Below are 72,089 nucleotides of genomic sequence, written 5' to 3' on the forward strand. Positions count from 1 at the left end.
AAAAAAGATTACAAATCCACTCATATTATTTGTTCCATGTTGATTAATGCCCTCAGTTTTACCCCAGTTTGGTTGCCCATGGAACAGATCCCATGGGACTCTCTACCTGGCCTCAGTGGGTTCTGTCTCCGTTGCACATTACACACCTGCAAAGGGAGAGATACTTCTTACAGCACCTGCCACAAAACTATTTTTGTTGCCGTTGGGTTGCTATGGCATTCTCTTTAATATAAATATGCCTCTAGGCCTGGGATATCATCTCTTCTCTGGAGAGTTGGGGCAGGGAGATGAGGGTGAACATGAATAGGGACTAGGCAGGGGGCAGGTGGTTAACTCAGAGAAGCTAGTAGATAGAGTTGTGGTGAAGCGGGTGGAGAGGATAATGATTCCTAGAAATACTGTAGCATCTTGGAGCTCCCTGCATGCTGACCCATTTCTTTCCTATTCCCCAAGCACACGTGAGGAGAGGCAGCCTGAACATCATTCTGAAAGAAAAGAGAAGAGAAGGACTGGCCTTGTTTTCCTCATGCCCTTGTGTTTCCAACCTCACTCCCTGCAACCCCTGCCATATTCTTTTGAAGACAGAGGTGGGTGAGCTGCAGACAACAAGAGCAGAGCTCCAATCTCCTTCCAGATGCTTAAGGGGCTTGATGCCAGAAGGAATGGGGGAGGCACCATATGCTTGGCACAGACTCCTCAGCTCACTTTGTTCTCAACGAGTTGCTTCCTTGTGTATGAATGTCTGTGTGTCTCTCAGAGGCCCTGAAGAATGAGATCAGTCAGAGGGCAAGGTGAGCCAAAAACCTTTCTGTGGATGTTCAGGGAGCCCCAGAGCATCAGAGCCTTCCCAACCATCTGCAATCTTGACCTCTCCCCATGCTGGCTACACCCAAGTGAAGAGGGAAGCTGAAACAAGGAAAGGGGTTGATGTGATCCCATTTATAGGGAATGAAAGCAGAAACTTAGGCAGAAATGGAGCCAGAACAGACAGGGTGTTATGTGAGTTTGGTCACTATGCCCTGCTGAAAGAGAGCTTTGTAAGTTCCTCCACTAGATGCCATGAGGGGTAATATGGATAAATTTTTGTTTTGTTTTGTTTTCTGTGAAATTCCAGAACAGAAGCCAGTTGGTTAAAGATTGAGAAAGATAGATATTGACTCATTAAAGGGAAGTATATTCTCACATTGAAATTAGAATCTGTTTCCTCAGGAAATAGTGAGAAATCTGTCACTCAAGTATTCAAGCCCACTGGGGATTGCCAACTAGAGAGGATGTGAAAGGAAGCTGGCATCAAGGGTGACCTACCCAGGATGACCAAGGGGAGTCCCTTCCATGCTGAAATTGAATCCTCTGACTCCAGACCTTGGAGGTCTTAACTCAGGTGAAGTGACTCCACATCTCACCTCTGGCCCATTAGTTAGTTGGTAAGCATTTACAGAGAATTATCAAGTGCCTTGAAAAGACACAAATAAACCCCTGGCTTCAAAAAGCATATAATGAAGCTGGGGGAAATGATAATCTCATAGGAAATCATTAGAAGGCAGCAGCAATGGCTCATGAGCATGGTACAAACCATTCCACAAAAAAGCCGCAGTGCTATGGCTGTGGGCAAGAAAGAGTTAGAGAGGACACATCTTCATAACTAGTCCAAGAGTACCAGGGCTCAGCTGTGAACTACAGTAGCCCAGGAAGCAGTGAGGGACATCAGCAATATGGTCAAGAAAAGTCAGCATGAAGCATGTCTGGTAAAGGGCATTCGTCTGAGCAGCTGACCTGAGCTACAATTTGAGAAGTCTCTGTATGAGAGAGTTAGCTTGGTAATGACTCCCAGGATGGGAATGCAGGGAACATTGCTCTCCAGATGAACTTCTTGGCCCCTGAAGAGAGAGATACAACTTGGTGGTATCCCTTCTGGGAAAAAAAGGCAGTAAAGCAAATGATCTCTTCTGCCCCTCCGGCCCAGGAATATTTCAGCAGACGTTTGGAGATTACCATTTTTTTTTTTTATCTTGGACTGTAATTATCTGCTCAAGAGTGTTTACTTTGTTTTGTACTGCTATAACAGCATACCTGAAACTGGATCATTAACAACAACAACAAAAAAAAAACAGAGGTATACTCCTTACAGTTACAGGGCTGAGAAGTCCAAAGTTGAGGAATCCCCAAGTGTCAAGGCCTTTTCACTGTTTCAACCCATGGCAGAAGATGGAAAGACAAGAGAGTATTATGTGTAGAGAAGAGAGGGGATTGGAGAGGCAGGGAAAAGGTAAACCAAACTCATCCCTTTTTCAGAAATCCATTTTTACCTTAATGACATTAATCCATTCATGAGAGTGGATCCCTGATAATCTAATCCAAATTGAAAGTCTCATCCCCCAATACTGTCCAATTGAAGATTAAGTTCAACCAGGAACTTTAGGAGACACATTCAAATTATAAAGGTGTCTGACCTCTCTAACTAGATCATGAGTTCCTTCAGAGGAGAACTCATTTTTTACCTACTGTCTCCCAACTGCCCTGACCAACACCAGACACACACACACACACACACACACACACACACACACACTCACATAACACATACACAAGCATGAACACACACATATATATATACATACACACACATACATACATATGTATTCATATTTGTTAATCTATTGATGCATAGGAAAATAAATTAATACATGTTTCTAGAAACATTTTTCAAGGAGAGTGAGAGAGAGAGTAGGAGTCTAAGTCCTTGAAATCTGGCCAGTGGCTGGCTTAATAGAGCAATAGCCCAAAAGCACATTATGAAAAGCATGGGCTCAGGACCATAAATATTTCTGAGAATAGAAAAACTGAAGGAGGCTGCAGTTTTTCTCAGTGGAATATGGGAAAGTCCCTGACAAAAAACTCAACACCTACAAATAAACTGATGAATGCTATTTCACTATCACCGTAAGCCTTCACCCCACAGCACATGCTCATATGCGTGACTAAGCACACACACACCTTCCCAAAATGCCCTCCCATCCCTCACCACAGGCTTTCTCCAGCCTGCCTCCCCTTCTAGAGGAGCAGAGGAGGCATTTTTGGACTCTGCAAAGGGACCTGACAGGTTTTTCCCTTTGTGCCATTCACTGTTCCTCCACCCAGTAGGATTAGTTTCCTGGTTGTCAAGCTCTGCTGTTTCTTTCCCAAGCAGTTGATTCAGCCTCACTCTGCTTTGAGAACCTTCCCCCATAGAATTTCAAGGGCCAGAGTAGACATGTGACATCTCCAAGGGAGCAAAATAAAAAATAGGGACATGGCCTCCATATCAAGCTATTGCCTAGACTAGTTTACAGATGACTTCTTGGGTCCCAGGACTTTCTGAATGTCATCTACATTTTCCCCAGCACAGATATTCCACTTAGAAAGGTGGGGAGACAGGCTGAGTCTCAGAGATATCTAAGGAAAGAGCATAGTGAACAGTTCTGGATTCTTCTTACATTCCTCTCAGAGGGGCCCACTGTCTATACCATCTTGGTACCTCAACTTTACAGGATTTACAGGAATTTACCTCAGATTTACAGGAAACCAGTTGGAAATCCACAGGCAGGGGCAAAATTTTGTGTGTACACTCTGTGTACACTTCTCTGTGTACACTTCAGGTCCTCTGTACTTATTTGAAGAAGGAAGGTGGAAATAAGAGAGGGAGGCCAGGAAGAAATTACAAAGAAAAAGAACCACTTTTTTTTTTTTTTTTTTTTTTATGGCTAAGATGGCTGAGTTCATTTCTGGCTTTCACCTGTAAACTGGCTCCAACTTTGCTAAGCCTTGTTTTCCTTATCTGGACAACAAAAAATGGAGCAAGCCCCTGTCTCTCAGGGCAAATATAAGTGAACCAAATAAGTGTTCACTCCATGCAAATGTGGTTATCATGCTGCAGAGCAATGCTGTAACTTCACGGAGGGTTTCTGGCTAAGTTCCCTGACTCCACCAGTCTAAACTCTTAGCAGCAAAGCATGACGAGACCTGTTTGTGCAAACCCTTGCCAACAGTGTGGCACCCAGTTCTTGATCTTTAACAATCTGTTGTGTGAAAAACGGCATCTCAAAGAAGTCTTAATTTGCATTTCTCTTACTGTCAGTAAGAATGAACATCTATTCCCATTTAAGAGCTATTTGTACTTCTTTTCCTGTGAATTATCTCTTCATATCCTTGGCCCATTTTTCTTTTTGAGCTTTTGCCTTATTTTTTAGAGCTATTATGCATTAGCGAAATTGACCTTTGTGATCACAGTTCCAAATATTTTTCCCAGTTTTTGTTGTTCGGTTTTGTTTATGGTGGGGCTTTGCCATGTAGAATTTTTAAAAATCCTGTGTAATAAAACTTATCAAGCCGTTGTTTCCTTATTTGATTGTTTATTTACTATCACAATTATCAAGTCCTTTCCTACTCTGAGACTATAAATAATTCTCCTGTGTTTTATTTTTCCTATAATTATATGGCATTGTGATTTTAACCTTTAATGTTTTGATCTATTTGAAATATATCTGAGTTTAAGATGCCTATTAATATGCTAGTTACAGATTCAACAGTAATTTTCTCAGATGGTTACATTATTGTTCCAACACCATTTGCAGAATGACCCACTAATTTAAGAATGTCTACAAAAGTATATCCACACTACTCTAAATTTTCTTATATATCCTGTTCTCCTTTTAGACTATATTATATCCCATTGATGAGATTATGTATTCATGCACAAGCACCACTGTTTTATTTACTATAACTTTTAAGATATAATATAGCCCTCACTACTACTGAAACACATCTGTTTTGGAATTTTCTGAGCTACCCCTTCTTCTTTCTTTTCCTACATAAATTTTAGGATCAATTTGCCTAATTTCAAAGCATGCTATTTTGTTACTTATTTGGGAATAAAATTTAAATTATAGATTAGTTAAGAAGAATTGAAATATTCATCTTGACTTGTATCCATTAGAAAATATGTACAAGGGTGAGTAGGCTTATGTGCCTTGGCTTGACCACATATGGGTTTGAGGACCAGCAGTCTGGAGGTAGGCAGTATGAGCTGCTTTGGCAACTTAAGAATACCATCTGGCATTTAAGTGACTTCTGTCTTTTTTCTCTGCCATTCCTGGAACTAGCTTCCATCCTTTAAACTATCTTAACTAAAGGGTGCCTCAAGGTGGCTGGGCTGTAGTCAGTATGTCCCTATTCCAGGAAAAAAGACAGTGAAAGAAAAAATGGACACTTGCCAGTCATCTGCCCTTCCCCTTTCAAGGAGTTTCCATGGAAGTCCACTCATCAAGTACCACTAGCATGTTGAAAATGTAGTCTTTCCAGAGAGCTAAAAAAAAAAAAAAAAAAAAAATGTAGTCTTTTCAGCTGGGCACATTGCCACGCCAAATAAAATTAGATTTCTGTTTCTAAGTATAGAGGAGAAAATTGAAGAAGTACCTGCAGATCCTGCCCCTCTGTCCCAAAATACAAGGAATCTTTTCTGTTGTCCAAGTGCATGCTCTCTTTACAGCTCTCTCACCTGTGTGTCCTCAACACTACAGCCCTGAAACAGCAAAATCACACCTCTCTAAACAAATGAAAAATGGTCACTTTTTATTATTCACAGCCACTCAGCAACATTTAGCAGTAGACGACTCTCCTTTTCAAATCTTTTTATTGTTTATCTATAGGTCATTCTTAACCTTCTTTTACCTTGTCCCATTCTCCTTTGCTCAGACATTTGGTTGCTGTGCTTATTCATTCTTGCTATAGTTTGGATCTTGAATGTCCCCCAAGGCTCATGTGTTAGAGGTTTGGTCCCCAGGGTGGTACTGAAACCTGCAGGAAGTGGGACCTGGTAAGAAGTCCTTGGGTCATTGTGGATGCTTCTTCTAGGGGAATTGTGGGAGCCTGGTCTCTTCCTCCTGCTCCAGCTCAAGATGTAACTGTTTTGCTCCTAAAATGCACTCTGCCATGATGTGTCACTATCCACCACCCTCACCAGAACTGAGCTGATACAGGCACCATATGTTTGAACCCCCAAAGCTGGAAGCTAAATAAACATTTTCTCTTTATAGATAAATTGCCTAAGATATTTCATTGTAGTAATAGGAATCTGACTAATACAACTCTTTATTGAGTTCGTGCATCCCCATGACTGTATGTATAAGGGAGGCATATATGCACACCCATACCAATACTTCCCCAATTTAAATGTCCAGACCAGCACACCTGCTTGGAATAAAGCTGAAATCTTTTATCTGGTGCACTGAGTACATGTGAAGCCACAGAGCACCTCGCAAAATGGTTGAATCACTCTCCAAACAGCTTGTCAGTTTCATTTAAAGTGAAACACACACTCAACCCTATGGCTCAGAAATCCTGTACCTTTTAAGGAGTTTTCTTGGAAGTCCACTCATCAAGTACCTAAAGAAATGAAGACATGCATACCTATAAAATCAGTACATGACTGTTTATAGCAGCTTTATCCATAATTGCCCAAAATCTGGGAGGGGAAAAAAATCCCAACTATATAACAGAGGAACAGATAAACACATCATGGTACATCCATACAATGAAGTGCTCCTTATCAATGAAAAGAAATGAAATTATTGATGCCTGCAACATGTATACATTTCAAATGCATTATGCTAACTTAATGAAAGAAGCTACAATCAAAGGACCACATATTTAGCTGAGAAAAAGTGGCACATGCCTGTAATCTCAGTTACTTAGGAGCCTGTGGCAAAAAAGTCACAAGTTCAAGACCAGTCTGCCTCAATAAATAAATAAATAGATAGGTCCGTAGCTTAGTGGTACAGCATTTGTCTGTCTTGGTACTGCCAAAAAATTTATTTCATCTATACAATTTCATTTGTCAGAAACTCTGGAAAACATAAAACTACGGATAAAGGAAAGGAAAAGAGTAATTTCCAGAGGCTGAAGGTGGGACAAGGAGAATAACTGTAAAGTTGTATGAGAAAACTGGGGGAATTGAAATACTCTGTATTTTGATTGTGGTGGTGGTTATGCATACATTGATATATACATTTGGCAAAAATTACAGATCTACACACTTGAAAAAGTAAATTTTACTACAAAAATCATACCTAAAATGTTTTCATGGGCTCCACATTTAATGTATCTTTTGGGGGAAGTGAACACAAAATTCAGTCTAGCATTTTATTAAATGGAGTTACTTTAGGAGGGGGGAAAAACACCTTGGCAACACCCTGATGACTTTTTTCTCATCCCTTACCACAAGTCTGGGTGGCTCCTCCCATTCTCCCATTCTGATCTGACCATTTCTGTTGTTTTTGTTTGATTTTTTCCTTGATTGGTTGTTTTGTATGCTTGTTTGGTGATAAATGTTGAATCTAGGACCCTGTACATGCTATAATCACATTTTATAGTCTCAAAATCCTCTAGGGGCTTTCTTGCACACTGTGTCAAGTCTAAGAACTTTCATCTCCCCCCGAAGCCTGCCTTTCTGAGATTGATATCCCACCATTGCAAATCTTGCTCGTGCCAGCCCGGGTGCCTCAGAGGTTCTATGCACCTGATCATCCCCTATACAAAGATGTGGTTTGCAGGTTGTTTAGCCCTCTACACAAACATCATCTCAATGAGATGTCTAGGTAGCCACTCTTGATTTCCTACTATATTTAAATGCTTTTCTGAATCTCATTATTTCCTAAGAAATGATTCACCCACCATTGTCTCTCTTCCCTACCATTATCAAGTTCATCTATGGCAAGCATAACTAAATATCTAAATGATTGAGCAACTTTGAGAGACAGCATTGCTTCTAACAATTTAAAATGCTGTGCTTCTGAGTTAACTCTCCATGAGCCTCATTGTTTACCCCCACTTACACTGACACCTCCGTAACTATCCCACTATTCTTCAATTACATCTTCAATGACAACCTTTGAAAGGCATATCCCTGGTTCTTTTCCTGATCCCCACCTCACTTCCCAACATCCACTCATTTAATTGCATGTGGCTGAAGGCACTGGGCTCCTTCATGCTTTAGCTACTCTCTAAGCCAGATCCATTCTCCCCAAAGCTTGCCTACCCATCTTCACTCCTGCTCTCAGTTTTCAAGGCTATTTGGAGGAAAACAACAAAGGTTAAATAGGAAGTTTCCATGCAGAAAACAGAGATCAGCCTCAAGTCCCTCAAATCTGTGTTCTTAGCACCACCTCAGAGCAGGGGCTAGTTGGTATGGGTTTACTTACAAGTAGCTGTGCTCATTCTGCAGCATCCAAGGACCAGGTACTAGGATTCACAGAAATTCTCCATTCTCCAACGAGGGGTGGACACATTTTCCAGGACTGTCCTCCTCAACCATATCAGTAGGTCCCCATAGTATTGAGCATCATGTGACATGCCTGTGAGTCCCGGAGAGAAAATATACCCTAATAATTCTCCACTGACTTACTTCTTTATTATTTCAGCAAATATTTAGATTCCACTTCTTGTGGCCAGCTTCATGCCAGGGTAAAAGAAGAGAACACTCACAAGCATTGAAACAACACAGCCGAATTGAGCAGCCCTCGCCAATGTTTCCAACTAAGTGCACCAGTCGTCCGTTATCCCACAGAGCCCAATCTCTCTTGTATGAATCTGTAGACACAATCTCACCTACTGTAGCCTAGGCCCATTTCCCCTGCTTCCAAAGAGGTCTAAAACAGCCGGCCATTTCCCCCTTTCTTTGTCCTGCTCAAGCCTGAATGTGGAACTCCTCAACTCCCTCTCATATTCGTGAAGATCAAAAATCGTGAGAAGAAACAAAGCTGAAGTAAAATGTTACTGTAATGTAAGCTGAACACAAATTATGAAGAGCAGGATGGTTCTCCCATCTCCATCTCACACTGGCCCCCTCTTCTCCCAATGCAGGCACCCTGCTTCCCTGTCACTGTATTGGCCATCAGAGCCCTGCCAGAAATTCCCTTTGCACCCATTGATTTGGGGCCAAACAGAAAATGAGGCAGAGGATGCCTTCTGGTTTGGCCCTCAGCTATATCATGGCCTGCCCTTCTTTGTCCCTCTCTATCCATGAGTCTGTGGTGCCCTGGGGAGATGGATCAGCAGGTGTCCAAACTCACTGTTCATTTAATGCACTGAATAAAACATTACTCACAGATTAACGGAGCAGTTTTAAGTGAACAACCATTTTCATCTGTTTTAAATTTTCATGGGTACCTTTCTGAAGAACAAGTACATTGTTAATAATTGAGGGGGAATGAGACCTTGTTAATCTTTCTGTATTTTAATAAGGTCCTACTGTGCCCCAGCCATTTATTTTTAAAACAGCTTCATTTTTTCCCTGAAGTTGTTTCCTTTGAGGAGAGTATTGGTGGGGCCGGCGGTATGGGGCTTTGAGTCTAGGTGGGCACTGGGAAATGGTCTTTGAGTTTCAGGAGAAAATCATGGCGGTCATTCAGAGGTCAGGACCCACAACAGAGGGCCCAGCACGTCCAGCCTTAGCTGGAGCCAGGAGAGGGGCTGCTGCAGAGAAGTGGTTGGATAATCTAATTGATAGAGAATGGAGAAGGAGGTGGAAAGGTAGACATGAGTGAACAGTAAAAGGGCCAAAGGAACCTACAGGAATCAGAAGGCTGGACTTTGATTACCTACCTCAGCATGTTGAGTGAGTTCCCATATACTTTTAAGTTCTGACACTCTCTGAGTCATACTACCAAATAAGTACAACCAAACCAGTGAGTAAATTTAAGACAGCTTAACCCTCTGCACGCATCATCTCACTGAAGCCTCACAACAAGCATTTCAGTACTAATTTACCCTGTATTAACGATAGCAGAAAAATGAGGCAAACAGATAAAGCCACTTGCTTAAGGTTGTACAGGTAATTAGCAATATATGGAGGATGGGAATGCAGGCCTGCTTGGATTCCAAATCTTTGCACCTAACCACCAGGCAATGCTGAGAGGATGAGCTGTCCAAAATCTACATTGGCCTACTTTTCTGATTCTGGTGTCTGGCTGTCCCCAGGCAATAATTTCCTTAGTTCATCCTGGGGTCTAGAAAAATCACAGCCACACCTATTCTGCCTGCCTGCTGTACACAGCTCCTGCCCTCACTGTGGCAGGTGTCTGCCCCATCACTAGCCAGCCCACTCCCATTGACACTTGGCCATGTGTACTTCATTACTACCAAGCAATAGATAAGGTTCTGGTCAGTTTGCAGGGCCAACAAGTATCCTGGAGCTGCTGGACTTGGGGCTGAGGTGGTGAATGTTGACAGTAGAACAAAGAGGGATTGGTTCAGACAGCACAGCTTCAGCCTGCATTGAAAGCCACTCAAGTGAGTGAATTCACGCAACAAGCTGTTAAAGCCTGCTGTGTAGAGACTTAAAACAGCTCTACATTAAAGTCTTACTCCACTGGAAAAATCAACTCTTCGTATTTATAGGCAGGAAAGCAACCACCCTACTTGCTGGACAAGGTTAACTGGAAGCTTCCTGAAATGAGGAGGAATACGAGGCAGGATAAAACAGGTCACAAAAAGCACAAGATTGTCCAAGTCCAGGATGTAGGGGTTGCACCCTTATACTATGAACAGAAAATCAACTCAAGGCTTATTTTAGGGGCTTTGCTCATGTGTGATTTGTTACATGTTATTTGTAGAAATGTGGAGTACTGGGGAGTATGTTTCCCAGAAATGTCCTTATCAACCAAATACAAATTTCTCTTTGTCCCAAATGTCTAGAATTTCATTATTAAGAATTTGTTCTTGCACAAATATACCAGCAGCAAAGGAAGTCACCATGGTTAAATTCTATCCTCAACCCACAGCTTTACCCGTAGTATGGTTGTCTCTGTACTTTCTGTACTCTCTTCCATCTGCTTAGGAAAGCAGAAGTGATCTGACAACTAAAAAATAAATGCATCTTGCAAACATCTCTAAAATAAATGCAAATGCAGCCCACACAAAATCCAGGAGAATGTACAAGCTGTCAACACTGGTACAGTAACTGGGTGACTCTGGGTGAATAACTTCAAATATCTTACTTCCAACATCCACATCATTCTTTTGAAAGAGTTATTTTTTTAATTTGCTCTAATCAGTTATACATAATAGCAGAATGCTCTTCAATTCATTGTACACAAAATGAAGCACAATTATTTCACTTCTCTGGTTATACATGAAGTAGGTTCACACCATTTGTGCAATGATACATGTACCTAGGGTAATGATGTCTGTTTCATTCCACCATCTTTCCTATCCCCATGACTTCTCCTTTCTCCCCTCATACCATAGCCTCTTCCCATCATTATGGATTAGCATCCATTTATCAGAGAAAACATTTTGCCTTTGGTATTTTGGGGATTAACTTACTTAGCATAATATTCTCCAACTCCATCCATTTACCTGCAAATGCCATAATTTCATTCTCTTTTTTTGAGTAATATTCCATTGTGTATATATACCACATTTTTTTATCCATTCATCTGTTGAAAAGCATCTAGGCTGTTACACAGTTTAGCTATAGTGAATTGAGCTGCTATGAACATGGATGTGGCTGTGTCACTCTATTATGCTGATTTTAAGTCCTTTGGGTATAGACCGAGGAGAGGGATAGCTTGGTCAAGTGGTGATTCCATTCCAAGTTTTCCAAGGATTCTCCGTACTGCTTTTCATATTGGCTGCCCCAATTTGCAGTCTCACCAGCAATGTATGAGGGTGCCTTTTTCCCCACATCCTCGCCAACACTTATTGTTGCTTTGCCACAGTCCGGCTGCAGCAAAATAACCGGGGGGGGGGGTGACAAAAAACTTGTGTACGTTGATACAGCAGGAGTAGGAGCCATTTATTGTAAGACAGGAGTGGTATTTATACATTCCACACAGCTTATCTTAATTAGCATAAACTAGATACAGCAGTCAACCAATAAGGAATCTCCACACTTAATGGCTCGATTTTGTTACTTCACAAACCACTCCCTCTGGTATTTTGCCAGGCACCATGCAGACTTGTTTACAGACTCTAACATTTCTCTGGAAAAATGCCAGGCGCCATCCTGACTTGTTTACAGACTGTAACATTGCTTGAATTCTTAATAACTGCCATTCTGACTGGAGTGAGATGAAATCTTAGTTTTGACTTCCATTTCTCTGACTACTAGAGGTGTTGAACATTTTTTCATATATTTGTTGATCGACTATATATCTTCTGAGAAGTGTCTGTTCAGTTCTTAACCCATTTATTGATTGGGCTATTTGAGTTTTTTGGTGTTAAGTATTTTGAGTTCTTTATATATCCCGGAAATTAGTGCTCTATCTGATGTGCATGTGGTAAAATTTACTTCCATTCTGTAAGCTCTCTCTTCACCTCATTGATTGTTTCTTTTGTTGAGAAGAAGATTTATAGTTTGAATCCATCCCATTTATTCATTCTTGATTTTTTGTGTGTGTGTTTTAGGAGTCTTGTTAAGGAAGTTGGGGCCTAATCCAACATGATGAAGATTTGGACCTACTTTTTCTTTTATTAGGCATAGGGTCTCTGGTCTAACTCGTAGATCCTTCATCCACTTTGAGTTGAGTTTTGTGCATGGTGAGAGATAGGAGTTTAATTTCATTTTGCTGCATATGGATTTCCAGTTTTCCCTTTCAGCATTTGTTGAAGAGGCTATCTTTTCCCCAATGTATGTTTTTGGGACCTTTGTCTAGTATGAGATAGCTTTATTTATGTGGGTTCATCTCTGTGTCCTCTATTCTGTACCATTGTCTACATGTCTGTTTTGGTGCCAATACCATGCTGTTTTTGTTACTATGGCTCTGTAGTATAGTTTAAATTCTGGTATTGTGAGGCCTCCTGCTTCACTTTTTTTGCCAAGGATTGCTTTGGCTATTCTGGGTCTCTTATTGTTCCAAATGAATTTCATGATTGCTTTTTCTATTTCTATGAGGTATGATGGGATTTTAATTATATCACATTGAATTTGTATAGTGCTTTTGGCAGTATGGCCATTTTGACAACCTTAATTCTGTCAATCCAAGAGCATGGGAGATCTTTCCATCTTCTAAGGTCTTCTTCAATTCCTTTCTTTAGTATTCTGTGGTTTCCCTTGTAGAGTTCTTTCACCTCTTTTGTTAAATTACTTCCCAAGTATTTTGTTTTCTTTGAGGCTATTGTGAAGGGTTGGTTTTCCTAATTTCTCTTTCAAAGGATTTATCAGTGATGTATAGAAATGCATTTGATTTATGGTTATTGATTTTATATCCTACTACTTTGCTGTATTCATTTATTAATTCTAGAAGTTTTCTGGTGGAATTTTTTGGATCCTCTAAGTATAAAATTATGTCGTCAGCAAATAGTGATAGTTTGAATTCTTTTTTTCCTATTTGCATTTCTTTAATTTCTTTCATCTGTCTAATTGCTCTGGCTAGAGTTTCAAGGACTAAATGTTAAATAGAAGTGGTGAAAGAGGGCATCCCTGTTTTGTTCCAGTGTTAGCCTTTAGCTGGTTCCTATTCCATTGGGTCAGCCTCAGGTTGCCAGGTCATATGTCAGAATGAGGAATCACCAATCTACCTTGAAATATCTGTACAGCTCTTAGCATATCCTAGCATTCAGTCAGCAGTCTGTAAATTATTCTTGTGGTTTTATTACTATCTTTATCTTTGCATAGTCCTCTAAGGTTTATTAGCTCACTTGTGCCCCTCCTTTTCCTGTGCAGTAGGAAAGGCTGGTGTGCTCAGCCTCATTTTATAGAGACTTAGAGGGACTTGGTAGCCTGTCCTTGACAAGGGTCGCCACATAAGTTCTAAGCAAAGTCAGCTCCCCTGTGCCTTTGTGAAGAGTTCTTCAACCCCATCTGGGAGAGATATTGGTGCAAGTGTCCATTTTTCTTACCATGTGTTGATGGGAGAAGTTTCTGCCATCCCTAATGTTATGTGCTGAGTTATGTCACACCCCTCCCTTAATATATTAAAGTCCTTACTCCACTGCCTCAAGATGTGATTGCATTTGAAAATCGGTCATTTGAAGTGGTAATTAAGAAAAAAGGAGGTCACTGAGGTGTACCCTAATGCAATATTACTGATGGCCTTATGACAAGAAGAGATTAGGCATAGACAACCACAAAGAAGTGACCCCATGAACACACAGGAGGACAAGACAGCCACCTACACATCAAAAAGAGATGCCTCAGGAGAAATCAACCCTGCTGACACCTTGATCTTTGACTTCCAGTTTCCAGAATGAGGAAAGAATCTATTTCTATTGCTTAAGAGACAATTCTATGCTATGGCAGCCCGAGAAGACTCAAACACCTCCAATCTGCATTCAGAAAGCAGAGTAAAGCTCCTGCTGGCCCCACAGGCCTCAGGCCCAGTTCTCTGCTGCTTCCCACTATGCCACCTGCCACTTTGTTGCCCTTCACCTTTGCCACCTTCCTTTCTTACCTTACTCACTTGTTTAATCTTTCTAACTTTTTGTTTAATGACTCCAAGAGACTTCCTCTGACTACATATTTGGAGTCCCTTGCCTGGGTCTTACATATCACTATGCTGCATATTTGTGGATGTGTGTATTTATATGTGTGTGGTTGTATATTTAGCTATCTCTTTTACCCTTATTTATATCTACTCCTTAAGAGCATATTGAGATTAATGGAATATCAAGGCTCAATGGAACTTTAAGGACCATTTATTCTATAATCTTAGTTTTACAAAGGAGAAGACCAAGACCCAAGGTCACAACACTGATCAGCAACAAAGTAAGTGTGACTTACTTTTTTTCTAAGTTTTTCTTCCAGGCCATACTGCTGTTGCGTGTCTTTAAAGGAACCGAAGATCCCACTGATAAGTGTCCCCTGGAGTCTATCAGCAGAGTTTCTGGGACAGCCTCAGACACTGTTCTTTCCTCCAGCTCTCTCTCCTTTCTATTCCTCAGATCTAGCACATTGTACATGTCCACCCTTTCTTACCTGTTGCCCTTTTTAAAGACTAGGAACAATGCCTATGCAGGTACTGACACACTCAGGAGAATAGATTTGTGAGCATGCACCTAGGTGTGCTGATAGACCCCCAGTATACATCCATGGATAAATGAAAATTTACATTAGCATGTCTCACAGGTATCAGCTTACACATAACTTGTAATTACTTGATTCATTTCTGCTCACGTTCTGCATGGGGAGGGTGTAGGTAACCATCAGAGGTGTGGCTTCCTGGAAATAAAAGCTATGAAAGTAATATTAAGAAATAAATACACAAAAAAATGCAGGAAATTAATTAAAGTGATGGCCTTAAGAATGGAAGGGACCTGACAGGTCTGATCCTAAGGAAGAGAAAAACCCGCAAATGCTTTATTTATAGTGCAACACATCAAAGAGTATTAGTGTGGCATGCTTCTTCAGGAAAACAGGACAAGAATGGGGAAAACAAGTTGTTTGGGACTTGGCAGGTTATGCCCGTCTCCAGGCAGCTGCATTTGACCCTAGGTCTGTGAGCTAAGGCAGGGTGCCAGCATGATCTGGGCTTTGTGGAACCAGGGAATTTCACACAGGAGGTCCCAGAAAAGTAGCCTTCCTGCCTTATTATGGCTCATACAAACCCATATTTTGTACAGGGCTTCCAACATTCATTATTTGTCTTCTCTACTAGACTGTAAGGACCTTAAGAGTAGAAAGGCCTGGATTTGTCCTCCAGTGTCTTGAAGGGTCTGGCAGGTACAGTGTCTCAAAAAAAAAAAAAACTTTGATTGAACTGAATAGATAGGCACATGCACTGGCATTTGCAGATACAGACACATTAGGACAACACACACGGGTAGAGGCACCATGTGGGGCCCACACAGGCATGCATTCATGGTCCTATGCATACATTACCTATAAAGCAGCATATCAGGACACACAAGGAGTTTTCACTCTAGGTGGCTCATTCTTCGTTGGTCAGGGGATGAGGTGAAGTTCCTGTGAAGCCCCCAGGCCGTCTTGTGCTGCTAGAAAGTATATACAATGCTGGCCTGCTATTTTTTCAATCCACAGCCTGGAGTGAGCTGTAGAGATGATCTGTGGGAAAGCTGAGCCCTGCTGGGAACTGACAGCTCTGACCCAGATGACAGTCAGCAGGCAGCAATAAGAAAATCACATCCAGCTGGGGCCTGGCCTCAGCTGGTCAGCATCAAGCTCCCCACCTCATGGAGATATGGAGTTCTCCAGAGGCCTCCAAGGCTCCTATAATGGAGTCCACAGTGTCTTTAAATATCCAGCACTCAGAGCCCAGTCCAGGAGCAGCAAGAGCAAAGCACTGCGACTGCCTCTCCTAGCTACTGGGAAAGTAAGCCAGGAGACAGCTTCAGACCGGGGCTCAATCTCCTCTTGCCCAGAGCACCAACGTGAGTGACTGAGGAAGGGCTGTCACCACAAGCAGACTGGTACCAACTTCATGTAGAACAAGTCTCCACCAGGCTGTCAGGTGAAGAAGTCTAGACCATTGCAGATCTGTGTGTGCCAAGCACTCTCTGGCTATTGTACCTGCTCTGCAAGCTGATTCATTCTGCCTAGGCCTGGAACCCTCCCCCAGATAATCTCACCTGTCCTCAAGGAGTTTTACATGCAGCCTCCATCCAGGTACCAAAATCACCTTTTACAAAAACTAAAATCATAGTTTGCCACCTCCCTTTAGGCTTTCCAGCGGCTTCTCAATGAAATCCAATCCCTTTCCTGGAGGTGATGTCCTCTGTGACCTGGATCCCAGCCAACTACTACTCTTGGCCACCACTCCATAGCCACACTTAATTTCCTCTCCTTGAACAAGCTCCTCCTTGCCTTGCTCTGCTTCAGCTGCTCCTCCCCCTTGACCCCTCACCCTCCCAGGGTTCCTGGGCTGGCTCTTTCTAGGAGCCTTTCCTTGAATACTCTGTGTAAGTAGCCAAGGAAGCTTTATCAATGTGGCTACATTTTTTTTCTTCATTTTTTTATCTAATGTCTTAACTGCCTTTTGTCTAATGTCTTAACTAGGGATCTTCAACAACTGGTATTTATTTCTCATAATTCTGAAGGCTGAAATTTCAAGATTAAGGGACCACCAGAGTTAATATCTGATAAGGGTTCTTCATGGCTTATAGAGTCAATCTTCTCACTGTATTCTCTCATGGCCTTTCCTCCTCTATGTGTGTACATCCTTGTGTGTCTCCCCTTCTTCTAATAAGGATACTGATCCTATTCATCCTCATCAGCTCACTTAATCTTGAATTATACCCCAAAGGCCTATGTCCAATTACAATTCCATTAGGAATTTGGGTTTCAACATGTAAATTTGATGGGATATAATTCGGTCTGCCCTAGTGAGAACTGACAGCCCAGACCCAGATGACAGTCTGCAGGTAGCAACAAGAAAAATCACACCCAGTGGGGGACTGGTCTCAGCTGGCGAGCATGAAGCTCCCCACCTCATGGATATATGGAGTTCTCTAGAGATACATTGATATTTACTCAACAAATAATTATTCAGCACCTACTATGTGTAGCCACTGGTTCTTGAGGCCAATACACAGCAGTGAACAAAACAGAAAAAGATCCTGCCTTCACAAAAGTTGCATTATGATTGGATAAAGATAGTCCACAAAAATAGGTGCTATGGACAGAAGATCTGTATCCCCCAAAGTTCATATGTTGAAACTCAATCCCTACTCTTATGGCATTAGAAAATGGGGTCTTTGGCAGTTACTAGGTCATAAGGGTGGAGACCCCATGATGAGAAAGGAGAAGACACAGTATCTCTCTACCCTCTTTCAGACAAGTGAGGACACAGTGAGAAGAAGCTGACTACAAACCAGGAAGCAGACCCTCACCAGACACCAAATCTGCCAGCATCTTGACTGTGGACCAAACTTTCTGAAAAATGAGAAAAGATTATTTAAGCCACCCAATCCAGGGTACATTTTACAGCAGCCCAGGTTGACTAGGAATAAGCAAGTGAATGTATTGCACTTCAGAGAGTGGTAAGTCCTATGGAAAATAACACAGGGAGAAAAAAATACAGTAGCTAGAGTCAGGAGAGGGGTTGTTTAGTGTGTAGGATTGTTAAGGAGAGGATGCTATGTGACCTGAGGTTGTTAAGTGTATTATCAATATATTATACAGGATTGTCAGGAAGAGTTTGCTGTGTGACATGAAATTGTAGTGGAAGGATTGCTATATTGTGTATGATTGAGAGGGATATGTTTGCTTTGTTGTGTATGTCAGAGAGGGGTTGCTATGTGACCTCAGACTGTCAGAAAAGATGTTTGTATTACATTGCGCTGTCAGAAAGAGGGGTTGCTATTTTACCAGAAGTTTTTCAGGAAGGGGTTATTGTATCATGTATGGGTATCAGGGAGGGAGTTGCTTTGTTGTGTAAGGTTGTCAGGGAAGGGGTTACTATATTACTTGGGATTGTCAAGGAGGTGTTGCTATGTGACCTAGTATTGTTAGGGAAGAGGAGGTGTTGCTATATCCTGTGGGCTTGTTGACAAAGGGTTACTATGGTGCATAGCATTGTCAGAAGAGGGGTTGCTACGTTACCTGAGGTTGTCAGGGAGGGGTTATTATGTCACACAGAGTTGTCAAGGGAGATCTAACATTGAGGTATTTATCATACTACCCACAGATATCCCATCTCAGACCCCTTCTTGGCAGTTAGTGGTGGGCAGGCTGTTCCATGCCCAGATAAGGTTAGAACTGGACACGTGGCTTACATTGGCCAGTGAAGTATGAGTGTAAGGGATGGTATCACTCACACACTTAGCTCATACTACAGCCCAAATTAGCCTGGCGGCCAGGGTGGGAGTAAAATGAAGCACATAGCCTAGTTGGCCTCCAGAAGGACACAACCTGTAAGGGACATATGGAGATAACTCAGCCCATCTTGTCTTGTACAGACCTAAAGAAAGTGAGGGATCAGTCAGAAAGACCTGGGGACAGTGTATTCCAGGCAGGGGAGAGCAAGCACAAAGCAGAAAGATGGTGTAAATATTCAATGAAAATAAAAGACCCGATGGCTGGAGCAGATTGGGGAAGGGACAGAGGGCAGGAGACTTGCAACCATGAAGGCCACTGCTAGGTATTAACTCAGGTTGACAGGGGAGCCCCTACAAGATTTTGAGCACAGACATACCACCTGAAGTATTTTTTTAAAGGATCCCTCTGGCTACTGGAGAAATGGTGGAGGACAAGTGGCCATTAAGACACATTGATGAGAAGCTATAGAGGTTTAGTCCAAGGTGAGAATGGAAAAGGAAAAGGAACTGAATTTCATAAGTATGGTACTGAAACTGGTCAATGTAGAATGAGAAAGAGGAATTGAGGGCAGCTCCCTTGTCTTTGGCCTGAGCAAGTGGAGGGATGAAATTATTATTTCCCAAATGGGGGCCTCTGAAGGAGTAGCCTTAGGTATAAACCAGGAGTTAGACTTTGGACCAGTCTTTCTAGAGTAATAGAATGAACTCTAAAGCTTCCGCACACATGGCCAAGAAGCCTGCCCAGGACGAGGGTAGGGGCACCAAGGACAAGACACCACATGGACCTAGGGGGCAGCCTTAGAATCCATAGGATATGTGGATGATACAGCATCCTGGATCACCTGGAACTGACTACACAGGGATAAATTCTTCTTCTAAACCTGGAAGCTAACCACATGAGGGAGATACAGGTCATTTTTGCTCTATTCCTCCTGGTAGTTTTTCTAAAAAACCCAGAGCAGTCCAGTCAAATTCTTCTTACCACTACAGAGAACAGTGAATAGAATCATAATGAGCCCATGAGATGCCAAGGAACAGAGGATGTGCAAGGATAGGAAAGTCCCCACACAAAGTCCAGCTCACTACCAGCATTGCCACATGAAGCTGGAGAGAACCTGCAGACAGTTGAACACAGCAATGGTCCAGGATACAGAGACCACTCCATGGAAGGCCAACTAGTTGTAGAAACTCACTGGGACCACCCACCTAGTAAGAGGTAAGCATTCTCTGGAGGCTACTCCAGAGTCCGTGTGTCTGTGCAGACATGACAGCATCCCTGAAGCTTTGTCCTCAGGGAGTCAGGAATCATCCATCATGGGGTTGTATCCAGACAGAGCTTCTCTACCTCTGCCTCCACCTCTGTTCTAGAACTTGGGCAGGATAAGTTTCTCTCCCTCCCCAGCCTTCCTCCCTCCATCTCTCTTCCCCTTTTTTGTCTCTGTCTCCACCCCTTCCTTTCCACAAAGTTACTGCATAACTTCTAAGTAGTACCTATTAGACATTGTAAAGTAAGAATGAAAAACTATTCCGATGTGGTCTTTTCTGGTAAGATGCTCTGATTTTAGTGGAAAGAGGGACACACAGACAGATGGTCACAGCACATAGGTTGGGCAGAGCTACACTGAAATTATAATCATATCTGTCTTGCAATGAAGACAATAGAGAGTTTGAGAAAGAAATTATACTTATACTATATTATCCGTATATAATGACTAGATTCATACAGAGCTAGACATGTGGGGATTATTGCCCCTCACCCTAGCTGGAACTATTTATTCCTGATTCTGGATCAAACTTACCAAGAGTTTCTTCCATTATGCAGAGTGAAAATGATTCTGTCTTGCTGTGTGGCCTTGGATGATGCCTTCTGTCTAGATCTCAATTTGCAGATGTCAGAATATAAGTGACAAGTAAAAACTATCTACAATTCAGGGTTCTTCTCCCCATCAGCCTTCTCCCCATCTCTTCTCCCAGCCCTTCAAAGGTTCCCTCATCTCCCTGATGCCCCTTGCCTCCCAGGACCACACACTAGAGTCTCCCTCCTGGCTTCACCCCCTCTTGAACACATAGTCAAGCCTGCTTCAAAGTTCCCTGTGTCTGCAAGGGCATGGGGACAAGAACCCAGCATTGTTTTTGCCCTCCCCAACTACCACCTCCACACGTACCTACTTAGTTGCCAAACCCATGTTGAATTCTTACAAGAGGAAAAAGAAGGAAGGGAAGAAGACAGGGAGTGAAGGAGGAAGGAACTTTGCAAGGTGCAATGCATAAGAATAAGACTGTGAGGTCAGATTACAAATACAAATATCCAACTTTGGCTCCTACATTCACTGGGTGATTTGGACTGCTCTACCTCCCTGTATCTCACTTTCAACATCTAAAAATGGTTTATAATTAATATCTACCTCATTGGATTTATTATGATGTTCAAACTATATCTCATAAGTGATAACTCACAGAATTCCCCTGGTTTGTGATCAGAAAATATCAGAAAATATTATTAGGTCTTTTGCAGTCAGTAAGACATGGGTTTGAATCCACATTATGCCATTACTAACTGGTGAGCTTTGGGCAATTACTGGAATTTCTCTTCATCTCCATTTTCTCCTGTGTGGAAAGAGCAATAAAACATGACTCAGAAAGCAAATTCTCCGTGAGTGGAGGCTGTTTCTACCACTGAAAAATCCCTGCATACAGTAGTCACTTAGCAAGTACTTCCTGGAAGTATTTCTACTCCAAAGGCCTCTTATGGAAGCAGACTTTCATCATTGTTTAGGCAATGTAAGAGCCTCATGACCATTCTCTATGCTGTTGTCTGGACCACTCTAATCTTATGCCTGAGATCAGCTTTTTAAAATCTCAATTAGTCTCCTGCTTAGAAATCCTTATTTTCTTATTTAACCCACTGCTTTCTCTGGAAATATACCTCTCTTCTCTCTCTCTCTCTCTCTCTCTCTCTCTCTCTCTCTCTCTCACACACACACACACACACATACACACACACACACATTTATGTTTCACCTCTGCCAGTGGAAATCTCTCCCATCATTCAAGACCTTACTTGGATGCCAAGATTTCATCTTCAATCACCTTTCACCAAACATCCCTAATGGCATGTGTTTAATTCTCACAATGCTACCATTAATTGGGTTTCGTGAGTAGGATCAGGGAATGTCTTTTCACTGAATCAATTTCAGTACAAAATAAACGATGGGTTAAATCCATCAAGTTAATTTAACTACCATTCCCATCTGTACAATTTTCTTCTTGATTCAGACTGAACCCAAATATGTCATTCCTTCCACATCCTGGTCTGTTTCCAGTGGCCAACTCACTTCCATTCAAAGTAGCACTCAGTGGTATTAGGTTTATGGACTTGTCATTTGGAATAACACATTTGCATGTTAGCAGGCAGTTTCAGGATTTCAGTCCATATAAGCCAAATAGAGCTTCAGATAAGAGAAGGAAACATTCTGGAAAATGGGCCCCCTCTAGGGCCCATCATATAATGCCATTAGTGTTGTGCATACACTCCTCCCCTGAGGACAGCCTTTGGGAAGGACTGATGTATCTACTTCATATTTTTGCTGCAGAAGGCTACCCAGAAGGGTCCAGCCTCTAGGTCTGCCCCCAGAGATGATTCTTCAGCTGTACCAGCCCAATGATCCCTATGGCCAGACATTGGCAGGATCACTTCTTACACAGGACCCTTCTGAGGACTTAATGTCTCTCTCTCTTTCTCTCTTTGGTACAAAGGATTGAACACAGGGGCATTGGACAACTGTGCCATATCCCTAGCTCTATTTTGTACTTTACTTAGAAACAGGGTCTCACTGAGTTGCTAAGTGCCTCACTTTTGCTGAGGCAAGCTTTGAACTTGCGATCCTCCTGCCTCAGGCTCCCAAGCCACTGGTGTTACAGACATGTGCCACTGCACCTGACTGTTCCTCCATTTTTGTTTCCAATCTTTGCTTTAGCTAGAACTTTAACTGAAGAGAAGAAGCTTTGAGCAAAGTAGGCAATGGATTCCAAGTACAGAGCCTACATTTGCTGTCAGCAGAGGGATCCTTGAGTGTGGACTAGGTCCTACTCCATCAGAATCACTTTCGGAATAAAAATTCCTATGCCCTGCCAAGACCTGCTTACCTACTCCTGGATGTGGTCCAAGAGGCACTTGATCTTGGGCTTTTGCTGCTTCCTACATTCACTTAACACCTTGAGCTAATGTAGGAGGGCTCAGTGACCCAACATCCTTGACATTTGCTTCTGCAATGTATAATAAACTTTGAGCATTTGTTTCCTGGGATATTTTTAATTTTTTTTTCTTGGCCCTCTCTAGAGATTCTTAATGTAAAATTTCGACTTAGTAGGCCCCTAACATACACATCTCAATAATCAACATTTTATATAAATGCTTAGATGAGAAGGAGAATATTATTTGCGGGGGAGAAGCATAGGGAATGATATACCTCATATCAAAAATTGCTGGCTCATTCTGTGCATACCCTTGCCTGGACAGAACCATATGCATTAGTTTCCAAATATGCACTGCCAATCCTGCTGCCCTTAGAATATAAAGGAAAACTAATATTCACAGAAATAAGCTCACATTGATTGACTTCTCATTCATATTCTATCCTGACCAAAATTATGTAAGATGGGCGTCATTATCCTTACCTCATTGAGGATAAAATTGAGACTCAGTTCATTCATTACCACCTCCAAGGTCTTACCGCAAGCAAGTACCTTTCACAGCCAAGATTGGAACCAGTTCTTCCACTATAAAACTGGTCTTCCTTCCATCACACGGCTACTTCTCCCCACTTCTCTGTCTGTAAAATCCTACTCACCCTCACTGAGCTCCACCCACCCCAGCCCTAGCAGCTCCCCCTCTGTGAGGATCCCTAGACTCTTCCAGGTGGAATCAGAGCCTCTCTTCCCTTTGCTCTCTCCAGGCCACTCTGCTGTCATCTTAATTCCCTAATTGGACTTACTAGTGTGTCTACCTCTGCTGTCAGATGGAGCTCCTAGATTCAGGTTCTGTACCTTAATAAATAGTGCTTTTTCTCAGATGAGGAAGAGTGGCTGACCCATGAACAGGATTACAGAGTGGACAATGCAGACTGTGGCCTTGAGATTGGGAGTTGACATCTTCATCAGCTCTTGCATTGCCTCTTTAACTTCTTTACTAGTTTCATCTGAACTGGGCCAAGAAAAGGCAGAGTCTCGGGTCTCCAAATTCAATCTCTGTAGAAAACCTACACCATAAGAGCCAAGACGTGCAGCTGTTTGATGGGAGGTTCAGTTCAGGTTGTCTCTATTGGTACATGTTCTTGTACATTAATCTTCTTAAAAACATCAATAAATAGCTTGTGATGACTTTAATGGAGATTGAATTACTTGAATAAAGTTATTCCTCATTATGGAGTTGAGCTGTTCTCAACATTTATTGTACAAAGTAATGGGGTCCATTAAAGCATGATATTAGAGGTCTAGGAATTAAATTCAAAGTTAGTTCCAATATTATAAAATGTGTCTGAACAACACTCAGAGCCCCAGACCCTAGCATGGAAGGAGAAGGAAAGGCATCATGTTGTGGCAATTTCTCCCTCAATGACTAGTGTTGGCAGGAAGGGAGGTTGACAAGCACACAGGACTATCTAGGTGGCACCTGACATTTCCAGGAGCTGTCACAATCAGAGAAGTGCACAAGCTTCATTAATCCTAGTAAAGGGCAGCTCAAATAGCTGCAGCCTCCTATCACTTCTCTGCTTCCCCTATGTCTCTTGACACTCGCTAGAATTTCATTACCATTAACAGCTCTGCAAATTGCACCCTCAGCAAAATGCCCAGATAGTTAATAAACAGCTCCACAAGCAAATCCTGGTAGGGGATTCTGTTCTCTGTCTCCTGATTAAAGGTGCAACTCTCTGTTATTTCTAATTTCTAGGGATGAGAGACTAATTTATATTGATGCCCACTAAAGGCTCAGGTACTGGACCATCTCTCTAGGCTAGTTGAACCCCTTTACATTTGGAAACAGAAGACCTGAGTTTTATCCCACTCCTATGCCTATTAGCTACATGTCCTTGCAAAACTCATTTAATGCCCCTGGGGGTCTCAGTTTTCTCAACTGTAAAATGAGAACAAAAATTGGGTCTAGTTCACAGAGTTGTTATGAGGATCAAATTAGGTAATCCATGTAAGGTAATAAATAAAGTGATGGCACAAAAAAGAACTCAAAGGAAAGATGGCTATTGCCCTTGTTATCAGTCGCATGCTAATGATTACATTACATTGTTTTGAGGTACTGGGAAGTTCAAAGCAGTGCTCTGAAAACATGAATGTGAGAAACGGTTATCATTATTATTCTTAAGCCATTATCTTCCATTCCTTGAGATCTAAAAGACCCTCCTTCTCACATACCCCACATCTGTTTGTGCTTCTGTTCCCAGCTTTGTTATGACTCTTCCCCCTTGGTTCTGTTATATTCCCCCAATACCCTCTGAATGTCCCCTTAGCACTTTTCATAGCAAGGTCTTTCTGACTGCAGGATTGCGGATACAAGAGAGTGAAACATTTGAAGAAAATGACCTATAAGCCAGCTGTGTTCTGATTACTGCTGGGTCTGGGTGGAACTGATCAATCATTGTGACCATCTGGTCCATGTAGGGGATCCCGGTCCACCTGGAGGCCATAGGAACAAGCAGGACCACATGAGTTCACGCCAAGGACAAAGGACAAAGATTCACCAGCCTGGAAGCAGGAAGAGATTTAGCTGAGTTTCCAAATAAATAAAGGAATAAAAGATATTGGGCCCTCTGAGAACTCATGGCCTTCATCCAGGCTGCAATTGGATATGCTTACTATTGTCAGATGCATCTTTGTTGGAGACTGAGTCAGTGAGAGATTGATTTTTAGAGCCTGACTGACTGCTGATGGATAGTGTGATGAAATGAGAGATATAAATTGTCACCCTTTGCAATCAAAGATGCAGTCACTGCAGCAGTTACTTTCTGGCTACAGGATGAAGATTAGGAGGGTAGTGCCTGGCTGCTGTTACATGGGAACCCACACCTGGCAGGTGTCAGTGTTTCTGACTGGTGTTCCAGATGTTGCTTCCGTTGTGCTAAATCTTGGATATGTGGCCACAAGCATCTTTGCTGGTTAGTGTAAGAGACAGAAGCAGTTACTCCTTATGATCTGAGCCTACCTCTGAGACTTACCAATTGTGTGGCCAGTTACAGGATCTACTACGAGCATCAGAATAATAAAGTCAATAGTAATATCTACTTTTTAAGATCATTGGTTTAAATAATAAATGCATATCTGGAGGCATAAAAGATCCCAGGTAACAAGTCAATTCTTATATAAGGCAATATTGTCCCACAAAACAAAGCAAGCTTTTTGAAGGAAAAAAAATCGCATGTTTTTTTTAATTGAACGACTCAATAATATCTTGAAGAACCTAGGTTCTTTCCATCTTCTCAGTCTACCACACTTTTCTGATGTTGGATCTGTTCTCATGTTGGATCCCCATGTGGTCAGAATAGGGCTACCACTGTTCTGGTCCCACATTCAGGTATGAGACATCGAGGGGAAGAAGAAAGGCAACCTCTCCCTTTTCTCCCTTTTCAAGAAACCTCTCCCAAACATCTTTCATGTTATCTCCTCTTTCATCTCATCTGCCAAGATTGTGTCCCATATACTTACTTACCCCTGTCTGATGTAAGCCAATGACTTATTAGGAAAATGTGACCACAACTAAACAAACTCATAGGTAAAGTCAGCTTTTCTTTAAACATATGACTGTATAGAAAACAACATACACGTGATCAAAACAAGAAGGGTAACAATGGGATTGGTAGAAAACCCACAGTCCACTAGAGGTGAAGCACTGAGGTATTCCATGACCACACATTCAGAATGGCTTTTAAAAGTTTAGTGTCTGCATTGCAGCTTTGTAATGGGAACTATCAGACTTCCAGTAGATGTGATTCAAACACTCCATCACACTCTTCCAGTTGAATGCATTTGCCTTCTAAAACACAACACTTCCTTACAAACAAGGGAATTATGAAGGAATAATATATAATAGTTATATATTTCCTAAAACAAATCAAGACCATTAACTAAATACAAATAAATCTCCATTTATATAAGACATACAGCTTAAAGAACTATTTAAAAGAATATAAACATAAGTACATTTAAATACAAATCATACCAATTTTAAAATTTTACCCTGTGTGGTAAACGAATTGACCTTCTGTTTATAGGACTAAGAGCCCTTCTTTCTAATACATCTTGAGTCTAATACATCTTGGCTTCAGTCTCCACTGGCTCATTGTATTGGAGTGGTTTCTCCCAACTCAGCCAGAGTTTCATCAACTACCCTAGACTGTTTTTCATTTTCCCTAATTAAAGAGACAGTGTTGCCAGTCCTCTGTCTCTTCTTACATCCTTTTGGATTTGCTTGGCCACATGGATACAAGCATGTGACAGCTTTTCTCACCAGTGAGGATTTCCTTCTGTAAGCTTCATTCATTAAACCTTTTCATATCTTTTTGAAAGGAGGTGTGTGTACATACTTGAAAAAATACATATAATCAGCCCTCCATATCTGCGCTTTCTGCATCTGCTGGTTCAATCAACCATGAGTCATTAAAAAAAAATTTTAAAACTGTGTCTGCACTGAACATGTGCAGCTTTTTCTTATTGTTTTTGCCTAAACAAGATACTATAACAATTAGTTACAAGTATTTACATTTGTTATGGTGTAGATATAGTTTAGTCTCTCAAAAGCTCATGTGTTACACAATGGAAGAATTTTCAAAGGTGAAATTATTAGAGTACAAGAGGTCTAACCTAAGTGGTAAATTAATCCACTGATATGAATTAACTGGGTAGTAACTGTAAGTACTCAGGGTGTTGCTGAAGGAAGTAGGTCACTGGGCATGTGATTTTAGAGTTTATATTTAGTGTCTGGTGAATGGAGTTTTCCTTGTTTCCTAGTTGCCATGTCCTAAGTTGCTTTCTTCTGCCACACTTTTCTGCTATGATGTTCTACCTCACCTCTGGCCCAAAACTATGGAGTCAATCATGAGCTAAACCTCTGAAACCATGAGCAGAAATAAACTTGTACTCCTCTATGTTTTCTTGCTAGATCTTTTGTTCACAGTGATGCAAAATAAAATTTTTTAAAAAATCATAGATATTATAAGTTATCTAGAGATAATTTAATGTATATAGGAGGATGTGCACAGATTATATGCAAATACTCTGCCATTGTATATAAGGGACTTGAGCATTCACAGATGTTGGTATTTGTGGAGAAGACCTAGAGACAGTTCCTCATGGATACCAAGGGACGACCATATCCTCTACTCCATCACTCAATCCCATTAAACTCTTTGAGTAGTCAAGGTGTGTTTGTCTGTTTGAATGTTTTTCGTCCAAATGGGACAGGCAGAAGGAAGAAAAGCATAGCTTATAACTGTACTGTGTGGTCTAGCATATTGCCTCTGTGGCTGTTCCTTCAAGGTCCCTGCAGTGATGCAGGGTGAGAAGCGGGCAGGTTTGGACACTGAGTGGGACCTGATAGAGATGTAGCACAGCACCCTCGCCAGTGTATTTCAGAGGCATCAGGTGAGCCTATAGCTATCAGCAGAAGAGTGAGAAAGACCCTTATTAGGAGCCAGTATCTCTGTTCATACCCACTATGTAGGGAGCACATCTGGACATCTTGACAACTGTGCATTATCTCCATACTCCCCTCTACATGCAAACCTCAGCAAGAATTTGAGCTGCCATTTCCAGAATCAAGCTTCTTAAACCAGGAGGTTAGATTTTATGAACTTGTTTAATTTAGTTTTTAATTGCATGCAGGGTCAAATTATGTCAATTGTTTCTCATAATGGATGTATCTGTTCTCTTTCACAAAGGAGAAAATAGCCCAGGTCCCCAGAGCAGGGAGGGTGGAACAGGAGTAACACTCAGTCAGAAATTGAAAATGTCACAAAATCAGAATTCAGGGGATCAGTCCAGGCCATCACTGTCCTCAGTCTCTACTGTTCTGACTCTATAGACAGAACAACCATCTCTCTCTGTTGAAAGCTATTCAGGATGATTTCTGCTCAATAAAATGCAGAAGTGGAAAACAATTCTTGACAGTTGGGGTTTTCTTATGGAATATATCCTGATTCCCTCTCTAGGAAAGATTATTATTCTTGTATGTATGCAGAAAGGAGCTGGCCCCAACTGTTATGTGATACTGAAAACTTGAAAGTGTGGGCTGAACTCCTCCATGAAAGCCTGAGCAATAAATGACAAAAGGAAAACCATTCCAATAGCCATCACTGCTATAAGAGGCCTTTGTCACATCTAAAGCATATCTTTCAAAATGCTTTATCTTCCACCACATTGCCCCCTTTGATTTGTAGGTGGGAAGGGAATAAGGAGGTCATTATGGGGAAAGAAAACTCAGGCACAGAAATAAAATGTATTTTACTGGTGAGGATATTAATAAGACCTCATTCCAGCCCCAAATCCTGTTACATCAGCCTATGGGCCAAAGACAGCAGCAGTAATAAATGTACACCCATTTAAAAGTGTTAAGAAACAAGAAAACAATCCTAAACAAAGGAGTAAAAAGTTTAATAGTTAAACTTTAGATAAAGGTGATGCTGGATGGAAATTAGGCAAAAGGCTTCCTGGAATAGGGGATTTCTGCCAGTTTTTCCTACAGAGGGGAAGAAGTGAGATGGTCCACATCTGAAAAGGGCAGAAACCAGCCAATTTTCCTGGGCTTTTTAATGTTCATACTACAATGCAGTAACTCTGCTCTTCCCCTAAAAGAAAAAAGTTCCCATAAGGGCAGAAGTTCTCATAACCCAATAGCAGGTCAAAAATCCCTTCAATCTTTAGTCCATGAGCCATGAAAGGAGATATGATCAGACAAATGGGGAAGATAGTTCCAGGAAACAGAATGTGGCAGGGAAGAGGAGGCGGCAGACTCACTACAGGCTCAGTGGCTCTATCTCCTGAATCTTGGACATAGCTGTGCTGTTTCTGTGTCTTAGGGGTACTTATGAAAGTAGAAGAAGTCGGGGTCCTATAAGGAACATTTGCTTAATTAGGGGTTTTTCTGCTTCTCAACATGACCCTTCCTCTTTTCTCCTCTCTTCTCCTATATTCAGCTCTTTCCTCCCAGATGAAATTCCCATCCCACAGCTTGGAGCAACACCAGAGAAGTACATTGGCCCCACACTGACTTGTCTTCAGAGTCCCTTTCTACAATTGTTTCCTCCCTGCTCTTCCTTCTCTTCCCTAATTTCTCCCTCCTCCTCCTCCTCCTCCTCCTCCTCCTCGTCCTCTTCCTCCTCCTCTTCCTTTTCCTTTATGACATTTCTCTCCTGATGCCATTCCCTTCTTCTTTACAAAGATTTAAAACTACTTTTTGCTCATGTCATCCCTTCTTCTTGAAACCTCATCAATATGCCACAAATTGTATCTAGTGCTAATTCAAGTCCACCTCAAACCCCAGCCCTTCTCAAGGTTTTACAGCACACTTTCTTTATTCTCTGAACCTATAAACTAGTGATTGCTTTTTTTCTCCCATAGCAGTACTTGAAGTTCCAGTATTTGTGTCCAGTTTCTCTAACTTAGTGTAAGATACTTAAGAATAAGGTCAATGTTTGCTAGTGTCCTTCCTGGCATCCAACACACTTGCAGAGCACATTGGAAATACAGCATCTCAGTGGAGTGGAATGTTCCCACATGGACTTCAGGAGTTCTCTCTGCTGGACAGCTCCTGAGCCCTCTTTGCCAGTTTTGTCACAGGACATAATCTCTTAGAAGTGCATAGTCACTACTCTCTGAAGGAAAAGCTGTATAATCAAAAACACTGAAACAAAAGTGTCCCCAGTTTCTTGGAATCGCAGTGGATCCATTTCATTTATTTTCCTGCAAGACGTTCAACTTTCTCATTGAGATGGTTCATCTCTACCTACCTATAATCTCTCCCAATCAAAACTTAGAGATTTAATATAATGAAATCATGATGAAAATAACCCTGTTACTAATGGCTTCAGGAACCAGAACTTTAGAGCTTGTAAAAAAAAAAAAGAGAGATTCTTTCATCCAAATCCAAAATTTATGATTTCTAGTTGAGAAAGTTGAGGCCCACAGAGAGTAAGTAACTGACCCAAGATCCCCTCCACAGCCAGTTAGAGTTGGTGCTTATACATGCACATCATCCTCTATGTTTCTGCCATTGAGGGTGCAGAGCCTGCAGGGGCTGCCTTGCCTAGGTTTCACTCTGCGTTTTAGAACTTTTCTCCTAGCTCACAATCAATAAGCACAAGATCACTTCATTCTCACTAAACATATTGCTGACAGTAGCTTGTGCTGGCTGCTTCTCAATAAGCTTGGGCTCTAATGACAAGTAATACTTAACCAATGGAATACATTACTATGCTGAGATTCCAGTCATAGGCAGTTGTCCCAAGAGAAATGTTTCTGAATAGTAGTTTCACTGGGATCCATTTAATCATAGCACAGAGTTAATGGGACTTAGCTAGCCGATACCTCTTTCTCCAGTGACCTGAGATGAGGTTTGTTAGAGTGCCAAGGGTACAGGGAGGCCTTGAGTTCATGGAGAATAAGTCCTGTTTGTCAAGGAAACCTCTTTGCAGCCATGTAAATGCATTAGAATACCTTCAGGCACCACTGAGGGAATGCAAGCTGTGCCCATCTGAGCAAGAAGCCCCCAGCTTCTAAGAAAGGAGGCACTTGTAGGCTCTTCTTTTCACCCAGCCTGAAGCTTCCATTTAGATAATCATTCTGTGATGCCATCATTGAATTTCTGTCCCCATTCCTAGGACACTATATACAAACTCCTCTTAGACGTTGTAGGAGAAGGGTTCCCCATCTACAGGAGAGGTGGCTCATTCAAGAGTCCAGAGAATAGTCAAAACCAGTCCCATGACTGTGTCCCTGAGCAAGATGAAGCCATTAAATCCCACACCATGTTTGCAATATTCTCTCCATGCCTTATCTTCCCCATAGTTCTTTGTACCCATTCCTACAGTTCAAAACTCCCACTAATTATCATTAAGTTGGGTTGAGAAAGGTAAACAAACAAACATCACAAAGGACAACATGCAGAACATGAGTTATCCCAGAGAAGCCATGCAGCTTGGTATCCTGACTAGGAGAAGGGAGAGAGATGATAGCAGTGGCCTTCACTCCTGAACAGTCTCATAAAAAGTGTCTTCTCAAATCAAAATGAACCAGCAGGCTGTGGCCGTGAGGGCAGGAGTAAAGAAGTGTTGAAGCTCATATCATGCCCTGGGAAATCTTCTACAGACACTCGTGATTTAAAGTGGGACTCCCTTGAGGTCTTAGACTCATATTGGCTCACAAAGTGTCAGGATGAGATGTAAGGCAAAGAGAGCAGAAAGTGACCTGAACCTATAAGCAGGTAACTACCTTCAAATCCCAAATCCTCCAATTATTAGCAAGATGATTTGTGAAAGTCACTTAACCCCTCCGAGCCTCACTTGAGGCAGCTCTAAAAGAGGGGCAAATCACAAAGAATTTGTTATAAACATTGAAATAAAATTTCTTATTTTAAACTGCTTAGCCCAGAGACTGTCTCCAAGCAGATGTCCCCCAAACATCAGTCTTTTTTCCTTTCAGCTGAATAGGCCCATGTACTATGGTTATTTCCCAACTGGCTCCAGGCCATTGCAGCTCACTGCAAACTGCTCCCCAAGGAGCACTTTCCAGGCCAACTCCATGACCCAAGCCAACACAGCCAAGCTAAGGGCAAGTTGTTGTACTTCAATAGTTTCTTGCTCAAATCTTCATGCTCAGATATCCCTCTCCATCTGAAGCTAAAGAGGGGGCTGCTGTCAACTAAATTACATCTTATCCCTGATTCTCTAAGAATTGCCATTTTGTTGGTGTAACCACTCTAGAGAGAAGTATAGAGATTCCTCAAAAAACTAGGAATGGAACCACCATTTGTCCCAGTGATACCACTCCTCAGTATATTTCCAAAGGAATTAAAATCAGCACACAACAGCAACACGGCCACTTAAATATTGATAGCAGCTCAATTCACAATATCTAAGCTATAAAACCAACCTAGGTGCTCTTCAAAAGATGAATGGATAAAGAAAATGGTGTATATACATAATAGAATATTACTCAGTCTTAAAGAAGAATGACTTAGTGACAGTTGCCAGTAAATGGAAGGACCTGTAGACTATCATCCTAAGTGAAATAAGCCAATCCCTAAAAAACAATGATCAAATGGTCTCTCTGATCCTAACACCCAACAGGGGAGGGGGAGAATACAAGTCCAGTGGATTAGACAAAGGGGAATGAAGAGAAGTAACAGGGAATAGGAAAGACAGTGGAATGAATCCGACACAACTTTCCTATGTACATATATGAATATACCACAGTGAATCTCAACATCATGTACATTCACAAGATGGGATCCTAATTAGAATAACATATACTTTGTGTTTGTATAAATATGTCAAAACAGACTAAAAGAACTAAAAAGAACAACAACAAAAAACAAGAGTCTCCATTTTGCACGGACGAGCAGAGGAAAGACATAAATGCTAGAAAACAGGGACAAGATAATTGTCCTCCTTTCTATTCCCCTCTCTCCTTCCCCTCAACATCAAGCCAAAAACTAGAACAGAGTTCTAAGTGAGACTCTGCATCAGATCTAGGCCTGTCATTGTAGAGATAGAACAGCCTTAGCTGGCAGTCAGGACCTCTGTTCTGGCCTTCATTTCTCAACACCAACCTTCAACAGCTGCCTCACACACATACAAATTCTAGACCCTTGCTACAGGAGATCATGCCACCTATATTCCTCATACATATAGGTCTTAGTCAACTTGCACCTTTGGCCTGGATGCCCATCTTGACTTCTCAACCTGCTGAGATTCTTAATTCCCATGATCCTGTCTCTTCTCTGATACACAAGTCAGCAATGGTAGCACCTTCCTGAATAATGTAACATCAATGTCTACACTGCAGATAAAGCACTCATTGACTTTATTTTTTTACTCATCCAAAAAATATTTTCTGAATCCTTGCTCTGTGCTAGACATGATTTCTATTGAGCACAGTGCCTGAGGGAAGCAGCATTCTCTTTCATCTCGGCACTCACCACGCTCTGCACAGGGCCCATCACACAAGATATGTTCAATAATTGGATAGAATACTTCATGCTTCAACCAGTCCCTCATGCCACTGTGGATGACTCCACTATTTGGTAGAAATTTCTTTTTAACTTTAGGAAGTTCAATGACAACCTGCAAATCTTCCCTCACACCCAACCTGTTAAATCTATGCTATGGGTAACCCAACTAATGACCTTTCCCCCACTGATGTCTCCCCAGAAGGCATAGAACATTTTCATCAAATATCTTGCAAAGTGGTGTGAACTTCACATAAGTACTTCCAGCTGCCTTAGGGTCAGACCAAACAGACATTAAACTTCTCAGTTTAGAAATATTTGTCCCCATAAATGCACTAGTGTGTTCAAGTTGATAGACCATGTGTTCCTACACACTCAAGTAGAAACCACTAAGCTGGGAGTCTGAGATCTTCCACTCACCTACCCTGTTTGGCCTGAGGTAAGTCACTCCATCTGTCTTAGTCTATTTTTCTAATGCTACAACAATATACCCAAGCTCAGGTAACTGATAAGGGAAAGAGTTTTATTTAGTTCATAGTTATAGAGGCTAGAAAGCCCAAGAGCATGACACAGGCATGTGCTCAGCATATGGTAAGGATCTTCTTATTGTATCATAAAATGTCAGGGAACATCACATAGGAGCTGGTGCAAATGTGCTAGCTTAGGTCGTTCTTCCTATTTTTAGCCACTAATGCCATTATGGGAGCCACACTTTCAAGACCTCATCTACTCCCAGTTATTTCCCTAAGGCCCCTCCTCCAAATACCACTAACACATTATTTTTGGGGTTAAGTTTTTAACACATAAAGTTTGGATATATTCAAACCACAACACCCTTCCTCCATATGCACTTTCCTTGTTTATTAAATGAGAAACAGCTTGCAGCTTACAAACTTCCAGGCCCTTCCCCCAAGGACTTTTTCTATTATTTCTGCCTTATGGCATAAAGAATACTTTGCAGAACTTATTTATTTATTTATTGCTTCATCTCCAATTTTCAAACAAGTCAAAGGATATTATAACTGCCCATTAGAGTTACTGATTGGTATGAGATAACCAGACCAAGTAGCTATAATTCAAACCAAAATGCAAGACTGAGATTTCAGCCTGACTTTGTGGCCTGAATATATATCCAAGCACAATTTTTATTAGACTTTTCTTGAACATTGGCAAAAGATTCCAGAATTTCTATCACTGTTAAATATTCCAAGAGATCTAGATGCCTGGGTGAAGGCCCTCTTGGAAATCTTCACCTCTTGATTCTTGGTGTGATCAATAATGGCATGGGTACACTCATGGGGTTAGGTGGGGGAAGAGATGGCACATGACTCTAAGATCCTGAACCTGACTTTGTAGGTACAGCCCCCAGGCTGGGAACAGGAGGAAACAAGTCTTTTTACAGGTGAAGATAGAGGTTGTACCAGTGACTTGGGAAATTGTCGTTGTTTGTGACTCTTCTTATGAGCCTGGATACCCCCATGGGTGAGTAGAATGGAGGAACTCCTTTTTCTCCTTCTCTATTCTTTTAATTCCTATGGTCTCTGCTTCCTGGCAATTCTCAAAGCAAAGTGAATTCAGAGCCACAACATGTCAGGGCTGGAAAGTGTAAAAAGAACAGAAGGACCTTTATGCTCATATTAGAGGTGAGGTACCCAAGACCAGGGAAAGTGCAATGACTTACCCAAGTTCACATATAAATAAGGCAGATGCAAGTAAAAGCTGAAGTAGGTCTGTGGACTCCAAAAGAGACCTCTGAACAGTGATACTGACCCTCACTGCTTAGTGTAGCCTGAGCTGAGCTTTAAAGATACTGACCAGGTGTAAAATGGCAAACAAGTATACCCAGGCTTCACATTTCCTGAGTAACTAGAATTGTTTCAACCTCCTGGTAACATGATACAACCACCAAGGCAAAATTAAAAGAAATAGAAATTCTATTATTCACTCTTTCAAGTACTGAGTTTCAACTTCATATACTGCACATGGGATCCAGAGACAAAGTGAAGGGACCCATCTCTTTTGAGAGACAGATACATGTTTAGCTGTGTGCAGTGTCATGGGGTAGCTGCAAGCATGCAACAGAGATATGAATACAGGGCTTAGAAACCAGGGTAGAAGAGGCAGAAACAGGGCAAGAGAAGAATTCCTGGAGGAAAGAATGACAGACCCAAATCTTCAAGGATGACTAGGAGATAACCAGAAGATGAAGGTGGGAGAGGCATCTCAAACAAAAGAAAGGCAAGCAGATGAGAAGCATACAGGTTTGTGACAGTCACTGGGTAGGTCTCTTTTTCTGCAACATGTGTCAGAGGAGGCCAAGAGTTGCAGAAAGTCATGGAGCCTAGCCACAAGGGTCTTACAAGCCTCATCTATAGGTGACAAGGAGTTGCTGACGCATTTAAGTAGGGAAGTGACTGAGTTCAAAGCTGCTTTTAAGCTAAATTACTTTGGCACCAGAAGGAGGATGCACTGTTGATTGATTAGCTGTGTAGGGCCAAGACATCAGAATGCACTGCAGCAGTGAATGGTGGGGGTGGGGGGGACATCAAAAGTCTTAGCTTACAGTCCAATGTCCCTAGGTATTGTGATAGGTAAGGGGGAAAGCAAGCTCCCATGCACTCTAGGTGGCCCAGATGCATCCCCAGCAGAGCCTAGCATGGGGCTGCCTAGAACTCCAATGGTCTGTTTCACAAGCAGATATACTGCTCCATAAACATTTATGGGCTTGAATAGTTGAACAGATGCAGCTCTTCTCCCATCCCTGCCCTCCCACCTAGGTGGGACAGGGACTGAGCTTTCTTCCATGAAGCAGGCCACCTGGGATTTCAGATGAGACTCCTGCTGAACCACCTCTGGTCCCAGAGCCTCAGTATATCTCACAGACATAGGAGGCCTTGTCCAACCAGGCAATAGCCAGGCTTCCCAGCACAATCTAACATCTCCATGTCTCCATAGAAGTTATTCTGTTTACAAAGATCTGAGATCTATATGAGCCTATTGTCTCAAGTAGTTAATGAGGACAGACATTCCTGATGCTGAGGAAGGTACCTATATAAAATTATCCACCTGTCCCTCCACATATGCACTCACAGAGGCAAGTCAGAGGGCCGTAGTACCTAAGGATAAAAATAGTAGTCGACTCTTAGTGACAGCTTTGGATGATTTTAATTTTTTTTCTTTGTATTTATTTTATTAGAATTTGGGCAAAGAAAAAAAAATCTTTACAAAAATCAATATTATAGAATGGGAAGGTACTTATTAAATAGTTCTTCCCAATTATATTTATTTTTTATACCCAAGTTCTGCTTTCCTAAGTCTGTGATTGAATCTACCTGTTACAATGACAGATCCCCTCACCTCCTGTCCCCATGAGGCATTTCTAATACTGACCTGCCCAGTACCTGAAATTTTTCCCATTAACATTACTCCTTTTGGTGTGAAAATTGGAAGTTCTGCTTAAAACACAAGTAAGTTTCTCACATGGGAAACACATTAAAAATAAAATTAAATATTCATAAAATGCTTTATACTTTATCTCATTCCATTCTTGAAGCAGTCCCATGAGGCAGGCAAATGATTATGCTGAACTGAATGGAATTGGTTGAGTTACTATAGTGCCTTGCCTACATGTACAGACCAGGGGACAAACAGCCTTGGTTTGAGCACTGACTCTTAATTACAGAAGGATTGTTGGCACTGTATCAGTCCAACCATCATGTTTCAAACATTTAAAGTTGGTATCTATTAATATATAAACACAATTTTTAACTGGTAAAGGATTTGCTTTGGGACTTGGGGTGCCACATATAGTAGGGCTAGAATAGGCATGAGGAGACTGAGCAGCACAGCAGGAGTGAAGCACATCATGCTGGAAAGCCTGCAACATTTAAGGGCAGTGGCAAAACACTTGGTCAATTCCCTGCCTGTTCCTTGGAAACTACATCATGTGCCTCCCAGCACTGGGGTAGAGTAGGAAAAAAATCTAGAACACTGTTATATTTTGAATCACTCTGTCCTTTCCCAGAAAAATTCTACAAAAGAGAGATGGTTTTCAACTAGAGCTAGTTGGCATGCAAGCATAGAGGGAAAGAAATAATACATTTTTTACACTATACCCCTGAGTAAGTTGAATTTTTTTTTTACAAACCTAAAAATACAGCCCCAAGTGGTTCTATTTCAAATGAAAACAGTTATAAATGGAGACTGTGCAGTGGAACTCCAGTGGAAGATAAAACTGTGACCCCAAGACTTTATCAAGCACCTTATATTAAGAGTTTTCAGCAGACAATGGGAGTTGATACAGTAGCAAAGATCAGATTAAGGGTGTTATCATCACCATTAATTTAAGAGCTAAGAGGATGGGCTGAGATACAGAAGCAAGTGAGTAAAATAGATAGATATTCAGGCTTGAAAGCTACGTCTAAACACAAAGAAGTGTGGCTGTGGTTATTTCACATTAAAATGATCACTAGCAAATGGACAACAAGCCAATTCGGATTTTAAGAGAACTGTATTTTCAAAGAAACCTCAAGAGCAGTCCACCACAATCTGAGACTGTGAAAGTCTTAAAACACTCTCCATTTCTTGGTTCTGAATCCCACTCTGCAAGGTGTTAAAACTATTTGTCCTCCAGGAACGACTGGATCTCTATTGCAAACAGCAGAAGATGATTGACAAGAAGGTGGATGTAGAGGGTGATTAACAGGGAGGACAATTCCTGAGGCAGAGCCAGAGCCATGGAGGACAGAGGCTAAAGAGCTACTCCTGGGACCATAGAGGAGTGTTCATTTGATCCATCCAGGAAAACCTTAGAACCCTTTCTGGGTGGCAAGTCCATCACCAAGAACCAGTGTTTCTTTCGTGAATGGATACTTTTTTTTTTTTTCATTGCTATTTCCTCTTTTCTCCACAATAATAAATTAGGCAGATTGGAAGCAGATTGACTGTCTTTTAATTTGTGAGTCACCAGGCTGTGAGTAGCCATATCTGGGACTGAAGAAGAGATCTGCACATAAAATAAGCTGGATTCAGTAACTGAGTAAGATTGCAGAATCATTGCCTCAGAAATCCCAGGAATATTCTCCACATGGAAGAGCAATGTCCACAGATATAGGGGAGCCAAAATGGCAGATGCATAGATATGGTTGGTAGCCTTTCCAATATTCATCCTTTGTTAGTAGCACATCCCTATTTTATTAATGATAGCAATGGGTCTCATCAAAAAACAGTCCCCGGGGCTGGAGTTGTGGCTCAGTGGTAGAGCACTTGCTTCACATATGTGAAGCCCTGGGTTTGATCCTCAGCACCACATAAAAATAAATAAATTAAATAAAGGTATCATGTCCATATACAACTAAAAGAATATTTAAAATGTAAAAAAAAAAAAAAAAAAAAAAAATCCCCAGCCTCCTATGCAGGTGGTCTGGCCATGTGACTAAATTCTGACAAATGAGCTGCAATCGGGAGGTTTTAAGTGATCTTTGGAAGGAAATACATTTTTTTTTCCCTTTGCCCTTTTCACTCATCATTCCTAAACAGAATGCCAACATGATAGGTGGAATGTCAGGCACTGTTTTGGTTCTCAAGGAGACCTGAAAACTGGAAAATAATGTGATAGGAACACAGAACTTAAATAACAATGAACCTACCAGATTTGCTCATTTCCAGATTTCTATTGTAGGAACAAAGGAAGAAACTTTTTATTTTGTCTAAGCTATTGATTTTATGTATTCTGTTTTGTGAGTAAAGCAAAGTGTAATTGTTACTGATTTAAGCTTATCACTTATTCTGAGTATTAGTTTCAACATCTATAAAATGGGCATTAAAAAATACCTGCTTGAAAATTTTTATGAGAAGTTAATAGTGTATTTTTAAAAAGCCCAGCTCAAACCTATTATATAATCATCAGTGAACAAGTAGAAACTGTTACTTAATTTGCTACAATTATTGCTGTTGTTATTATTATTACAGTACAATCTATAGCAGCTAGTTCAAGCCAGGATCAAACACTAATACTCATGCCATTGCTTTTGCAGATGATAATCTAATTTATTCTTAACACTTTCTGATTAGCTATAGAAAGACCACCAGAACAGAGGACAGGAATATTTGTTTGAGGCCCAAGATGAGGAAAGATTATAGCAGAAAAAGCTTACGTCAGGGTGGGCTGACTTTTTCCATAAAAGGCCATATAGTAAATATGCTGGCTTTAAAAGTCTGTTTTAGTCAGCTTTTTCACTGCTGTGACCAAAAGAAGTGACAAGGACAATTTTACAGGAGGAAAAGTTTACTTGATACTCATGGGTGTTGCAGAAGCCTCAGTTCATGTATGGCAATTCCACTGCTCTGGACCCAAGGTGAGGCAGGACACCATGGTAGCAAATAGACATGGTAAAGCAAAGTAGCTCAGCCTGTGGCAATCAGAAAGCAGAGAGAGCTCTGTTCACCAAAAACAAAATATAAACCCCAAACACACACCCCCCAGTGACCTGCTTCCTCCAGCCACACCCAATCTGCCTATAGTTACCACCCAGTTAATCCATTTAAGTTGATTAATGCACTGTTAAGGTTACGGCTGGCATAACCCAATTATTTAACCTCCAAATTTTCTTGCTGACTCTTGGTCTAGAGGGAAATATCTGGAAGGACAGTTCTACAGCAATCTGTACCCAGGCCTTAGACAAGGCAAAAGAGACCATGCGCCCATGTCCTGCTTATTCCTCAGCACCTCTACCTTGTGCTCTTCCTGGGGTTCTTAGAATAAGTCACACCCAGCCTAGATAACCCTCTGCATGAAGCTCATCCTTCTCTACCCCACTTGTTTAGTAGGATTCCTACTCAGCCTGCAGATCTCAGCCTAAATACCTAAATATTACATATATCAGTAATCTTCCCTGGCCCCAAACCAGGGTGAGGAGTCCTGGCAAGTGCTTCTGTAGCACCCTGTCCCTTGCTGTCATTGCCCTTCACACCCTTTGGCCACCATTGTCTTCAGACTTGGATTTGTCACAAACTCTGTGCTCAGGTTGTGCAGACTTAACACAGTGGTCATCATGCTCAGGGTTAATGAGGGAGGCCACCAGCAAGAGGTCAGTTTTATGTGAGAGGTTAGATTAAAGAGAAAGGTTGGCAAGATGCCATAAAAATGAAACAGGATTAGGCAAAGGGGTTCCAGCACCAGGCACAGGGGTGCAGAAAGGCTGTGAATATTCCTCCAGGCTTCTATTTTACCCTTGTGGGCTGCATCTGCCCAGACCCTGCTTCCTGTGGGTACTTTGCCAGGCAGCCACGTCACCAGCAAGCTGTTAACCTTGGTAATGAAAAGCACAACTTTATGAGCAGGAGCAATTGGCTAAACTCATTAATTTTATTCATAATAGAAAATTAATGCTTAGAGTGAGTGGGCTAGCAGCAGTAAGGACCTCTGGTTTTAAATATAAAGGGGAAAATATAGAGTCATTTCCTGATGTGGAGGGTTATGTTCCCTTTTATTACATTGCAGCAGAGTCATTTTTAACTGCCTTATTTTTGTGGGGGAATACTTTGTTTTCCAGTTCCAGGATTTCCATTTTCATTAGGAGCAGGAAGCAAGGACAATAGAGCCCTGCTTGTGCATAGCTCCTCTGCCTTGTTCCCCTTCTGTATGCACATTAGAATGAGGTGGGATATCAGGTATCCTTGTGTGGTCCTGGCTAGTTGATTAAGGAGCCATTGTCAAGGTTTCCATAGCATTTTTACAGCCCAAGGTTGTTCTCTTTCTTCCTTTTCTCCTTGCCAACAAACAGCATATGATTCTCAAAGCAGAGCCTCTGAGAGTGGGATAGAGGAAAGAAAATAGAAATGGAGAATAGAAAACATTTGGGGGTGGGGGGGAGGAAGGAGCCAGGGAGAGCAGGAAAAAAGTAACAATAAGTAGCATGTATTAAGAACCAAACATGAGCTAAGCACGTGAAGGGCTTTGCATACTTAATGTCGCTTAATTTTTACAATCTTTTGAATTTGGAATGATTTCCCCTGCTTTGGAGATAGAGGAGATGGATCCTTGTGAAGGTAAGTAAAGTCTCAAGGCATATTTCTCAAACCCAGGTCTATGCAATTGAAAATGACACAGTATTCCCCCGGCCTTCTCCCACCCACCCATCCACCCCTGTCGCGCAGCCAGGGGCTCTGACTACATTCTTGTATTCAGGTCCATCTAGGAATTACAGTGAGTCCAAGGCCATACATGACTGCATAATTAAGGAGAACATTAGGTGACAGACACCAGAGAATCAAGGGCAGGCTATGAAGGAGCTTCTAGTGCTGGGGCTTCTCCAAGTGTTCTGGAAGTCCTGCAGGAAGCACATCCTACCTTCACTGGAAAGTGAAGCCTTTTGGTTAAGTGCTTATGCACTTCAGACAAATTTCATGGACTCAGAAGTTGTCAGGTCGGTGGTGGCGACTTGGTGGCCACTTAGAACAAAGCAGCCCGAGCAGGAAAGAAACATCAATTAGGTGCCGGTGGAAACGCCTGTCAATCATCTCCTGATTAGCCTGTCAATCAGCAGGACCCCCTAGCCAATCCTGGAGTTCAGCCAACTCCGCTGACCAACTCCAGCGGGACAAGGAACCCTAAAAACACCTTTTCCTGTCCCAAGCCCTTCCCTTCCTGCTGTAAGCCCCATAAAAGTCCAGTCCGTAGAGCTTCCACGCGGTTTCTCCTCACACCCTTCTCTGGTCCACTCTGTGGATCTGATCGAGTTTTGCCCAGGAGTGATATCTCAATAAAGCCTCTTTCGTTGGCCCTTTTAACTCTGCCTCCTTTGGTCGCTGCCCACCTCGCCTGATCTGACAGAAGTCAATAACTGCTTGACACTCCTGAAAATAATGGACACTGGAGATTCCAAGATCCATGGAGCCTCCTCCAGGAGTACAAGAGGTTACCAGTCATGGCTGCCTCTGGAAAGAGGAAAATATGCTTCAAACTAAATTGCTTCAGGAAGGTTGGACTTCCTGCTCACCTTTTGAAATAAATAGATGCAGGCACCACTAGGGCCCTAGAGATTGGATTGAGTGTGGGTTCCTATGAATACAGAGCTAGAAAATTCTGGGAAACTGAGGCAGGACAAAGACCTTCAAACTCTGATTCTTGCAATCAAATCAGGGATTTCAAACATTGTTCAGAGTAACAGGCATGAGTTTATTAGAAGGGATGGGAAAGGGAAAAGTGAACACTCTACAGGAAGAGAGTAGGTCCTCAGAGAGGAGAGGGACTATGTGCCTCTTCTATACTCCACTTTTACTGGTGATTCCAGGGAAGTTTGCAGAGAGTCCTACCCAGGTCTACCTCTTGACTTTTGACTGAAACAGGTTGACATCAGACTTTGAAATCCCCATGACCACTATAGATCATTTTGGCCCATGATGACCAGTTCTTTTTTTTTTATTTATATAAGACAGCGGAATGCATTACAATTCTTATTTCACTTATAGAGCACAATTTTTCACATCTCTGGTTGTATACAAAGCATATTCACACCAATTCATGTCTTCATACCTGTACTTTGGATAATAATGTTCATCACATTCCACCATCATTTCTAACCCCATGCCCTCTCCCTTCCCCTACAATCCCTCTGCCCTATCTAAAGTTCATCTATTCTTCTCATGCTCCCACTACCTATCCCACTATGAATCAGTCTCCTATATGAAAACATTTGGCTTTTTTTTTTTTTTTTTTGCAATTGGCTAATTTCACTTAGCATTATCTTCTCTAACTCCACCCATTTACCTGCAAATGCCGTGATTTTATTCTCTTTTATTGCTGAGTAATATTCCATTGTGTATATATGCCACATTTTTTTATCCATTCATCTATTGAAGGGCATCTAGTTGGTTCCACAGTTTAGCTATTGTGAATTGTGCTGCTATAAACATTGATGTGGCTGTATCCTGTAGTATGTGTTTGTAAGTACTTTGGGTTTAGACCAAAGAGTGGGATAGCTGAGTCAAATGGTGGTTCCATTCCAAACTTTCCAAGAAATCTCCATACTGCTTTCCATATTCGCTGCACCAATTTGCAGTCCCACCAGCAATGTATGAGTGTTCCTTTTTCCCCACATCCTCACCAACACTTTTGGTTGTTTGTCTTCATAATAGCTTCCATTCTGACTGGAGTGAGATGAAATCTTAGAGTGGTTGTGATTTGCATTTCTCTAATTACTAGCACTAATAAACATTTTTTCATATATTTGTTGATTGACTGTATATTATCTTCTGAGAAGTGTATGTTCAAGTCCTTGGCCCATTTATTGATTGGGTTATTTGGTTGTTTTCTTTTCTTTCTTTTCTTTTTTTTTTTTTTTGGTGTTTAACTTTTTGAGTTCTTTATATACCCTAGAGATTAGTGCTCTGATGTGTGAAGGGTAAAAATTTGCTCCCAAGATGTAGGCTCTCTATTCACCTCACAGATTATTTCTTTTGCTGAAAATAAACTTATTTAGTTTGAGTCCATCCCATTTATTGATTCCTGATTTTAATTCTTGAGCCAAAGGAGTCTTATTAAGGAAGTTGGGGGCTAGTCCCACATAATGGAGATTAGGGATGACTAGTTCCAATTGGAATCTGTTCTTTCAGATTTTATGGTTCAGAAGGATTATCCTCATCTCTGTCAGTTCTAGGATCTGATCTGTGAGAGGATCACAAAAGTCTCCCCCTTTCAGGTAACTTATGCTCATCTTTATGAAAATCACTTGGGGGCCTGCATTTCTCCTGCACATAACAGGTAGTTTGCTGAGAGGAATTTAACATATCCTGTCCTTTTAAATCAGGCAGGACTGCAGGTATGTTGCTTTGTAAAAAGGAAAGCATGTGGGGATCATCACAGAGAGCCCAATTTATAGAATTATTTCCTTAATCTTGTGTTCCCACTACTCAGATGTGTCTGTCTCCATCACTATGTGAGATGGACCAGGCTCACATCCTAGCCTGACCTTTACTATCCTTACTTCAGCAAGCTCTTTAATCTCCTTCACCTTGGGTTCCACATTCATATATGTAATAAGAGTACTCACACAGTTAGTTTAAGGATTAAAAAGGTAAAAATGTGAGCAACTTGGCATTTAGTAAGCCCTACCCTGTATCTGTGAGCAGCGCATACAATAGATCCTTGTTATTAGGAAGAGTGGATGAGAAGTCTACTGGGACACTTCATTTTTTACATGTATTTTTCCCCTATAAACATCTTGTTGCACCTATAATCAAGGCATTATTGAAATATGGCTTAATTTTCCCAAATCCAGGAAATCCAAGTTTGTAGAGGTTCTGTGATTAGGCAAAGGCATATATAGTGTCTTACACTGTAATTTTTCTCACCCTCCATTCTAGCCTCTCCTTTTGTCCCCCAGCAGATCTAGCATATCATGGCTGACAGACAGGTTTAGAAACAGAAGAGCTTATGGGGCACTTATGGTCTCCACCAAGTGTCCTCTAGGAAAGGCCAACAGGATTACACCCCAGACATGGTAATACTTTGAGACTGACTTGTATGATTTGATGTCTAGGTACCTCGCTCTTATTCTCTTGGAACATTTGCCTTTTGAAAGTGAATTGCTGTTGTCCTTCAATCCAAAAGAAATGACAATGGACTCCCCTTGGAGCTCCCAGGAGCTAAAGAACTCAGTTGACAATTTTCTGTTGTCAAATTGTTCAAGCAGCATAAATGCTTCCTGCATAGAACCTCCCTGGTGTGAACTGGCCTGAAAGCTTTTACACCATCCTTTTGCAAAGAAAATGAGAAGCTTCTCTGTGAAAGAGAAAGAGCAACTGCCTATTCACAACACAGTTTCCAGGTGTATGTATGCTCATTGTATTTAAGAAGGGCATTTGGCACCTGAACACCTTCAGCAAAAGACCTTTGAGAAAGTCTTGTGAAAGGCATCGCTTCAATTGTCCATACATGACAGAGTTGATTCCCATCTTGCATTCAAGGCTGCAATGAATGCTATTCCAATTTTGCAGCATCAAAAAGCTTCTTAATGCAGACTTTTTGAGTTAACTTTTATAGGAATCATTAAGGCCATTATTGTGCCATTCCCTGGGCTTCATTTTAATGAATTTTAAATGTCATTCACACTTTCAGGTGGTTCCTCTGCTCATAGAATAAGTCCTGTATGTTCTTCAATCTCTTAGCAAAGTGAGGCTATAAATAATCAATGGGTTGAACCTACTATTACTGGGGGGTGTACAGTTCAGTATTGAAGTATTTGCCTGGCATGCACAAGGCCCTGTGTTCAATCCCCAGAACTGGAAAAAAGGAAAAAAAAAAAAAAAACTGAAAGAATCCTGAATAAACTGTAAATTTTTATTTATTTCTTTACAGTATTGGGGATTGAACCCAAGGCCTCACAATCGGTAAGCTCTCAACCACTGAGCTATATCCAGTCTGGGAACTTTGAGGGCCTACATTATTTGAAGTTGATTGACTCTTGTTTAAAGGTGTACCTAGAGAGAAAATTGCTATTTGAATAACACCTTGTATTATGGTTTAGATCTGGAGTGTACCTCCAAAAGCTCCTGTGTTGAAAGTGTGGTCCTTAAGGCAGCAAGGTTCAGAGGTGGGGCTTTTCAGCAATGATTGGGTCACAGGGCTCTGACCTGATCAGTGAATTAATTCATTTGATTGATAGCTGAATGGATTATCGGGAAGTGAGGCCTAGTTAGAGGAAATGGGCCACTGTGGGCATGCCCTGGAAGAGTTTGTCTATTCTCTGGTCCCTTTCCCCACCCCCATCTCTTTCTGTCTCCCCTTCTCTCCTTCCTAGACGGGGCAGCTTTCCTCTGCTTTCCTCCTGCATGATGTTTCTGAAGTGGAGTTGAACAATCATCAAACTGTGAGCCAAAATAATTTCTTTCTTGTCCAAGTTGTTCTTGTCAGGTATTTTGGTCACAAAGCTGGCTCACATACTTTGTGACTCATAGTTACCAAAAGGGTGATGTAGATGATATATGACCCACTCGGGGTCAGTACGGCAGCACCGTGTGGGTCAGGAGGCAGATGGAGCAAGAGGAAAAGCTTTTATTGTGGTTTCCCTGGAAAGACACTGGCAAGGCAGAGTAAGCATCTGAGCAGGATTAGGATTAGATAGTTTAAATAATTTCAGCAGATTCTGGGCTTTGCAGGTGATCCCTTCTGCACTTGGTCCTGATATTATTTAGGGAAGGAAGCTACTACAGGAGCCTAAAAAGAAAGAGACAATGGACTCAAAACTACATACCAAAAACTTATTCACCGGCAAGTTTTTGAGCTCTTCAGGAATTAGCTAACCTGGGGAAGGGCTGTCTGTTCCTGGTCCCTAAGACCCCAGGTGTCAGAGCATCATAAAAACAATAAATTAAAAACAAATAGGTTTAATATAGCCCTTTACAGTGGTCACATTTGCATTTGAATTATAAAATGTTTTATGAATGCTATTATGTCTTATTATTGATCTACAGTCTTTTTGCATACAGCCTTCTTGTGAGTCATTATCAAAATGTTTCATTCAGTCAAAGGAAGCACTAAAGTATTCTCCACATAAGCCTTAGCAGCAGGCCCTGCATTCTCTCCTCCAAGGACTTGTAGCAGGCAGTTTTGCATGTGCATAGCATAGCCCTCAGCAAGCTGGTGCTCCTGGAAAAGCTTTGTCTCTCTACTATCTGACACTGCTAGTGAGAAACACACTTTGAAAAAACCCAGAGTCAATATAGAGAATGCCTTCATAAAAGAAAAAGAAAAAAGAGATGTGATAAAGAGTGCTATGTCAGGTTACAGTGCCACAGACCACAAAAAGCCATCCCAATTCTCTGTGGGACCTTCATTTTCTTTGCTTTAGGGAGTATGGTGGGTTTTCTTCAGCATGTGAACCCCAGAACCACATCTTGAGTATTCTCTAAACCACAACTTTTGACTTTAAAGAGATATCATTTGTACCTCACAAACCAGGAATCACTTACATACAGTTCACCTCTTGTATCCAAAGGTTTACATCTGCAGATTCAACCAACCATTACTCAAATATATTCTTAAAAATGGTGTCTATACTGAGCAGGTCCATATTTTCTTGCCACTCTTTCCTAAATGATACAGTATAGCAACTACCTATACAGCATTTACATTGTTTAGGTATTATCAGCAATTTAGAAGATAATTTAAAGCAGACAGGAGGTTTTAAATAAATAATACGCAAATACTGAGTCTTCAGTTTACCAGTTTTAATATCCTCAGGGTCTTTGAATCGATCCACTTTAAATAGGAAGAAAAGACTATAGTTACAAAATTATTATTACTACACAAGTAAACTCAATTTTGAATGTTTGCTTTGTTTTTAATTCTATATATAACCTACCAAAAGGATTTCATTACCAGTACCAACCAATATTAACCTGCAGTTCCCAAAACCCTGAAGAACTATAGATGGTTCAGAAGGCTCAACTAGAAGCCATACATACTAATATTTTACTGATAGTGTTATTTTTAAGTTAAATATCCTTACTTTTTATAAAAATGAGAGTTTTTCAATGTAATAATTCAAATGATATGAAAATTTTCCACAAAAAGGAAAGAAAACAGTCTCCCATGCCTGAAAATACCCACTATTTACTTTTGGTTTTTTTTTTTTTGTTTGTTTGTTGTTGTTTTTTTGGTACCAGTGATTGAACCCAGGGGCACTTAACCACTGAGCCACATCCCCAGCGCTTTCTATATTTTATTTACAGACAGGGTCTCGCTGAGTTGCTTAGGACCTAACTAAGTTGCTGAGGTTGGCTTTGAACTCACAGTCCTCCTGCTTCAGCCTCCTGAGCCTCTGGGATTACAGGTGTGTGCCACTGCGCTCAGCCCACCATTTACTTTTGATGCTCTTACTCCCTGAATACTGTGTGGTATATACACATATTCATATGTAACCAGCTCTACAATAGCTGTACAGTAATGGAATATGATTCAAGCTATTCTGTTACTTTGTTTCATGTAAAAATATCATCCAAATCTTTCACTTTATTCACCATGTTTTATTGTAATAATCAATCATATTTTGCTCTATCAATTCACTATCAATGGGCAGTCTAGTTGTTCTCATTGTTTTACAATTCTAAACAATTACTTGGTGAACATTCTTGAGTGCCCTATAACTATCTACTAATAGTAGATTTGGAAGTGAGCTTGTTGATTCAAAGGGCAAACATTTTAACACATTGCCAAATGTGTTATCCCCAAATGTTAAGACAACCCCTAAACAACACTTGAGATTGTCCAAATCCTCACAACATCTCTAATAGTTTTATTGTCTATCTTTTAAAATTTTCCAATAGAATAATTGAAAAATATCTCATCATTGTTATTTGCTGTTGTTAGTTTAGTTTAAGTGAACATCTTTGTATTGGTTTATTGTGCTTCTGTATCTCTGTGTGTGTGTGTGTGTGTGTGTGTGTGTGTGTGTGTGTGTAAATCATCTACCCAAATTCTGCACCCATTTTTCTATTTGTTTGTTCTTGATCTTATTGAGTTAGATGATGTTAGAATAATGTTAGAATAATGTCCAGTGGTCAAATATCAGCTCAGAATCAAACTTCCTAAGCTCAACTTCACTTCATCTTCCACATATAAGACAAGTGTTTGGCACATAGAAGCACTCAGTAATATCATTATAAAGATAAGGTTAAATTCAAATATTTTAACAATTGGGTAGCATAGGCATCAATCAATTAGAATGGAAATCAGCTGTATCACTTGAGCAGCATCCTAAAGGCAGCATTCTAGTTAATCTGTGAATTCCTGGAGAGTGCAGTGATGGACAGGTCCTAGGGGAATTGGTGACAGGGTAGATGTTACCTGAAGGCTCAGGGAATCCGTTTTTTACCAGCCAGTATGAAGATTGTCAGTATTCTCACATGCAGGCCACTGTACTCATTCTGCTAACAGCATGCCCCATGGAAGGCAGAGATCTTCTAGTTTCTCACTAGTCTTTCTGCTTTGTTAATGATTTTCTAAAACTTTAAAATTTTATGTGATTACAATTATCAATCTTTTCCTTCATGCTTTTGAAAGGCCTTATCCACTCAAAGACTATACAATATCCACCCACGTTCCTTCCAATTTTGCTTGGCCTCTTTTAGCATGTAAAATCTTTTGCTGATGTTCTGCTTTTTTAAACAAATCCATTCTCATTGCCCCATATCAAATTCTGTTTGTTACAATTTAATACACACACACACACACACACACACACACACACAGTTGTATGACACTTACCCAGTGTTCTCTGGCCTGTCCAATGGGTGTAGGGCCCCCTGGTCACTCTCACAGCTTCCTGTATCCTGTTTATAGTCCTCAATTACCTATTTGGATTTTTTGGATTAGTGGTTGTGTCTTTCATACACTTCAATAAATTCCATGAGGACAAGGACAGAGTTTGTGTTCAGCTCACCATTTCAGTCCCCAGGGACAAACACAGGGCCTAAAGTATATAAGAGCATCACAGATATTTGTTGAATGAGTGAGTGAAAAAAGAGAGCAAAAGCAGAGAGAGAGAGAGAGAGAGAGAGAGCAAGAAGGGATGAAAGACGCAGCCTTTATTTCATAGTCTTTGTAGGCTTTGCCCTTCTACACCCACAGCCCATCTCCCTGCAGTGTTTTCTCAGCACAGATGGCAGAATTTAGTTGAATGCAGTTGAGTGGAAGGTAGCTGTTTTCCTCTTTGATCTCAGAGCACGGAGCATTCTCATGACTGACCTATGCAGTCTTAAAGACTAATTATTTGTGTGTGTGTCTTCTCTCTTTAGACTGGAATCTTCTGGAAAATAAGTGCCATTTATCATTCATTGTATGTCATATCCTCCTTAAGCTGAGCTTAACTCAGAAATGTTTGAAAATACAAAAGAAAGCATCTGGCATCCTAGCCTGAGCCTAAGAGAGCACAGCATTGGGAAACCCCAGCTCCTGGAGCTCCCGGCTGTCGACTGTTGAGAGAGGACTATTCCCATGAGGCATTGATATCTGCAGCTCCCTCATCCCAGCTAGGTTACCTGTACCTCCACCCCACTTTAGCTATAATTATTTAATGTATAAATTACCTTCAATGAAGTGTCAAGGACTCAATTAAAGAAGGAGATCTGAAGTCAAAGCTGTCATGTCAGAGAAATCAGACATGACAAAGATATGAAATAAGCAGCTCTCTGCAAGGCAAGTCCTCCAGAGCTAAGCAGCTAGGGATTCCTTCCCTCAATACCCAGGCATCCCGGTGGCCCAGGAGAAGGAGTGAGCCCAGCAAGAACTGGCACTCCAGGCACACCCGGGCTCTACCAGGCTTCGGGAGGCCTCTCACTTCCTGCTCACATGTCTTCCAGGCTCCCCACTACTATAAAGTACAGTATATTATTCCGAGCCTGGAATTTCAAAACCTTCACGTTCTTAGTTACCCAAAGAACTTTTTAGCCTCATCACCCATCCTCATATGCCTCTATTAGTAGACTAATTCCTGTTCGTTACAAATAATTCTGATGTTTTGCATAAGATTTAGTTGGTCCTTAAAAATACAGTCTCTTCCCATGTGCACTAATGAAAGGGCTCTGAATTCCCCATTCCCTTTCTTGACCAACATTGTCTTTGAAAGTCTCCTCTAACCTATATACATTGATATTGAAAAATTAGATAGCATGTGAATAGATGGAAGAAGGTGAGCATATAGGTTACTATAGTTTGGATCTTAAATGCTGCTCAAAAGCCTGTGTTTTAAAGGTCCTAGCTTGGAGCTATTAGGAGATGGTAGAAAGTTTCGGAGATAGGACTTGGTTAGAGGAGATCTTCTGGGCACGGGGCATGCCCTTGAAGGAAATAATGGAAACTGATCTCCTTCCTCTTTCTCTCTTTCAATTCCCAGTCGTGATGTTAGCAGTTTTGCCACATGCCCCCATAGCAACAGTGCCAGATGATCATGAAATGAAAACCACAAAATTGACTCTGAATCAAAATGAAACTTTCCTCTTTATAAGTTGATTATCTTAGGTATTTGTTACAGGAATGGAAAGCCAACAAACACACAGAGCCAGTACAATTTTATCCCTTGATTGATGGGACAGTCCTGATGGGAACTGAAGGAATTAAGTTGGAGGATGCAAAAAACTGCATCCAGAGGAGAGCATTAGGTTCAGAAATCAAAACATGTACTATTGGCCTTCACAATTTACTCCTCTTCCTGAGTCTAGGGAATACACGGGGATACATGCTATTCCTTGAAACCCCCAGAGCATTGCTAAATAGGAGATAGAATGTAGGAGAAAGTCAGAGCTCCCACTCTGGGGGAGCTCCTTATTTTTAAGACGATATGGAAAAAATATAAAACTCATAAGAGGCATCACAAAACTGAAGAGACAATGACATAGTCATTTCTGTTTCTGAATATAATGAACTCTGCCAGACATTAATAAAAAGAAATAGATTCCTTCTCTTTCATTCATCTTATCCCTGCCCTCTGATATCACACTAGGTTGAGCTTCATTGATGAACGTTTAGAGAATCAAATGGGTCTTATTGTTGTAATACAGAGAAACTTGCCAGGAGCAGGTAGAGAACACAGTCTGAACCCATTTGCATTTGCCTGTATGTAGAGAAGGGTAATTGATTCAATTGGTTGTAGAACTTTGGTAATATCACATAAGTGGAGTTTACCCTTCCATATGAATCCATAGATTCCCATAAAATGTCTTTTAAAAAATCTTCCATGATTAGAAGGAAAAGTGACCATGCATCCTAAAGATAGCCAATTATCAGCTACATAGTCAGGCGCCAGAAGATGCCCTACATAGCCTTAGCATTTCCAAAGGTGGGAGAGGCAGGGCCAGTTCTCACATCTTAAGGGACTATCACTCAGAAGGGCAGCATCTGTCAAATGTTTCACACTGATTCTAAAGATGGTTTGTTTTACTGCAAGCAAAATATAAATCAATATGAAAAAAAGAAAAAATAAGTATAATCAAATAGCAAAAGCAGAAAAATCTTTCATCAATTCTTGAAATTATAATGTGCTTGGTGTCTACAGCAAGCATTCTCTGAGGACCAAGTTGCAATTCTGAGGCTGCAGAACTTCACCATATTGTGTTAGAGAAGAGTTTTCACTCCTAAAGTAGAGAAGGCATAGCTACACATTAAACATGTTCTCTATTGAAAAAGAAATGCAATGACTTGGATACATGTATACTATTGTACCAATCAAAAATAATTTTACACACATTTAATGTGGCACATCCATTTCCTCCTAAAATGCAAGTAGATGGTATGTCTTCCGGTATGGTGTTTCCTCAGAATTAAAAAAAAAAACAAAAAAAACAGCAGCAGCACAGTATTTGAAGATCTACTCTGGGGTAGGCATCAGGAACAATCATGGTTCTTGTCATCAGGGTGCTGACAGTCCAGTGGAAGGTAACAGAGAATAAGCAATTCATTGATGAGCAGTGTAGCAAGGGCAAGCAATACACAGGTGTCTTTAGGAACACTTGTGGGGACATAGGGTAGTTATAAGGGGAAGCTGATTTCTAAGCAATGTTTGAAAGGCAAGGAACTGACCAAGGTGAGAAGTCTGGGGAATTATAGAGCAAGAAAATAATAGATACAAATATCCAAGCACAAAAGAACGTGTAAGTCCTCTGGAAAAACTAGAAGTATCATTTGTCTGGATGCCTGGGTGGTGAGGGAGAAAGGAATGATGTTGAAGATACAAGTAAATTTTAGATCATGCAAAACCCAGAAGTTTACCTAGGACTTCATCATGCAGACAACATGAAGTCATGAAAGGATTTTTTTTAAGAGAGAGAGAGAGAATTTTTTTAATATTTATTTTTTAGTTTTTGGTGGACACAACATCTTTATTTTTTTATTTTTATTTTTTTAATGTGGTGCTGAGGATCGAACCCAGCGCCCCGTGCATGCCAGGCGAGTGTGCTACCGCTTGAGCCACATCCACAGCCCAGTGAAAGGATTTTAGTAGAGGGATGATAGGACTGGATTTACAATCTTAAGTATATCAAACATGCAGTGCAGAGAAGGGGTTAGAGGAAAGCAGAATAAGAAATAGGGGGCCAGTTAGGAGGTTAAAACAATGAGCACAGATTTGTATCTTGTGTATTCTGTCTTTCTTCTAAGAGGGCATGCAAATGCTCAATTATACCATCCTCACGCCTGCTTCTAATTCCCATGTACTTTCCCACCTTATAGACCATATTTACATTTGTCTTTTCTAGGTAACAATGGGATAAAAAGATGTTCCAGGGATTCTTTACTGATGATTTCAGGTCAACCTGTAGACACGTTTGTTTACTGGGGCCCCTCCCCAGTTTCACCCAGGCACAGTGCTGGCCACAGAATCCATGCAAATGGGCTCTCATGCCTTTGGATAAATTGCTGCAGGGAAATCCGACTAATCATGCTGCTTGGCTGATGGCTACTCCAGCAAGCTCACAGGAGCCAGCCTACCAACTGATGGGAACAGACCACTGGTTCACTCTCATCAGCCGCTCCTGCCACATTTTCCTTTCTGCATCCCTCCCAGCTCAAGCCTAAAATTTCTGCTGAGACCCCCTGCCCTTCTCCCTTTGGCATGAGTAAGCCCTATGGTGCATAAGAGGTCTGTTTAGACACATGGCATTCCTAGAAGTAGACACATTCATAGGAACAGCCAAACAGGACAAAGAAGGTGAGCCCTTTCTGAAAGTAGGTCTAAAAAGCTCTCACTAAGTGGACCCAGTGAGAAGCTCAACTTCTCTAAGCTTCAGGTTGAGCTTCTTTATCAGCAGATAGGAGAATGAAGAAGGCTTCCAAAAGTCAAAACAAAAATGTCCTCTACACAGAGAGCCAAAACAAGGAAATGAAGGTTGTTGATGTTTGCATGCAATCTATGCAGCTAAATCTGAGCTTATTTCTCAGAGGAAGCCATAATTTTCAACACAGTCTCTCATACAACAGAGCCCGGCTGCAGGGAGTATTTCTCCATCAAGATGTCTTTAAACAACACAATTTGGAAATGGCCTGGAATGAAATTAAACGGCAGTTTGGTTGCACTTTAATCACTGGAGGCCGATCAAGATGCTGCTGTGATTATGACAGAGGAATCTATATTTATTGTCTTGTGAGGATTTGCATTGGAGATACAGTGATCTTTCTGCAAGGCACCCAATTTATTCATAAAGCCGTAGCAAAGAATTGCAACTGTGAGTCATTCAAGTGTGTCTTCCTCCAGTCTCACAGAGCCTGGAGCCAGGGGATGGAGCCCCATCCATTTGGCTGGCTTTTCTGCATCCAGCCTTGGTGGAGTGAATTGAGAAGGACCCTTGAATCATTCCCCACAATCACTCTAGAGCCTGCTTGTCGCAAGCAGAGGGAGAGGCTTTTTTGCTGTTGTAAGTGCAGAAGAGGACCATCTGAGGGAGAATCCACAAATGCTGAGAGGAAAGACAAAGGCCTTCATCAGCCATTCCAGCACTCAAGCAAGGAGAAGTTTCAAAGGCTCTTTAATTTTCTTGGCCTGTACCCACATGTGACTCGTGACTGAAAATATCTGCACTAAACAGACATTCATAAAACGCCTACTCCACACCAGGCTGGGGACGAGAAAAGGGTGGGAGGGTGGGGAATGCAGTTACAAAGGTGGGTAAAATGCCATCCAGTAAGGGACAATGTGACAGCTTAGCAATGCAGGCACTCAGAGAATCTTGAACTGAATGAAGCATGGGCCCAGAAAACCAACCTGTGCCAGTGCCCATTCCAGACGTGGTGCCAGATACGTAAAAACAACAGGATCATCCTTAGCTTCATCATGGTTTGACTACATGGGATGATATGAGAGGTGTCTTATAAGGAAATATTCAACCAAGCAGTTGAAGCAGCCTAAATGCCATGTATGTTGTTTCTGTCCCTCCTCAGCTATGTCCAGAGCAAACTCTGACATGCTCATGAAAGCCAGTTATGTACATCTCTCCTCAACTCTGAGATCTCAAAATCAGCCATATGGAGAGTATTTACACCACTAAAACCATAAAACACTACTACTTTAGTTTGAATGCTCCCTCTAAAACTCATGAGGAAATTTAATTGCCACTGTGATAGTACTGGGAGGTGGGACATTTAGGGGGAATAAGTCATGAAGGGTCCACCCTCATGAATGGATTAATGCCATTATTGTGGAAGTGGCCTTGTTATAAATGCAGGCTGCCTATCTTGCACATGCTTACTTTCTCTTCCACAGTATTATAACACAGGACGAAGGGCCTGACCAAATGTAACCCCACTGTCTTGTAGGCTCCAGAACCCTGAATTGAACACACCTCCCTTGAGGTTCATAAATAACCCAGTCCATGCTATTCTGTTATAGCACCAGAACACAGACTAAGGTAACTACAAAGGAAGGTTTATTTTTTTCCTTGCCAGTTGATAAGTATTCACCAGCCCATCACAACCTCCACCCCCACGTCTGAATGACTAGAATAAAGTGAATTCTAATGTCTCTCACCTAATCTTGAAGTGATTCCAATACATCATGTCTTCAGGTGAGCAAAAAGTCTTAAGTTAAAGAGAGTCTAGATGTTTGTTCCACCTACCCATAATACATAAAGGAAGATGCCATCTTTTTCAAGTATGTGGCTGTGTTGGGGTAATCCAGAATAAATATGTGTGATCACAAAAGGGAGAGGAACACTCTCTCTCTCTCTCTCTCTCTCTCTCTCTCACACACACACACACACACACACACACACACACACACACACACCACACAGTACTTACTATGTATAAGCATAATGCTTTATACAATTGATCAAGGACTTTACAGTATAGAAATCAAAGAAACAGATACTGTTATATTCCTGTTTTATAGATGAGGAAACTGAGTTTCAGAGATCCTAAATTTACGAGCTTGCTTCCATGGTAAGTAAAAGCTAGGATCATTCAATGTGTGGAGCTGGATTCCAATTTGGGGTGCTCTCTTGGAATCATATCATATCACAAGGGTCCAAAAAAATTTAAGAGCGTACTAGTCTGTGGGTAGGCACAGGAGAACAGGGCTGGGATACCCAAACAAGAATGTGGCAATGCCTCAGTCTTTGTATGCTGCTATAACAGAAGAACAGAGAGTTAATAATTTATAATTAACAGAAATTAATTGACTCACAGTCCTGGAGACTGAGCAATTAAAAATAGATGTGCTGCAATTATGTTGGGTCTTTTTGCTGCATCATAACATAGTAGAGGGTATCACGTGGTGAGAGAGCAAGAGAAGGCCAAACATGCTTCTATAACTAATCCACTCCCACAATAACATAAATCCATTCATATGGGCAGAACCCTCATGACCTGATTGTCACTTAAATGTGCCACTTCTCAACAATGTTGCATTGGGGATTAAGCTTTCAAGACATGAACTTTGGGGAACACATTCAAATGAAAGCATGTAGGATATTTCTTTCAGGAACTGCAGATTTTAGTTTATTGAACTACACTTTGTATCCCAGACCCTCAGAAAACGCCTGACCCACAGACCGGCTCCTCTTAGTCTCTGGAGTGGGAGAGGCCACCCTTAAAGTAACACCCTACTTTGTTTGGGTCACCATGTCAGGAGGATCAAAAACACTACTCTTGGGTCTGCTGCCTCCTTTCATAGCTATCTCATGGGCTAGAGACCAACCACAAAGGCATCCAGACGGGGAGACTCTGAACTCGCCCATCATCTGGCTATCCTGAAGGCAATGGACACCAAGCATTTATTCACAGTCAGCAGAGGAACTGTTACAAGTAGCCATAGTCATTTGACAGCTGCCTATGTCCTGCTGCCACAATGTCCCAGAACTTCACACGGAGCAACATAAAGGATAGCAGGCTAAAGTTGAAAGATGGCGTTTTCATCCTCTTTAAGCCTCTGAATGGAGAAAGGATTAGACTGATATATTTGGGGGGCCCCTTCTAACTCAAATTTTTCCCTTACTGGCAGACTCCAGATACTGGGCCATAACCAGTTTTTATTAATTGCTCTAGGTATCATTTACCTTTCAGTGGGATATTATCTGATACCACTATCAGCAGCAACCTGTCTGCTGCAATTGTGGGACCCCTAATGCTAGAAATCTTGCCCTTTCATGTGTGAATATAGTGACACAAATTGCGTACTCATCTCCAGGCATGGAACCTCATCTCAGGTCCTTTTACTGCAGCTCAGTATTTCTGGAATCAGTTTCTCTGGGCTTGGGCTGCACACATGGGCAGTAGTGAATAAACATGGTAGCCTCCCTTCTCTAAATGCTGAGTTCCTCTCCCTTCTTCTTTTAGTTCATGCCATCAGATAGGTATAGGTTCTACCCCACAGGTGTGATTAAGTCATCTGAAACCATTCCACAGAACTACTGGCTAAAGATTGCTAAACAGGATGTGGAAGCCAGACACTTAAGACATCTGGGGGGATAGGAGATGTCAGGCTATCTGATCTGTTGTTTAGACATGGATTGCAATTCTAAACACGGTGTTCTCTATTCCACTGTGTGGATTCTAATTAACTGCCAGAAATGCATTGTTGAGGAGATGATGGATTATGCTGGGGAAACTATTAATATAACTCATTCACTTCTGCCCATGTATAGCCAAGCCCAGAACAATTGACTCCAGAAATACTGAGCTGCAATGAGAGGACCCAAGATGAGGTTCCATGCCTGGCAATGAGGACACAATTGGCGCCACCACACCCACAACTGCAAGGCAAGACCTCCAGTCTTCTGGGTCCCACAACTGCAGCAAACAGGCTTGTTGGTGGCATCAGATGACACCCCACTGAATAATAAATGATACCTACAGCAACAGGTCAAATTTAATAAAATGGAAGTTACTTGGAATAGATACAAGGTCCTATATGTTGTCTGTCAAATGAATCACATGAGTCTGGGGAAAATGGGGGGATCACAGTAAAAGTCACTGGGTCAAAGTCCACAAGTCCTCCAAAAACCTGGTCCAGATTTAAGAAAAGTAGGTAATCTCTGTGTTTAGTTCTAAAAGATTACTTTCTCACTTTGTTTTACTTTGGTCGTTCTGTTCAATTCTACTTAACATATTTTGAAAGAGTATATTAGGTAGAGTTTGCTTGAGAGGAAGAATTATTTTAAGGAATTGATTTAAGCTATTGTAGAGGCTGGTAGACAGGAAATCTTTAGGACAAGACAGTGGGCTAGAAATTTAAGTAAGAGTTGAATTTCTTCTTTTTGGGAAACTTTGGCTTTTGGTCTCAAGGTCTTCAACTGATTGGATAATCCCCTACCCACATCAGAAAGCTAATCTGTTCTACTTACAGTCAACTGTAAGTGTTGATCACATCTATAAAATACCTCCACGGCAACACCTAGACTAGTGTCTGACCAAACCACTGTGTTCCACAATCTCATCAAGTTGATACAAAGAATTCACCATCAGATAGGTATAGGTTCTACCCCACAGGTGTGATTAAGTCATAAACACAAAAATATTGACACATCACTGGAGATCATTCAAAGGAGAGATAACAGTCTTATGGCCTTTTCATATGAGAAGCATGTGAAGAAACATAGTTGTGCCTCATCTAATACTGTATCTCACAGAATTTAAGACAGTTATAATAGTATTACATTTAATGTTTTTACATATTGTAGATAAAGAAAGGACTGATTAGAACATAATACATTCTCATGAAGTAATTTTTATATTTACATAAAATATTTATATTTACATAAATTTTATATAAATATTTTAATATTTATTCAAAGAGATGTTAGGGCTTATTTTGGCAATTTTAGTATAGATTTTGCTTTTCTATATGCAAAAAGGAAAAATCAGTAAAATAAATTAAGCTATTCTTAAAACCTCTTAATATTCTGAATACAATTCTGCAGGATCACTTTTGTTGATATTGTTTTATTTGTTATTTTTAGATATAGATGACAGGAAAGTCTATTTTGACATATATACATGGATTATAGCTTATTCTAATTAAGATTCCAGTCTTGTGGTTGTACATGATGTGGAGATTCACTGTGGTGTATTCATATATGTCCAATTCATTCTACTGTCTTTCCTCTCCCCCACCCCTTCCCTTCATTCCCCTTTGTTTAATCCACTGCACTTCTGTTCTTTCCTTCCCCAAACCTTGTTATGTGTTAGCATCTATGAATCAGAAAGAACACTGAACCTTCGGTTTTGGGTGATTGGCTTATTTCACTTAGCACAATAGTTTCCAGATCCATTCATTTACTGGCAAAAATCATAAAGTTGTTTTTCTTATGGCTGAGTAATATTCCATTGTGCGTATATACCATATTTTCTTTATCCATTCATCTGTTGAAAGGCACCTAGGTTGGTTCCATAACTTAGCTATTGTGAATTGAGCTGCTTTAACATTGATGTGGGCTGCATCATTGTAATATACTGATTTTAACTCCTTTGTGTGTGTGTGTGTGTGTGTGTGTGTGTGTGTGTGTGTGTATATATATATATATATATATATATATATATTTATATATATATATATATGATGCAGTGTCACTTCTTCATTCAGAATTGATGATGTACAGGATTTTCCACATAATATTGTTTCTGTGCATCATCAACTTGTCTGATAAAATATTTTTATAAGAAACTATATAAGAACTAAAGCCATTGGAAGCTCTTAATTTGGTTTTGCAATTATTCAGAGCTAGCTTACTTTTGACTCTTGTTTCAGGAATTGTAATAAACATTCCTAATTCACTAAAGGCATAGGAAACCCACCTACATGATCTCCTGTGTTTCTTACTAAGCAACCCATGCCCAGTCTGCAAAAGTTAGGGCTGGAGTTTTTGATGTTGGTGATGTGCAATGGACATTATGTCATGGTCAACACCCAGCTGAAGTAAGTAAGCTGAAGTAAGTAAGCTGAAGTAAGAAATCATGGCATGGGCTGGGGATGTGGCTCAAGCGGTAGCGCACTCGCCTGGCATGCGTGTGGCCTGGGTTCAATCCTCAGCACCACATACAAACAAAGATGTTGTGTCCGCCGAAAACTAAAAAAAAATAAATATTAAAATTCTCTCTCTCTCTCTCTCTCTCTCTCTCTCTCTCTCTCTCTTAAAAAAAAGAAATCATGGCATATTCTTATCACAGAGGTAATGAAATTTGGGGAGGAAATGGGTATTTCAAATTAATGAAACACATTTATATCAAATAATTATTGAACCTTCATAATGTGGTTATCACAAGCCTCAGAGTGCCACACACATGACTGTATTTAATATCATTGCATAACAGTCATATTGAGGGGGCACTGCTACCCTTCCCATTCTACAGATGAGATAAGTAGGGATCAGAGAAGTCCAGCAAGTTGAACAGTTAGAGCAAGCAAGTGAATGATTGACCAAGGGAATACTGTTCACATTTAATGGGGCCACTGTTTCTCTCAAAGATAACATTAGTAACCTGCAAACATTTCTAGAGCTCTCCTAGGAAGGTTCTGATAATTCTGAAAAGTTGATGGGGGAAACTACTAGAATCTGAGAATAGGGATCTTACAATGGAATGATCAATCTAAGGACAGTGAGCACCCATCACAACTTTGGTACCTGTACATATGGCATGGCAGGAGTAGGTCTCCAATGTTGTTACTCCGTGTGAGGGTGAAACAAGAGGCATGTGTGAAAGAGTTCCTTGCACATCTCCCTGAAACAAGCTGTGCTAACATCATGTGCAGAGAAGTCTGGGGACAGCTTCTGATTTTCCCTCTTTGGGCATAGAAGTGTTTTGATGAAGAAATTGGTATGTGTGAATGCACGTATGTGTGCATATACACAGACACACACACAGACACACACACACACACACACACATACTCCTCTCACCTAATAAGGGCAGTAATTCACGTCAAAAGTAGAGAAAGAAAACCAAAGCCTTAAATAGCAAAAAGATTATAAATGTTTTATTCCCTGGAATAAACACTATGAAACTCTCTATCGATCTTAAATATGTTTCTGGACAAATACATTTTTTGAAAAGGCTTTTAAGTGTCCTTTTTAAAATTTTGCTAACTACACAGAGTTTTCTCCCTGTCACCTGAGACCTTGAGGTCTCCTTTCCCCAGCCTGAAGGTTAGAAGTTCCTTCCCCCTAGCTGACCTCTAGAGAATACCAAGAAGAATCTCATAATGAACAAAAAGCCTATAATGGTCATGTGTTCCAAAACCAGCATCTGGCTGTCCCAAGACTGGTGAATATGCCTCTACTTCTTTCTTCAAATGCAATCCCTCGTAAATTGCAAAGTATAGTTTTAAATTTTGAGTATTTTTCCCCTACTGATTGACTCCTTCCAGTAGTCTCAAACCTAGTTATCTACATAATAATAACTACAGGAATTGCTTAACTCAGGACCTTAGGGACACAGTAAAAGTAGTTATTCAGAATGCTCTCAAGTCCACCTTCTATAATGGAAAATATCTGGTTTACTTTATAACTCTACATATAGCAACTGCAAGGATATATGGTGGTTTGGGTACCAGCCTCCAGTTCTTCCTACTTCAGAAGACCAGGTAGAATGCTCCTTTTATATTTATTAAAAGCTCCCTTGTGTCCCTGTTTGGCAGCATCATCTCTGATCTCATCTGGATCTCTTCTGGGATCCCCAGGCAGTCTGCACTATGCTGGTTGCTACTCCTCCCCTGTCTTCCTCAACTCATAAATTGAAAGCAAGCTGGGAGATGCTACAGCTTGCCACCTGTTGCTCATCAAAGGCTGAGCCCACCCCCTTCTCCAGCCACTTCTGCAGTTTTTGTCAATTTGGACAGGGCACTCTGAATGAAGACCTGTGTGCACCTTAGTGAGAATCACCCCAACCACTGCTACTACCACCTTCCTCTTTCCATTGCCTACATGTTTTAGTCAGCTTTTTCACTGCTGTGATTTAAAGACCTGATCAGAACAATTGTAGAGAAGGAAAGTTCATTTGGGGGCTCACCATTTCAAAGGTTTCAACTCATTTGAGGCTCCATTCCACAGGACTCAAGGTGAGGCAGAACATCATGGCAGAAGAGAGTGTTGGAGGGAAGCAGTTCACATGATGATTGGAAAGCAGAGAAAGAGATTTCACTCTCCAGATACAAAATATATACCCCAAAGGCAGCCTGGCCAATGACCGACCTTCTCTAGCCACACCCTATCCACTTTCAGTTACCACTCAGTTAATCCCATCTGGAGATAAACTCACTGGTTGAGTTAAGCTTGTCTCATGTTCCAATCATTTCTCCTCTAAACATTCTTGCATTGTCTCACACATGAATTTTTGGGTATATCTCATATCCAAACCATAACACTACACCTTGCTGATCCAAGGACTCCTGGAGTAGGCCCAGAAGACCTGACTTTTACTCCTGGAAATGGAAATCTTGAGCATGTCACCTTATGTGAAGAAAAATATAGTTTTTCTCTCTATTCTTATTTTAAACATAGAACACCTCTGTGACCTGGTGCGTGGTGGGTTTTTCCCACACACAAAACAGTTCTCCAGCAGACACCAACTGGGGTCCAGTAATTCATTTGTGACCCTATCTACCTAGAAGGAATGCCAGATTCCACAGGTTGAAAGCTCAGTTCCCAAGATTACCTCCTTTGTGGCACATGCCAATCCCAAGACCCACATTGCCACTTGGACTTCTGTCCTGGGACCCAGCTATAAATTAGAACTCTCACAACACCCTCCTTGGGTTTGATAATTTTCTAAGATAGCTCATTGGTTAAAGAAACACTTATTGTGGGGCTGGGGTTGTGGCTCAGTGGTAGAGCGCTTGCCTAGCATGTGTGAGGCCCTGGGTTCGAGTCTCAGCACCACATATAAGCAAATAAATAAATAAAGATCCATCAATAACTAATAAAAATATTTAAAAAATAAACACTTATTGTGCATACCAGTTTATTATCAAGGACATAGATGAATAGTCAGATGAGGAAGTACACAGCGTATATTCTAGAAGGTTAGAGGGTAGAGCTTCCATGCTTTCTCTGGGTGCAGTTCCTTCCCAACACTTCCTGTGCAGCCACATGGAAGGTCATTAAATCTTGTTGCTCAAGAGTTTTTATGGAACTTAATCTTCAGTCCCCTTCTCTTCCCAGAAGTCAGTGAGTAGAGCTGAAAGTTTCTACCTTCTGATCACTCAGGAACACAATAATGCCCATGGGGCAATTCTTTTTTTTTGAACCACAGATTGAACCCAGAGGCACTTAACCACTGACCACATTCCCAGCCCTATTTTATACTTTATTTAGGGACAGGGTCTTGCTGAGTTGCTTAGGGCCTCACTAAGTTGCTGTGTCTGGCTTTGAACTTGCAATCCTCCTGTCTCAGCCTCCCAAGCTGCTGGGATTACAGGCATGTGCCACCATGTCTGACACCATATGGCAATTCTTCACTTTCCTCCCCGCTCCTTCAGGGGACAATGAGGTGTACATTCTACACAGAGGTTCCCAGCAGGCCCCAAGGGGTTGCCGCAATAAAGCACACCTGGAGAAGCTCCTTCGCACCAGTCACACTTGCTCCTCGGGTCTCAAATCTGGCAGCTCACTATCATTGTTCCAATAAACTGCATCAAAGCCTTTTTCTTAGGACCTATATTGGGGGAAATATAGATAAAATAAGGACCAATGTGTTCTAAACATGAATTCCAAGTGCAGAGAAGTAAAGACTCAATACATTGTCAGAGAGAATAGTGAGCAGAAGAGAAATGGTCTGCACAGATTCTTTAGAGAAATCCTGATTTATTCATTGAGGAAAGGAGGCTTGCTCTAGTCTTGAGGAAGCCAGTGAGTAACCTTCCAAGAGAGGATGTCAGCCCATAGGTGCCAGACGGATTAGTGCAGCTTCTCTGCCTGGGAGGCCGGAGGGGTAGCCCAAGCTGTGAGCTGCTTCTGGAGATTTGCATTTGATCCAAATTACTGATCTGGAAAACAGGATCTGGTCACTAACCTGTTCCCTACTGTTTCTTAAACAAACACAAAGCACATCTCTGCTACCTGGGAATGCTCACTACTAGTAATAGGAAGAAGTGAAAACTAAAGGGGGAATCCAAAGGTTTAAAGGCAACTCCATAGAAGTCCTTGAATCTTAGGTACATGAAAGACTTGGCCCCAGCTTATCTTATTGAGCCTCATCTTTCTTTTCTACCTCAATGGCCTTTGATTCTCAAGGCTTCTCTTTCCAGCAATGGTAAAAAGGAGCCCCAGAGAAGCAGGAGGAAGCCATGAAACTGTGGTATCACTGAGACAGGGAGGAGAGCTGCAAGAATAAAAGGCGATCATCAATGTCTGATCATGCAGAGTAGATGAGGGAGAGGGAGGGGGACTAGAGAAATGCCATTGGGTTTGGCATTTCTGTCTCTGGTGACCTTTGAGAAAGTAATTTCTGTCGTGTGGTGAGAGCAGGATCCAGATGGTGTAAAGTTGAAGACTGAGGGGGCAGAGGGGATCAGAGGGAGCCCCAGCAGCCCAATCTCAGATAAGCTAGGCAATAGGTGAGAAAGAGCAGAAACATGGTAATAAAAGAAGGTAGCAGAGATTTTACAGATGAGAGGGAAAGTGTCAGAGGATGCAATAAAGAGGGGAAGTGAAGAGAGAGAGAGAGAGAGAGAGAGAGAGAGAGAGAGAGAGAGAGAGACAGAGGGAGGGAGAGAGGGAGGGACGGAGGGAGGGAGAGAGAGCCTATCTGAGGAAATTCAGCTGAGGTCTTGCTTGCCTCCACACTGGCCCTGACAGTCCCCAGCAGAAAAGACCTGTCTTGTTCTTCATCCACACCACCTATATCCATCACTTACCAGTGTGTTTAACAAGTATTGGGTGACATGTACACACTTTCAAATAAGGATAGTATGAAAGAGAGAAAGAAAGAAAGAAAGAAAGAAAGAAAGAAAGAAAGAAAGAAAGAAAGAAAGAAAGAAAGAAAGAAAGAAATGGAAGAAGAGAAGGAACAGGGCTTCTGCTGAATAATCTCAATGTTCTCAGTGGAATAGGAGAAAAATGTCATCTGCTCAAAATGTAGCAGATGGGTGAAGTGCTGGAGGGTTAAGTGACATGGAGAGGGTATGGATATGCAATATGCTTAACAGAGCTTCCCAACAAGGACCTGGGACAGGTCAGTGAGCCAGGACACTGTAAGGCACCAACACTGAAGCAGGTCAGTTGCTGCAGTTCCAAACAACCTCCTGCATTTTCTTGGCTTCCCCTGGGTGGCTCAAGCATAGCAGGAGTACAAGCTAAGTGTGATCTTTGAAGGATGTCCAAGAAAGGAATCTGTCCCCACCTTTGAACCTCTGCTCTATCAGTCAATGTTCTTGGCTGATGCAGGAGGATCCTGAGCCCCCTCACCACAGGGTATGGCCTTCATGAGGGGCTGGAAAGGATCTTCTTGCAGGTGAAACTGCAGGCAGATGTCTAAGTATCTGTCCTGAGATTATCTCTATGTTTGTGTCTTTTGGATGTGACCTTTAGCAGTGTCCAAGCCAGCTGCCAGGAATGTGCTCACTTCTTTAACAGTGCATGCATGCTTGTTCTCTCAAAATACTTGTTATGAAAAAGTCCAATAAGAAATCCATTTATATTATTACAAAAAATTCCAATACTACTTTTGTCATTGAAAGAAAAGGAAGGACTGTTTGAAGCTTGAAATATAATTTCAACTGTTGTAAATTTCTGAATGATTGTAAAAAACTGATTTTAAAACTTTTATCACCTATTTAAATGAACAAAGTCTTTAGTCAATGGTGCCTATCAGAAATTTGAACAAATGATCATTAAGTCTGAGGTTTAAATTACATTGTAGTTCTTTTAAGAATCAACATTGATCTATATACATCAAGTTATGCTCAGGAAAGCCAGCTCAATTTTCTCATTTAACAGATTTTACGGATTTACATAAATTTTATACCAATTTATTACTTCATAGATCTTTAAAATTTTTATTTACTTAATATCATTTATTATCTAATTGTGTATTTCAACATTTCTCATTAACCTTAAGTGATGCAAAAAAATATGCCCCATATAGATGTCCCCAAATCCCCTCTAGTTTGCTCCAGCACACCATTTAAGTACTATTTTCTATGTATATTATGACATTAAAAAGGAGCAAGATCAGAAAGCAATGTGGAAAAGGAATCAGGGAGAAATTAATAGATATTAATAGAAATTAATAGAAGCTGATGTAGCTGTGGTAGACCAGGCCAGCCACAATTGAGCAGCCCTGCCCAGCAAAGCTCTGTGTCTAAGGAACAGACCTCCAAGTGGGAACAGCATGGTGTGTCCCCCCCACCCCCCAAAAAAAGGCCTGCAGGGCACAGACCAGGAGAGGCAGTTACAGCTCACAGCACAGCCTGGCTAGATTGGAGTTCATTTACCCTGGCTGGGAACCTGGACTGGGGTTAAAACACAATCTCAGTGAACATGTGCGTGACCTGGATTTATCTGTCTCTTCTTTCCTATCTGGACAGGCCTCCCAGGTTTTTGCAGAGACATTCTCCTCTGAGCCATGACCATGCATCTCCCAAATATAAAGTGTTTCCATTTCAAAAGGGCTCTCTTATACCAGATTTCAGTTACCTGGATTACTGCTGTAGGCCCTATTACAAACACAACCACTATGTGTAGATATCAGCCTCATAAAACCCACAGATATTGGACCTAAACCCAGAAATCACAGGGTGGGAAGACCCTAAATGCAATGGAAAGCATTCTAAACAGAGGCTTAGGCTGCATCTTGTTTTGACCACTGTCTGGCTGGGGATCTTTTGTTACCATGTTTCTTTCCTAGTTCAAGAAAAGTAAATTGAGAGCATTTTCTTATATGACCTTAAGTCTTCTCCGGCCCTGACAGTTTTCATTTCTGAGGTAGCCAACATCCCACTGGTTCCTCACTGGCTCAAAACCACTAAAATGCAATTACCCTGAAGACTGGAGCCATGCCCACATTGCTCACAGTTATATCCCTCCTGTTGAGAACAGATTCTGATATGTAGTGAGAGATCAATAAGTATTAGATGGATGGATAGATTGGTGATGGAAAAATGACTGGGTGAATTAGTGGAAGGTGAATAAGTAGATGGATGGGTAGATGGAATTCTAGGGACATATTAAAGTCAAAGTCTCTATTAAATACATCATAAAGCTTACTTATTTGAAAAAAAAATCAGTAGTCCATGGGGAAGAGGGATCAGTCTACTATGCCAAAGTAACTTAATAGTGGCTCATTTAATATTAAAACCACACTGGGAAAAACATACTTAATGAGGAGGGTTTTAAGCACATGCCCAAAAGACAATGGAGCCAGGAAAGCTATTAATTCTCACTCCATCAGTCTTGAAAGCCTTTTAGGAAGGAAGATATGAAAAACTATTTGGAAGATAAAACTCAGTGTTGGACGGTGGAAAAGAACATACAGTTTATATTAAAGAAGTCACTAGTCGTGGAGTTGAGACTACTGAATAGGTAAGTCCAGGCCTTATGGACTCTGAGTGATCCCCCACTTCCCCCAGGCCATATGAACCTCACCATGTTAGAGGTTCATCTATCCTTGGTCTAACCTCCAGTAATTAATATCTCCAGTAATTAATAAGTCCCCTCATGACTTTCTCTATTGTCATCATTCACTTAAAATAATTCTTTAAACAGATACTATCAGGGCCACAACTCCGGGAGGCTCTGTTTACCTCATAGTTTGTGCAAGAAACACAAACTTTGTTGCATTAGCTTCCTCACTGGAGTAGGCAGTCCAGTGAGGAAGCTAATGCAACAGCTAATAAGAGCTATGAGGTCAGGTCTGTCCTAAATGACACAGCACAAAATTCCATGAGACTATGTCCCCCACACCTCGTTATCTTATGTATTTGGTGGTATAATGGGCCAACATAAATGTCCCAGGGCTTGACAGTCTGATGCAGTAAACACCAAGACTCTTCCTCAATGCCCACAAAGCAGGTTGTGATCAGTTTTTTCCAGTCACAGCATTTAAAAAGCAGCCCAATGTTGCTGCCTATTCTGTCACAGAACTGGGTCAGCCCATCAGAAGCAGCAGGAGTTAGATGTCCCCTGTCTCCTGCCCAGTTAACCAGAGTTAGCAGGTGACTTAAGCCCAGGACGGGGTTGCAGCCCCCACTTCCTGTACTGTGCAATTCAGCATATTCAACTTGATGTCACCTTTTATGAGAATGTCTTTCAGGTTGGCTTCAAATGCCACATTCCTTCTTTGTTATCTCCTCCTAGAGATGCAGTGTACAGCTGAAATGAAATTAATTGAGGACTTTTACCAAAACCAATGCATGTTTTACTTCACATAGCACCAAGTTAATTACCTAATAGCAGAGAAATGCCAGCTGCATGTACAGGCTGAAGCTAAAGTGAATGGCAGAACCAGTCCCCTCTCAACTCACCCTTAAAGGTGAGTGGCTACAGATCACACTGCCATTGCCTTTGGAAACATGGAGGCCAAGTGCACACCTAGAGAAGTTCATGGCTCCTGTGGCGAGTATCTTGCCCCTGTGCAATCAGAGAGGTCAATCTCTGCTCAGATTAACTGCCCAACTTGGTTTCCCCATGATATGGATAAGTCAGGGAGCCATTCTTCCTCCATAATTCGGGAGGGTAAGGACAGAAGAGCCCTGCTGGACTCTACTTACTTGGATCCTGCCACAAATAGAGTGCTATTAGTGGGGCTAATTGGATAACAAAGGTAGGGCTACTGTCAAGTTGGGGGTAAGAGCCTCAAGTGCACCAGCATCATCCCAGACCCCAACAGCTATTGTTTTAGTCAGCTTTTTTGCTGCTGTGACTTAAAGACCCAACCAGAACAATTGTAAAGGAAGAAAAGTTTATTTAAGTCCTCATGGTTTCTTGGTCCAAATACAGCCAGCTCCGTCATGGTGGAAGAGTATGGCAAAGGAAAACAGCTCACATGGTGATCAGGAAGAGAGGTCTCCACTTGCCAGATAGAAATATATACCCAAAAGTCATGCCCCCAATTCCCACCTCCTCCAACCATACCCTTCAGTTACCACTCAGTTAATCCCTATGAGGGGATTAATTCACTGATTTGATAGAGTCTCACAACCCAATCACTTCTCCTCTGAATCTTCTTGCATTGTCTCATATGTGAACTTTTGGGGGGCACCTCACATCCAAACCATAACAGCTGCCAGGTGGCATGCATGGGCCAGGTGAGTCAATTTGCACAAATTAGACAGAATTCCTGGATAACTACAATCACAATGCACACTGCAGGGTCAAGAAGGAATTTGAATGGAGTTCATGTACTCAAGAAATTTTAGACCAGTTGGGAAAGCACATTTTGCACATATGTGAATACACACATAATACAATTGATGTTACGTTATGTCTGGCAATAATTTTAGAAGGATCATATACAAAGCACCTCATATAGCAATTCTACAAGTAAGTTCTTGGGGACCTGAGGACACAGAGGTGATGGTGTGCTGATGCAATCAGATAAGGAATTCCTGGGAGATGTATAGATGAGGTCAAGCTTCCTGGATAATCAGGAGTTTGCAAGGCATTCCTGTGAGTGCAAGAATAGAAGTAATGCATGCCCAAGAAAGGTATGGATAGAGTAAGCCAGGTGGACAACCAGCAGGTGGAATGGCAGGATGACAAACCAAGGGCAAGAGGCAGATTCACATCAAGACACACTGAAGGGTCAGAGGGTCAGCAACCCTATCCAGACCATCCACACCACATCATGGTTTTCACCACCACACCTCTATGTGCCTCTATGCTTTCAGGCCATGAAGCCTAGGGAATAACCAATCTGGAACAATTACCAAGCTTCACTTACTGTCGAAGCATTTTTCAGTTCCTATGTTACTTATTCAAGCCAACAATCCCATGTACTTGATACCATTTTATACATGAGAAAACTGACCCAAAGAGATTAAGTGAGTGGACCAAGATCATACAGCCAGTAAGCATTTGGGGTTAAATCCTGATAAGCCCATCATAAATTCAAAATATCATTAAGACAAAATGTATATAACATACCAACCTTCACTACTGAAGCACATTTTAGCTTAGCCACACAGTACACTGTTTCCCCTTATGATTGAAAGGCTGATGGGGGTTGCTACTTGTTACTGCTGTTTAATGTTATGAGAATCCCTATCTTACATAGTGCTAGCCTGGGAAAAGATGCAGTTCAAAAGCGAAAGTAAGGTTTCTATTGAGTAGATATGGCTTTCACACCATTTGAAAGCTGAAACATCATAAGGTGAATGAATAATAAGAAGTGAGGGAGAGTCTGGAGCTTCTGTCCCTCAAGGCCCCCCGACCAATACAGGCAGCTAGTTCAGCTAGCTGAAGGTAGCTCATGTAAATTTGTAGGGACACAAAATAAAACACAGACACAATTTCCCTTTACACAAGGTTCAGGACAGCTTCCCTGGCTCTTGACCTCAGGTTCCCCAAAATGAAGAGCAAGAGAAAGTCATGAAAGGTTGACAAGAAGGGCTGGCGCGGGGAGAGAAGGAACGTTTGGAAGTCAGCTTTTATTGGGGGGGACACTGTTCTTAGAAAATTCTATCCATAAAAGGGCAGAGGGGTAGGATTTCAAGGGAACAGGTGAATGTAACTCAACCCCAGGGGTACACCCACAAAGAAGACAGCCTTGCTATCCAAGTGGGTCAACGCCTAAGCCACAACGAATGTAGTGGTTGGTCAGAGCCTCGTGCATCAGGACTGGAAGGCGTGGTCATTCAGAGTGGCTCCCCACAGACACTGAGTTGGCATAATTGCTCCTGTTTTATTTGTCCATGCATGTTGTTTAAGGCTGCTGACTCCATCCAACCTAACTCCTGCCTAAGACCCTGGGCCTCCTCTCCTCTAGCAACTAACAAGTTGATACCTGACAGCCCACATCTCTAACTGCTGTGATCCAGTGGCATAAGAGTTCTGATTGTGCCCAGAGGGAATGGTTGCTGATGTCTCCTGAATGGAATAAACAGGAGGCAACTTCAGGCTCCAGACGGCACCCAGAGGAAAGGAGGAACCCAGACTGTAAGTCAGAGTTGGCCCTGGCCACATGAGAGTTGATCTG

The sequence above is a fragment of the Callospermophilus lateralis genome, chromosome 2, assembly GCF_048772815.1.
Source record: "Callospermophilus lateralis isolate mCalLat2 chromosome 2, mCalLat2.hap1, whole genome shotgun sequence".
Lineage (NCBI taxonomy): Eukaryota > Metazoa > Chordata > Mammalia > Rodentia > Sciuridae > Callospermophilus > Callospermophilus lateralis.